This window comes from Halichoerus grypus, chromosome 7 (assembly GCF_964656455.1).
Source record: "Halichoerus grypus chromosome 7, mHalGry1.hap1.1, whole genome shotgun sequence".
Taxonomy (NCBI): Eukaryota; Metazoa; Chordata; class Mammalia; order Carnivora; family Phocidae; genus Halichoerus; species Halichoerus grypus.
In genome coordinates this window covers 68239893-68300858 of record NC_135718.1, presented here as the reverse complement: position 1 = coordinate 68300858, position 60966 = coordinate 68239893, and the positions used below count along the sequence as shown (strand labels likewise).

General features: G+C 49.5%; 1 protein-coding gene and 1 long non-coding RNA gene across 5 annotated transcripts; both read left to right on the top strand.

Annotated features, from left to right (window-relative positions):
- The first annotated feature begins 11200 nt into the window (after positions 1 to 11200).
- Positions 11201 to 16316, top strand: LOC118520858 (uncharacterized). The gene is made up of 3 exons (XR_013449460.1): positions 11201 to 11262; positions 13233 to 13338; positions 14705 to 16316. It is a non-coding gene; the product is annotated as an uncharacterized LOC118520858 (long non-coding RNA).
- Positions 16317 to 25428: 9112 nt separating this feature from the next.
- C7H1orf198 (chromosome 7 C1orf198 homolog) lies at positions 25429 to 58964 on the top strand. Of its 4 annotated transcripts, XR_013449761.1 has the most exons (6): positions 25429 to 25810; positions 40444 to 40494; positions 52216 to 52761; positions 55200 to 55292; positions 55480 to 55614; positions 56009 to 58964. XR_013449761.1 is itself a non-coding variant. In XM_036106971.2 (4 exons), the coding sequence occupies exons 1-4, from the start codon at positions 25469 to 25471 to the stop codon at positions 56063 to 56065; spliced, it is 996 nt and encodes a 331-aa protein (XP_035962864.1). In that variant the 5' UTR covers positions 25429 to 25468; the 3' UTR covers positions 56066 to 58964. The 4 variants fall into 4 exon arrangements, 1 of the variants encoding a protein (XP_035962864.1); XR_013449762.1 differs by lacking the exon at positions 55480 to 55614; XR_004921885.2 differs by lacking the exon at positions 55480 to 55614 and having other exon boundaries at positions 55200 to 55321.
- Positions 58965 to 60966: the final 2002 nt, after the last annotated feature.

Below are 60966 nucleotides of genomic sequence, written 5' to 3'. Positions count from 1 at the left end.
GGACAGAGGAGAGAATCTTCAAGCAGCTCCCCACTGAGTGCAGAGCCCCGTACCGTACTCGATCTCTCAATGATCCATGAGATCCTGACCTGAGCCGAAACCAAGAGTCAAATGCTTAACCGACTGAGCCACCCAGGAGCACCCTGACTTTTCTAAAATATGACAATATGTCTAAACCCCAGAATTAGAACATATTTCTCTTGAAACCAACTCCCAATTCCTCCATTTCAGTTTTTATTTAGATAGCCCAGTTTCTCCTCATTCACATAAGGTGATTATCACATCATCAGAAGTACTAACATGCTAAATTCTGTGACTTCAAAATGTTTTGGGAAAACATTCCATCTTCTGCCCCGAATCCCAAAATACTCAGGCCAAATTGACTGTGGTCTGAACAAAATATTACATGTAGTTCTGTTTGGTGGCCAAGACGGTACCAACCACTAGCGCTCCCATTCCCATCTTTAAGGGCTCTTGTCACAGGAAGATTTGAAATGCATTTTTATATCATGATATTTAATGCTCTCTCATCACCTCTTCTATTAAATCGAAAAACTGCACCTAAAAATCAGTCATAGCTCCATCATACAAGGTATTCTCTGTTTAAAGCTTTTTTAAAAAACAAATTTCTTTCTTAAAAATTAGAAATCAGTTTGCTTTTATCCTTAGCATTTCATATCAAAACCTTTTGGTCATTCTGAGGAAACAGGACCGCCATGTTTCTTTTATCTGTGTTTGGTTTTTACCTTGCTAGGTACCCTTACCCTTTCAATTTTGTGGCATAAAGTTAAGGCCCCCTGATAGGTGGGTGACCCCCTCAGCCTCCTCCCCCTCCAGCTCCGCGATGAAGAACTGGAAACCCCACATGAGACGTGTATCTCTGCCCTGGTCAGATGTGAGCTTGAGAGGCCGTGTTCCCAACGCCAAGCAGGTTGGTCCAATTGCGTGCATGTGTGTTGGTTCTCTCATACTTACAGCTATTAGCAATACAGGATCTTCAGATAACTCATTTACCTCCACCTTGTCGGTCTTAGAATCCCCTTATCCACTAGAGAATTTGAAACGTGTGTTAGAGGGGACCGTGGATTAGTCCAGAAACGTCACCTAGAATCCAGCTCTTTTCCTTGCGGCCCAACACTGTCATTAACAAGGCAGCTCTTCTGTCTGTCCTACAAAACTCCGCCCCCTCTTCCTTGGTTGCATTGCTACCTCCCCAGCTTACACTCTTGCTGGACCGCTTCTGTAGTCTCTTGCTTGTCTTCCTGCTGCTGCATTTAAATCCCTCCCAGCCTCTCACTGCCCTAAAATGAAAACCAGCCTGCCCCCATAGCCCATCTGATGTGGCCTCTCTCTGTTCTCCAGCCTTGCCTCTTACTCCTCCCCTCATCCATAGGCTCTAACCACACTCTCCTTTTTTTTAAGTAATCTCTACACCCAACGTGGGGCTTCAACTCACCACCCTGAGATCAAGAGTCACAGGCTCCTCCGACTGAGCCAGCCACGTACCGTTTGTACCAGTGACTCACCAAGAATTTTTCTTCCCTGCTGTCCAATAAAACTTTCTGTGATGGTGGGAATGTTCTGTATTTGCCTTGTCCAATATGGTAGCCACCAGCCACATATGGCCGCTGAGCACTTGAAAGAGAGCCAGTGTGACTGAGGAATTGAGTTCGTAACTCACTTTTAATTAATTTACATTTAGATAGCCACATGGAGCTAGTGACTATTATAAGGCATAGCACAGCCTAGAGAGGCCCTAGTAGACTTTAGGATTAAAGTGTTTTTCCACAGAAATATTACCAAATGATGTTCTCTGGCGGTAATTATTATGAACTTGATGTTTACAGACTTGTCTGTGTAGCTGAGCTCTATTTGTAAAATTGCTCCTAAGAATTAAAATGTGCAAACGTTCCAAAGATTTAAAAAAAACCTAGATAAAACTTGTTAGTAAAGTAGGAATTGTATGTGGAACTTTTCTGATATACTTACCTTCCAGTAATTTGGAAATAAGGAAAGGAGATTTATGTGGATCGGACCCGAAATTAAAAAGCCAGTGTGTCCCAGACCAGATTTGGCTGAATTTGTGAACATAACTTAAGACGTCCATTATGGAGCTGCTAATTCCTTGCCTGGAAGTCTATTGCTTCCCCACCCTTCCCTGTTTCATAAATGGCACCCTTCTACCCAGTGGCTCCAGCCAGAAACCCAGATGGCCTCCTTGGGTCTACACTGGCTCTCTAGTTTCCAAATCACCCCATCTGGTTCATCCTCATATCCAGTACAATTTACCTCTCCAAATGCTCCAGATAGGTTCATGTCTAGCCATCATTGCACTTATCCCCCAGCCCACGCTACTTAAATTTACATTAACTAAAATAAAAGTAGGGGTGCCTGGCTAGCTCAGTTGGTAGAGCATGTGACTCTTGATCTCAGGATCATGAGTTCTAGCCTCATGTTGGGTGTAGAGATTACTTTTAAAAAATTAAAAGGAAATGCTTGTTTCTCAACAACGCTACCCCCATTTCAAGTGCTCAGTAGCCACATGTGGCTGGTGGCTACCATATTGGGAAGGGAAGATGCAGGACATTGCCGTCATCACAGAAAGTTCTCCTGGATGGTACTGTTGCCCTGAAGAGAGGAACAGCCCCTCCATACTTGTGTCAGACAGTAAAGGGAGTCCCTGTGGCTTTAAGCAAGAGTCCAGGCATATACCACCTCTTGCCCTTCTTCCTTGCAGCCTGTCAACACGCCAGACGCCTGGCGCTTGCCAGGCACCGTGCTGAGCATGCAGGACTCGGCTGAACTGTCCAATCGCTATGAAGGTTCCCCTGTTGGCCATTGCTTCTGTGCTCTTAGGTGCCAAGCTGGGCTTGTGCCTTCTCTGTGAGGCTTGCTGCCATCTTTCCTGGGGAGACTCACACCAGATGCTTCCCTCTGCAGGGGGAGAGGCCCTTTTGGAACTAACACATTTTAAGCACGTAGGTACCCAGGGTGGCATTTGTCTTAGCGTTGTACATTATTAGCTTATTTAATCCTTTCAAAAACCCCGTGAGGCAATGTTTTGTGCCGGTCCCAGCCTGTCAATAACCCGTGTTATGGTTGGACCAGCCTTTGTGGTTCTTACTGTGATTGCAAGGTGCCCTTCAGCAATATCATTGAGAAACTTTGAAAAAATAAAGGTTTATTACTTAGAAGACCTGGAAATTACACAGCACACATGGGGCCACACAACAAGGTCATGGGAGGAGAGAGAGAGAGAGAGAGAGAGCACAGACCTGGGGTTCTGCTCTTACTGGGGTTGAGGATGGGAGGACCTAGGGCTTCATGGGCTCCCTCTTTATTGGTGAATTTAAAACATAAGAGCAGGAATTTAAAGCACAGGAAGAGAAAACAAAATAAGAGGCCCAAATGGTAAGTTATGGAAACCAACCAAGATCTCTAACTCAAAGGAGCCTCAGTGGGGGAAGGTGGCCTGGCTCTTTATCTAGTTGTGTGGCTGGCGATGTGTTTATTCAGATTGCCCTCTTTGAGGTGGATACTTGGGCAATCAAAGCTTAAGTCAGGCACGTGGCTTACACCACAGGTAAGCACTAGTGTTATCCTCACTTTGAGGGTTCACATAGGGAAGCGACTTACCCATAGCAGCCCTTGAATTTGCCACCTAGTGAGCACTTAGGGCACCTGGGGGAGGGTGGTTGGGAAGGGGGCTGGTAGGGATCAACCCCAGCACCCTTGACCTTAACCCTTAAGAATAGGTACACTCACTACGTCAATCAGACAAACGTGTAAAGGAGACTGATTGCTTCCAGCCATCCACCAGGTAGAAATGCCACCACAATATTAGAGGGGTTCCCAGTGGTAGCATGTCAGGAGACAATATAGATTGGCTTATTATTTAATGCAACTCTAGAGATCAACTAAGAATGGGCAGATTTGTCAAGGCTTATAATCTCAGCTTAGACTAGGAATTGTCACTTACTAGGATCAGAATTTAGAATAATACATCTCTGTCCAAAAATAGATTCTGAATCAATGAATCTTTTAATTAGTAGGCTTAAGTCTAGAACATTTTTTTACATGCAAATTAAGTCCTAAATTACTGGTTTGGTGTAGAAGTAACTTCTGAAGCAAAGCAACCTTCTGCTTCAGGCAAATACGTGTATGTTAACCATCCACCCCATCTCACGAAGGTTTAAAATAACACGGACCTATGAAGTCCATGTACGTACATGTACGTACATATACGTACAACACCAAAGAACAGTACGAGTGGGGGAACAATTATCTCTATTAAAATGTATAAACATGTATTATATACATGCCTTGTTATGCTTATAGCCCCTGAAGCAGCTTCTCAAGGTCACACAAGTAGAGCTGACAAGGCTCGTGGCAGACCGCACTACACGGCACCATCACTCACCCCATTGCACAAAAACTCGTGACAAACCCCACCCTCCACCTCCACTCCACCCCAATCACGGGCCTTATCTTTTTCAGGCTAAATGGCCCCTATATTGCTCTTTTCCGTTCCCTTTCTATTTCCAACTCCTCTTCATATTTCTTAAAATGAAACATGCATACGTTACAATAATAGTCCAGATGCAGTGTGGCCAGTGCCGGGTGTAAAAGAGCTATTCTTTTCTTTGTAACAATCACGTACATGTGAAAAATGCACATGGAAATTTCCACATTGATGAAATGTCACAGACCCAACGCACCTTTATAACCAGTGTCTAGATGAAGAAGCAGAACATTACTAGCACCCCAGAAATTTACATACACCTACGTATATATGCCTACATGAACATATACCATAAAACCTGCATAAGTGTAATAAAGACTACAAGTAGCTCTTGAAGGCAGTTTCATCACACTATTGACCCAAGTCCATTAAAAACTTCTGACCTAAGTCTTCCCAAGCTGTGACTATGTTTGTTGAATAAAGCTTTGCCAGCTGATCGTTTTATCTCCATAAAGCATCATCTTATTAACATTCGTCCATTCTTTCTAACAGCTGTTGTCCTTCTTCATCACATTGCAGAATTTGGCTGACATCCAGTACGTTACCTACCCTTTCAGTATTGTGTCAGCAATAGGTGATTTCTTACTGGGATTAATCCAATAAGGAAAAGTATATGTACTTTCAGGCTTATTCCAGATGTCATGCCTTCAAAATATTCTTCTTTTTTTTTAAAGATTTTTATTTGTTTGTGTGTGTGTGTGAGAGAGAGAGAGAGAGAGTGAGAGAAGCAGGCTCCAGCTGAGCAGGGAGCCCGATGTGACATTCGATCCCAGAACCCTGGGATCATGACCTGAGCTGAAGGCAGACACTTAAACAACTGAGCCACCCAGGTGCCCCCAAAATATTTTCAAAGTTCACCGATCACAATTAACATTCTATTTCTATCTCTGACTTTAAATATTGTCTATGGACATTTGCATTAAGTGCCTTTAGGCAACAAGTAAAATCTTTTGCAATTCATTTACTACCAACATTTAGTATCAGCATTTTCATAAAAAAAATCTTCATCCATTCATCCCCATACTACTTGACCCCTCTAATTTCTATATCTTGGGTCAGGGCCACTAATACCCGAAAGTTGGTAAATGCACGAGCACAGTCGTGCACGTGCAGGTCACGTAGTGATCTTGGCCTGGTGCAGCCTGAGCCGCCCCGAGCTTCCCAACATCCTGTGCGCGTGAAGCGAGCAGGAAGTACTGAGATTACGCCCTGGTACATTGCTCTTAGAACTTTTGTGAGCAGCCAAAATGTCTCAGATAAAAGAGAAAAACTGTCTTGTCCAATTCTTCCCTTCACACAGTATGAATGCAATGGATTCTTCCACGGGGAGGTGTCTTTTCTTAGTAGTGCTGAGTCCTCTCTGTGCCTGACTTTGGAGGCTCTGGTGAACTCAACCTGGCATTCATAACAGTGGCTCGAGGTAAGTGGTAAGCTGTGCACGACTTAATGGAGCATGATACCTGTTCTTCACACTGGCAACTAGATGAGCATTGACTGCTAGAGCGGCACGTTTCTATATTTAAAATCAAAGTTATATTTCAAAACCAAATGAGAAATTCAGCTTTACTTAAAGAAGTTCGATTTTAAGTTTGATATTTATGAATGATAATTTGCTTATTGCCTTTATTTTTGTTAGCTAATACTGAGCATTTTAGAAAGCAAATATTTCATTTAAAACATTTTTATACTGACTTTCACATTTTATGAAAATATATTCAGATTTTGTCTCTGTTGACTTCAATTACATCTTACTTTTTAATCCTTTAGATTATTACTAGAGCACAAATTAAGTGAAAATCCTGAATATAACGTTACTGATTTTCTGAAATTAAGGCAAGAAGGATAATTTTATGGGATTGATATGATTTAGGAATCATGTATATCTTCATTACTAAGGCAGACTTCTCAGTCTATGGGAGCACCCAGACATGTGTAATAATGTCCTTGGGGGGTGCCTGGGTGGCTCAGTGGGTTAAGCGTCTGCCTTCAGCTAAGGTCATGATCCCAGGGTCCTGGTATCAAGTCCCGCATCGGGCTCCTTGCTTGGTGGGGACTCTGCTTCTTCCTCTCCCTCTGCCGCACCCCACTGCTTGTGCTCTCTCCCTCTCTCTCTCTGTCAAATAAATAAATAAAATCTTAAGAAAAAAAAATCTTAAGAAAAAAAATCAACTGTCCTTGGTATTTTGCCAACTTTTGAGTGTATAAAACCTGTAGCCTTACATATATTTATTCATCTTTGTTGTCATAAAAATGTATTCAGATAGGAGGACAGAACATACTCTATTTGACAGTGGATTTATAATTTCCAAGTATTGAGACATGCAGGCTTCCATTTATAGTCTTGCTTCGGGCCCTCACAACATCAGGGGTGGGCCGCAGGGGCCTGTCTCTGTCTCTGGCTGTGTGCAAACCCATGCTCCCCACTTGCTGGGTGCAAGGCTACCACAAGCATTTACATCCAAGGCCCACAAACAGGCCCTCACCCTCAGTGCTAGGCCGGAAATCTCAGGGAGAGGACTCTGATTGGGCCATTTTAGGTCGGGTGACCACTTAGACCCATCAGTCCTCACCAATTGTCACCCGATAACCTTGTAGCAACAGCAGAAAGGGGGTATCCTGGCAATGTCTGGGCTGACAATCCCCGACTTGTCCAATACACTTTTCTAGAATGTGGTCTTATTTTGTTCAGCAGACCTCTCTTAGTGGTTTCAAGTCATGCATTTAATAATGTTTCTTATCGAATGTAATTTCCAGAGGCAAAGCTTTTTAAGCCTGGGTTATGAGAAGGATGGCCATTCGTCCTAGTTTTCTGGGAACAGTCTCAATTTACGCCTGTTGTCTCACTGTAATTATTAATAATGTCCCTTTCATTCAGAGGTATTCTGGTTTAGGTGGTAGTTCATATCATGCCCCTAATTACAGTGACTTTGTGTTTGGTAGCCTGAAAGTTAATTTCTATTCCTGTTCGGCCCACATGTCACCTTCCTCCTGGCCATCATTTGGTCCCAGCAACTGCTAGAGGCCAAGCAGTGTCTTAGATGCTGGAGATACGGTTGAGTAAGACAGAAACCCTGCCCTGAAGGGGCTCCTGGTTCTACTAGGAGAGAGAACACAGATTAGGTCATTATAATACAGCCTAAGAAATCTGGTGGGAACCGAGGGTGGGGGAGGAGAAAACTGAGAAAGACCCCATAGAGTCCGACACATTGGACCAGGTGACCTGAATCTCCACATGGCTGACTTTGGCATATTGAGATATACCTCTTATTTTTATTAGCTGCATAATCCAAAACCAATAAGTTCGTCATTGCTCAGATGATTGCTGATGGGAGACTCGCAGCCGGGATGCCCTTCCGACAAAGAATATGGGCCACCTCATCCCCAAGGTCAGTCTTGGAGTAGGTGTCTCAAGTGCATGTAGTTAGGAGAGCAGAGGGGGATGTACTTGCCCCACGTAGGACCACCAGAATGTCCTCACGTCCCTGGCAGAGGCACCTGCCAGATTTCGTAGTCGGTATACCCTAAGGCTGGTCTAGAACCGTGCAAAGTGTTCAGTCAGAACACTTGGGCTCGGAAGCCAGCCAGCCGCCTACCGTCAAGCAAATCACTTAATCTCCCTAACCTTATCTGGAAAATGCAACTGTGAAACTAAATAATCCACAGCATTTCTTCCAGCTTTAAAATTTCTGTGTGTTGTAGAGTGAGCCAACTACAAATCCTTAAATCAAATTATCTCTAATTAATTAGCTGATTCAAGCAGATTCTTTCAAACAATCAGAGCCAATTTAAGATAGTTTCTCTTTCCTATATGCATTTGGTGTAGCCACAGAAGCTTTTACACTGATAAACACCTTTATCAAACGGCCTCTGCATTTTGAATCCTGTGTGGCAGATGTCGGGGAATCGTATTATAGAATAATACAGTTCTGACTCTTGCTTTCCTTAAACCAGCCTGTGTCAGGCATAAATAAGGGCCAGAAATAATGTCCCTGTCTCAACTTTGCTTTCTCCCCCCCTCCCTCCTCAGAGTAGACAAGCAGAACTCAAGCACTCTCAGGAGAGCCTTTCAAATCCCTCACTCTGTCCTTAGTGTCAGGAGCTGGAGGCTAAGTGTGTGGGTCTGACTCATTGCCTTGTACTCCTTGATCCCTCCAGAAGCACAATAAGAAGCACAAAAAGCTTTTGCTGCAGAGCTACTTCCTCTTGTTGGCAGAGCTATTATCTGCTTTGTCTAGGGTTTCTTTCTGCTTGATATCTCTCTCTATCTCCCCCCCATATATCTATATCTATGTCGATAGATAGATAGATAGATAGATAGATAGATAGATAGATAGATAATCTCTCCCTCTCCCACCCAACTTGAACATCTCTTCATGCATTTATTGGCCATTTGTATTTCTTTTTTGAACTGTCTTCATGATCTTTGGCTGTCGATTCCGATTTGTTAAGAAATATGTGAAACACACACGGAGTATAAAAAATGATATGTGAACACCTAGGGGCTCACCACCTGACTTCAGAAACAATCACCAGTGTAGTTGAAACCCACCGTGCACTCTCCCCCAATCTCAGCAGCAGCCCTTGCCATACCCAAGAGGTAACCCTTGACCCTCAGGTTTGAGATCATATGGCCTGTGCATCTCTTTCTATTTTTATTACATATATGTGTTTCTCTACTATTACTTTTTGCTTATGCCTGTATCTGTAGAATTTTGCATCATTAGAAAATAGATCCTATAGAACCATGCTTTCCATGAGATAGTTTAATCCCTATAGCTCAATATCTTATTCTCTCTTTTTCATCATAGATGTAGACCGTTAATTTTTATCTAGGAAAAACCATTGGTGACTATGGCAAAAAGATGGTTCTCAGGTCATCACATAGTAGACAAGGGACATGGTGTCTACCTAACAGAGATGAGGAAGAGCACATGCCATGAAAACCTTTCTCTGTGCTCCTTTCTCAGTGTTGCACCTGTCCTTCCAATACAAGAAAAAGGAACAAGATGGGACATGGACACTGATTACAAAAGTTTGTCTGTCTCTAGCTCATTCATTCATTCATTCATCCCATCCATCCAACCAACAAATGTTCATTGAGAACTCAACACAGATGCCAGGCACTGAGTTAAATGCCGGGGAACAAAAACAAAAAAGACAGTCTTTGCCCATTCATAGCCAAGTTAAGAAAATAGACAAGTGGGGCAGCGCCTGGGTGGCTCAGTTGGTTAAGCATCTGCCTTTGGCTCAGGTCAGGATCCCAGGCTCCTGGGATTGAGCCCCACGTTGGGCTCCCTGTTCTGTGGGGAGTCTGCTTCTCCCTCTCCCCTCCCCCCCCCACTCGTTCTCTCTCTCTCTCAAATAAATAAAATCTTTAAAAAAGAAAAAGAAAATAGACAAGTAAATAATAATGATAATAGCTCCGATTTGTGGAGCATTTACTTTTGGCAGGCACTGTGCTAAGCACTTGCTCGTGTTATCTCATTTAGTCCTTATGTGAGACATGCAAAGTGCGACAGCAAATAGCACCTATGGAAAAATGGAAGCAGAGAAAACATAAGATCACACAGACACCAGATGGTGGAGCTGGGATTTGAACCTTGGCAGACTGACCTAGAGCCTATGTCTTTACAAACTTCTACAGTCATCTCTGGAGGAAATCAGTAATTATGATCAAATGGGAGAGGGCAATGACAGAGGGTGAAAGGTGACACTGACATCTTGAAATGCTTCTTCAAGAGTGGCTCAGTAGTAAGGTTCAATGAGATGCCCTCCAGAGCAAGGGGGAGCTCTTGTCTCTAGTGTAGACAAATGATTCAGTCCATGCCCTGACGGACCCTTCTGGCCTTAATTTAGTTTCATTAATTTGGTGTTGGAGCATTATAAATGAGCTAGTTTTAAGGCTTGGGGAAAAGGCATTCACCAACTTGCTAACTTTGGGCACTAGAGAGATTCCCTGTTTGTAAAATGGGGGTGGTCCTGGCTAGGTGCCCCTTAGAAGATACCTGAGAGTCCAAGGAGCTGCTGAGGAATCTTTCCTTTTAAAGGAGCATGAGGAAAGCAGCCTGAGTTGTAGGGTCCAGCCAGACCCTGATTAGTATATGAGGTTCTTTCCCTTATCATTCTTCACTTTGCCCTGGTATGAAGGCAGAGTGTCCAGTTATGAAACAAACAGCTGGTTGGAAATCATGAGAAGCAAGATGGCAAGTGAAAAGAGCAAGTCATGGAAGGTTTGACTGTGAGAACTCATGAAGAACGGGGTCATAACATCTACAGTCCATATGGTGGGTGTGGCAACGGAATGCTCTGCAGAGACCTGCCTCTGCTCCATTGTGTTCCGGTCCTCTGGAGAGACCCCCTTACCAGGAAGCCAGGACTTAACATTTCAAGGCTAAAATGAGCTTAGATGACAGAAACACGCCTGTAAGTCTTTGCCTCTTGGCAAATGGGCTTGGGGTACTACAATTTACAGGAACAGTTCTCTGCTTCAAATTAGTCAGGAAAATTACCCTAGCCTCAGCCTCTCAAAAGGAAAATTCCACTTGTATTGAGTCCTGTGCCCACGCATGTCAACTATGGTTACAATGTGCATCCCTGTGAATGCAACTTAAGGCTCTGTTGATACCTTGCAAATGGATATGTTTGCTTCTTTCCCTCTTAATATTAAACAGTGGACTGGCTTCCTAGCAAGAACTATCTCCAACGAAGATCCTCCGCGCCAAAATTCAAGAAACTCACAGGTAGACATGACTTTTCTGGAGGAAAGCATTGCTAATGTACCCTTAAAAATGTTTACTCTTTTATCATTACATAGAACCCTTTGAAGGGCAAGAAATAGAAACTTGTTCAAGCTAACTTAGGAAAAAGGGGAGAATTTCCTACAAGGACGCAGTCCGGCCCTTGTGTTTCCTACAGCCAGGCCTGAGGAAAGGACCGGAAGTGAGGGGCCGGCTATAGAGGAACCAGGATGTTTATGTTCTCTCCCTCAGATCACATTTTGAAAGAATAAGACTCTGTGTGTGTGTGTGTGTGTGTGTGTGTGTGTGTGTGTGTCCGCTGCCCAGAGATTGTCTCGCCTGTCTCTACTTAGGTTCCTAACTAGAGTGCTCTGATTGGCCCTGCCCCGTTGTCAGGGAGACAGGATCGGAGGCACAAAACCACGCCCACCCACTGAGGGAGAGGGAGATACGGTTTCAAGAAGAGTGAATCTTACTAAGGACCTTCCTTCTGGCATTTATAAAAGTCCCAACATATGGGTTTGGTTGACTAAATTATGTATTCCCTTATTTTGGCATACTAGATGACTATTAAAATCATGTGTTTGAATATTTAACAAAATTAGAAAAATGTTCATAACATTCTTTAGTGAAAGGGCCAGTTACAGAGCAACATTTTTTTATTATATAATAAGAACTTTATTATATAATGAAAGTAATTTTACTAATATTTGTAGTTTGTATACATATGCATGGAGAAAAGAAACAAAATCGAATGTTTACATAGTTATATTGTGTTTTCTCTATTTTTCAAATATTTTTATGTTGAAATTTATTATTATTATGATCAAAGTTAATTTTTAAACTAAATTTTTAACTATGATCAAAGTTAATTTTAACTGACAAATTAAGTAAATAAAATTACATGAAATGGAAATGAAAAAAATCCTCTTATATCCTGAATCAGATATTTTATAATTTATAAAATCATGAAAACAGGGCACCTGGGTGGCTCAGTTGTTAAGCGTCTACCTTCAGCTCAGGTCATGGTCCCAGGGTCCTGGGATCGAGCCCCGCATCGGGCTCCCTGCTCCGCGGGAAGCCTGCTTCTCCCTCTGCCACTCCCCCTGCTTGTGTTCCCTCTTCTGCTGTGTCTCTCTCTGTCAAATAAATAAATTAAGTATTTTTTTTTAAATCAAAAAAACAAGTGCAATAAAGTTTACCTAAAAAGAGTAAGTGGCTCTTTTTAGGAATCATTTGGGGAAATAATTAACTGCTTTAAACTTTTGTAACATCCCATTTAAATGCTTCCTTTATTTTTTTTTTTAACATTTTATTTATTTATTTGACAGAGAGAGACACAATGAGAGAGGGAACACAAGCAGGGGGAGTGGGAGAGGGAGAAGCAGGCTTCCCGCAGAGCAGGGAGCCTGATGTGGGGCTCGATCCCAGGACCCTGGGATCATGACCTGAGCCGAAGACAGACGCTTAATGACTGAGCCATCCAGGTGCCCTAAATGCTTCCTTTAAAGTCAAGATTTTGAAAGAGCTCCAGCCTGAAGTCACTTTGTTTTAGATATCAGCTTGAAAAGCTGTGTCTGTAGCATTTAAGACATAATTTAAGCATCGCATGCAACTTAGGAATAATAATTCTAGTGATAGGTATTATTGAAAAATGTGGGCAAGTCAGAAAGAGAAACGTATTTGAGGGTAAAAGGACAAATACATTGTTCCACATAAACCACTGGTTTTTCTTTCTTTATGGTGAAGTGAGAAAAACATCCAGAGAGTTTCTCAGTTGATGAGCACTAACAGAGAAATTGAGTAAGATGGACCCTTCTCCCATTACTGAACTGGCATTTGAAGCTTCAAAAAGACTAAAGCCATTGATGTTTGGTACAGATTTTACTAGGAGTCTTGGGGATGTGATCAAATCTGGAAAAGTCATGAAAAGTGTCAACATGAATTAGAAAAGTGTGTTTATCAAATCTCAGGTGAGACTGGTATGTCAGGCCTCATTCTATTCCCCAAATCCACGAGGGCAGAACTTCTGGAAGATCAGGGAGGACTTCGAGAAGCCCTTCTCACCAGCTACTCAAGGTAATTAAAAGTCCAACTGCTGTCACTCACTCCCAGATCTGCTAGTTCTAGAGCGTCCTCCAGCATCAGCTTCAGATGGTCTCTTGGTTCCATCTTAGCCTCCTCTTTGATACCTTCTCTTACTCTGTACATGGTCCTAGTGTTGCCCTGGCTTCTTCTCTCTTCTTTGGGTGCCTGTTCTTGCTTCCCTAGTCTGTACTGCTTTATCTTGGTTTGGATTCAGAAAGAAAACATAATAATAATAATACAAAATGACAGTGACTATAAAAAAACAACATAAAAAGGGCTGTGGGAGACCCAAAAGGACCTAATTATTTCCACCTGAGGTGGATTGCTGGGAGCTGGCTACCCAGAGGAGGTGATGTGCTTTGGACCTTGGGGGATAAGTAGGAGTTTGTCAGGTAGGACAGAAGAGAGTTCCCAGAAGAAGAAAAACTGGGAGAAAAGAATCAGAGATGAGAAAGTACATGGCATCCTGGGGATGGCTGGAGAAGCAGCACGGAGCAGAAGAAGGTGGAGGGTCTTGCAGTTGCTGAAGGAAGATTTTAAAGCATAGGAAGGACTTGATTAGCTTCGTTTAAAAAGATGGTTTGGCTACATCACCAAGGGTGGCTGAAAAAGGGCAGGTCCCCCTGGCCCCTGGCCCTGACTCTCTCTTTGCAGACTTGGCCCTCTCATGCCCAGTCAGATCCTTAACAGGGACTGCATTCTTCCATGGTTTCATCCTAGGCCTTTTCTTGTCCCACATCTGTTCTCATGGTTTTAATCCTCATCTTGATGCAATTTCTGGCACTGACCTCCCTGTCAACCCTAGCCTTGCCTTCCAGGTGGCTCCTAACCCTGTGTACCCCCAGTCCCTCAAACTCAACATGTGTGTAGCCAAACTCTTCAAATCCTTTCCCCAACACGCAGTTCTTCCCCCAACTCTTCGTTTCTGTCCTTTGTCCCACCATTCTCCATGTTACCTGAGCTCAGAGCTTGCTGGCTATTGCCTCCACCTTTCTTTGGCCCTCATGTTCAACCCATGTTCAAGACTGTCAAGATTTCTTTGTGATTTCTGACATCTGTGTCTTCCCAGTTCAACTGCAACCATCCTACCTGAGACCCCCCCCCCACGCCCCAATTCTGTTATAGGAACAACAGCATCCCAGCTGGTGTCCCAAGTCTCCAGTGGCTCTCCTGGATGGTCCTATTCTGGTATAGTTTCTATTCTGTCTTGATTATAGAGGGCCACATATAAGGTAGATGTTGAGCATGGTCCAAATTACTTTTGAAAGTCCCTTAGGAAGATGCTATATTGAAGTCTGACACACCATCTCTCCAAAAGTCCAACAACAACAATAATGAAGCTTTCTTTTTTTTTCAGGTAGGCTCCATGCCCAGTGTGGAGCTCAACGTGGGGCTTGAACTCACAACCTTGAGATCAAGACCTGAGCTGAAATCAAAAGTCAGATGCTTAGCCAACTGAACCACCTGGGTGCCCCAAAAATAACAGTAATGAAACACAATTATTTCCTTCTAACATGGGAATAGATTGTGCTTTCTTCTGTCCAGCACTACATAATGTAGTTGGCTTGCATTTAGAACTCATTTTGGGAGGGCAAATGTATCTTTAAATGTTCCTTCTGTGAAAGGTGAACAAGAAATAATTGAAACTGTAGGGGAGGAAAAATAATTTTCCCTTTACCCTTCTTAGTTCTTGGCTGAGACCCCTGTAATAAAAGACAGACAAAAAAGAAAAAAACAAACAGGTTTATTGACATGTATACCTCCCGTATACATGGAAGATACTCAGGAAAAAATGAGTAATACTCTGAGGTGGCTTAGAACTCTGGCTTAAATACCATCTTCAACTAAACACAAGAAAAAAAGGTGTGGGGGAAGAGAGTTTTGAGAGAAAAGCGTAGAAATCAACAGTAAGGTTTGTTATGCAGATCTGAGTCTATACCTTCTCCATCAATAAGGATTAAATGTTGTCTCAGGGGATTAGCCTTTGTCTTTCCTCATAGGGAGGGATAAGGGACGCCTTTGTAAATTGATGTCTTGCTTTCAGGCTTATAGAGGGAGGCCAGGGAACTTTTCTTGTATTGACTTCTTTTCAGTTGCCTTCAGCTCAAAATAATCCTTATGCAAAAATGGCTTTTTGGGGTTGGCATATTCTGCTATCCTTCAAGATTAACCAAGAGCACAGCCAATTCATATCTCTCTCACACTCACTCTGGACAGATGCTTATGGAAAGGATGGCATGTAACATCTCCCATACTGGCCCTGTCCTTTAAATCCTTTTTTTTTTTAATAGACTTTATTTAATTTATTTTTTAAAAGAGTTTGTTTATTTATTTATTTATTTATTTATTTATTTATTTATTTATCAGGAAGAGAGCACAAGGACGGGGAGCGGCAGGCAGAGGGAGAAGCAGGCTCCCTGCTGAGCAAGGAGCCTGATGCAGGACTCCATCCCAGGACCCTGAGATCATGACCTGAACTGAAGGCAGATGCTTAACCCACTGAGCTACCCAGGTGTCCCTGTCCTTTAAATTCTTTTTTTTTTTTTTAAGATTTTATTTATTTATTTGACAGATAGAGACATAGCAAGGGAGGGAACACAATCAGGGGGAGCGGGAATGGAAGAAGCAGGCTTCCCGCAGAGCAGGGAGCCTGATGTGGGACTCGATCCCAGGACCCTGGGACCCTGACCTGAGCCGAAGGCAGATGCTTAACAACTGAGCCACCCTGGTGCCCCTGTCTTTTAAATTCTTAAAAAAATATTTGCTGAGCATCCATAATTCAATAGGTGGGAATTAAGCCCAGAGTTTGCTGACGTGGCTCACATGGATGGGCCAGTGTGTGCCATGCCTGCACATGCGGCCCCTCACCGGGCTGGTCGGAGCTGGGTGGGCAGAAAAGTTACCTGGGGTCCACAGCCCTTTGCCACCAATTTGGGTGAACTCCAAGGATTCCAAAACTTCTAATTCAAACATGGCCTTCTAGGTCTTTATGAAGGTATATTTTTCAAGTTAAGAGTATAATATAAATAAAATAAATATATCTTATTATTTTATTCTTCTATTTATTTATTATCCTATTGTTTTATTATATTATTTATTTATTTTATATATTAAAAATATATAATTTTTATTTTATTTTTAGAAAGATTTTATTTATTTATTTAACACACACACACACACACACACACACACAGAGAGAGAGAGAGAAATCATGAGTCAGGGGGAGAAGCAGAGGGAGAGGGAGAAGCAGACTCCTCGCTGAGCAGGGATCCCGACGCGGGGCTCGATCCCAGGACCCTGGGATCATGACCTGAGCCGAAGGCAGACATGCTTAGCCGACTGAGCCACCCAGGCACCCCTTTAATCTTTTAATATATCATTTTTTGTTACCCTGGTGAATAACTTTTAACCATGCAGCATATGGTAGATGACCCTCTCTCTGTCCTCTTGCTCTGGCCCCCATGAATATTAGGGGCTGGCTATACGTAGCACGTTTTCTTGACCTGGAGCGATGAACAGCAGTACGGGCTTCCATGCACGACCACACAGCAGAAACATCTTCAAATTGTGGTTGGGAAGCCCTGTGGCTATTCTCACTGTCTCTCTCCACATCTTCCTGGCTCCTTCTGGCTCTCTCTCCTAGACCCTTTTATGCTGCAAGGAAACCCCAAATCCTCCCGATTTTGCTAGGCAGAGAATTTAGATTTCTGCATGGCACTCTGCTTTTTCAACCCTTGCTACTCACAGAGGCTCCCAGGTCCTCAGCGTCCGCATCAGCTCCAAGCTGGGTGGAAATGCAGACTCTTGGCTGCCTGAGTGACAGCATTTACTATTCCTTGGAACCCTCAGGGACACATTTGGGAAATGCTGGAGGAGAGGCCGTCGATGCTATGGCAATCCTGAAGTGGGGAAGATGATGAGAGACGAGAGGACACGGCAGGAGCCTGGGCCCCGGGCAAGAATAAGGCAACAAGGAGGAATGGTGAGAAAAGCAGAAATAGATGCAGGACCTCAGTGCAGCAACGTGATCCTAAGAGAAGAGTTTCCCACAGCCACCAAGGTGTCTCTGTCTCATCCAGCAGAGGGGGCTTAGGAGGGCAAGGGCTAGGGGAGCCCCGAGGCTGGGCACTCAGGGGGGCAGCAGGAGATGACGAGAACCTGGAAATGGTGAGAAAATGGGACAAAGTAAATGAGGGAACGGAGAGGAATTCAGTCCATTTTGAGGAGACGAGAGGAAACAGGAGATGTGGCACACACATCTGAATGGTAAAGGGACCAGGGAGGCAAGCAAGCAGGCTCGGCACGTCTCAGGATGCAGAGAAGGATCCCGGGCCGAGGAAGAGAACGCAGCCTGTGCCCAAGCAAAACCAGAGCCGGACAGAAGTTAAAGTGGTAAAAACAGATCTTATTCGAGACTATTGCAACAGGCAAAAGAGACCTCAGCACAGAACCAGGTGCAGTTCTGAATACAATATGGGCGAGTGGGGATTTACAGCCAAGGAGCGGGTGGGGGTCAGTGGATGCAGGTTACCAAGAGGAAACGTCAGGGGTGGGGGTGTGGGCTCTGCCTGAACAGATTTCACAGGATTCTTGCTGAAGATGGCCTGAGTGATCCAGCATCACCCGGGGGAGGGTGGGGCACAAGGCACCGATCAGATATCAAGGGAAGGGGGTTCAGGTTAAACTGCCTCAGCAGGGTTCTTGCTGAAACTGGCCTTTACAAGCACACAGATGAGCCTAGGAGAAGGTTCAGGAGCCGGGCGAAAGTTGGGTCAAGCCCACAATCTTTGTCACCTGGAGACAGAGGGGCAGCTTTGGTCCCTCACATGGTCTAAACGCCTGGCCCTCCTAAAATAACCCTGTGCGCCCCACATCTCCCCCCACACCAGGCTGCCCTGTCCGCGGCGGGCATCTGTCCTCCTGGGCCCAGCCCCCTGAGCCTTTAGAGGCGCCCCCAGCTAAGCCACAGAGGGCCTTCCTCCCTCGCCAGCCTGCCTGGGCTAAGTAAGGGCATTCTCGGTCTGAGGGAGATAGGATGGGCTCCACGGCAGGAAACTGTGCTCTTCTAGGTGGGTGCCACCCGAGGATCTCTCTGGGGGCCATGTCCCTTACCTAAAGCTCTTTTTTCTCTCTTTTCAAAAAAGATTTATTTATTTTAGAGAGAGAGTGTGTGTGAGCTGGGGGGGGGGGGGTTGGGCAGAGGGAGAGGGAGGGAGACTCTCAAGCAGACTCCTTGCTGAGGGTGGAGCCTGAGATCATGGCCTGAACGGAAACCAAGAGTCCAATGCTTAACGGACTGAGTCAGCCAGGCGGCCCTTCCCTTGCCTAAGGTTCTGAGACCGGAGACTCCTGGGGCAGCAGCTCTCCCAGAGCAAGCCAGGACCACCTCTTGGAACCCTGAGGCCTCCCCAATCCATGGAGCTCCCCCAGGCACCCATCCTCTGCTCTGGCCTTCCTCCCCTGCGAGGGGCAGCCCTCCTCCTCTTCAGAAATCCCCCTCCCTTCCTTCCCATCCTCCTTCCGTAATCCCAATCCCTGGGCTGCTTGCTCCTCCACCCTTCAGAGCTGCTTTATAGCTTATCTGAAACCTGCAAAGCCTATCTGAAAGCAGCTCCCACACTTCCTCTCGGGTCCTGGGTGGGGGGGGGGGAGTGGGCCATCTCCTTGTAAACAAGGACAAGCCATCCAGCCACATCTGCTCTGCCTTTGGAGTGGAACTGAATTTCGTGAGCCTCATAACATTCAGGGCTTACTAGGTGCCAGGCACTCTTTTTTTTTTTTAAGGTTTTGTTTATTTGACAGAGAGAGCGAGAGAGAGCACAAGCAGGGGGTGCGGCAGAGGGAGAGGGAGAAGCAGGCTCCCTGCTGAGCAAGGTGCCCGATGTGGGGCTCGATCCCAGGACCCTGGGATCATGACCTGAGCCGAAGCCAGACGCTTAACTGACTGAGCCACCCAAGCGCTCCTGCCAGGCACTCTTTTTAAGGACTTTATGTATGTGGTTTCTCTCAAATACAAAGTTTCTGACGTAGCTGATTAAGAATCATTATCTTCCCTGAACACATTTAGAAACTGAGGCACGGGGGGGAGACTGTCTGTGTCACCCCACGTGCACAATGATTCGAGCATTGGAATGCAGGCGGTCTGACTCCAGAGCCCACACCTGCCTCTGCAGAGACACTTTCCCTCCCAGCCGGAGGGACGCACAGCCTTCTAGCTGGGGAAAGATTGGCACCAAGGACGGGCAGCTCCAAAAGTACCCAGCAGAACAAAAGCTCACTTGTCTTTCTCAACACATCTAAAACTCCTAGGAAAAGCAGACAAGCTGATAACCAAGATGCTCTGGGTTTATTAGTACCAGGCTCTGTGTGTCTAGATGAGAAAGAGTTTTTGTTTTGTTCTGTGTCAGAAGCTTAGCTCTGCATGTCAGGAGGCCAACACTATGTATAGAGCTCGCGCTACACGCCCAAGCTTTGTCCCACGGCACTCTCCTTGGAGTCTCTTGGCTGTCCCTGGAGCCACTTGACCATTGTCCTTATGCAGCAGTTAACACCTACAGTATACTTTCTATTATGCCGGTGGCCATGGATGCCAAAGACACCAGTGTAGAGGGGATTTGGTGACCGCCATCCAGATGGCATTTAAGCCAAACGTTCAAGAGTCAGTAGAATTTGGATGGGTGGACACGAGGAAGAAGAGCTTTCCAACCGAATGGACTGAGGGGCACAGAGCTAGAAGGGAGGATGGACCTGCTTATCTTTAGTGATGGCCTGGGAGGGAGGGAGGCCAGTGAAGGCCAGAGAGACTTTAGGCCTCAAGTGGTAACCAAAAGGGAGACCCCCAAGCAGAGAGTTTGTGAGGGAGGAGGAGGCTGGCAGGGACATGCAGGTGGTTCGCAGGGAGTAACCTGGAGGTGGGAAGGGCCGCCGCGCCAGGATGGACTGGAAGACCTGGAGCTGTATGGTGGCAGTGGTGGAAACGGACAAGGGAGATTGTGAAGAGCGTTACAAACACGATACAACCTGTTTCTCGCATAGTCCTACAGCGGGAAGTGGGGAGCTGGATCGCAACATGAAATGTGAAGGCCAGGTTATCGGCAAGAATCCCCCCTCCATCTACCTCTCATTTAAAAAGTATTTATTAAGGGCTCCCCCTGGGCACTGGCCAGTGACTTTCATTTACTCAGAAGCGGGAGCCCTCGGAAGAGGTGCGAGCCCCCGTCCTTTCCCATCTGGAATTAGATAGGCGGCAGGTTCACTGACACCAACACACACAGTTCGTATTTTCAGTGTGCTGTAGCATCTCACCCTCTGGAGATGTGAATGACTCATGGCACTTGCCAATTTTAATGTTTCTATATTTTCACAGAATTTAAATCAATATTTTCACGGAAATTAAAACATAAAATATAATCGCAGAAACTTAACAGACAACTGTTTTCACTTTTCTGTATTTGTTTCCATTTTTTTAGAGCATCTCGGTATTTCGATGGCATTTCAGGTTCGAGGGATTCAAGGACATAGATTCAATCCCGGCAGGGACCATATAGTGAAAATATTACGGTAACCAGAAGTCTGTCTTTTTTATTGCACGAAGTTTTCACCAAGTCCCTGAGCTCTGGCTAATGATGAAAGAGGGAACAAACAGACTCGTGTCTCCTGCCAAGCAGAGAGCTCTAGTGGATTCCACTAAACTCCCCAAGACAGCTGGGATGACCATCTACATTCATAAAGCCAAGAGCCAGGAGCCCATTTAACAAACGTTGGGGCAGCCAGAAGAGAGGGACAGAAGGCAGGAAAATGCATTCCACATCAAGGCGTGCTTAGAAGTCGAGAACAGTTTAGAGGAGAGAGGAATTCCCTTGACTTCTCAGTCAATAAATCGTTGCCCATTCTTTCACACTCTTCTCTCCAGCGGCCACTTTTAGCTGCGCCCCTTCCCATTCTCTCTCCCTCTAGCTACATTTATATACTCTTATTAAACCAAAGACTCGATATGAATTTGATGCCTTTTTGCAGATGGCTGCCTCCTCCCTCGTGGGGTGAAGAGCAACGAGAGAGACACACGATCTCCCATCTTTGTATGAAGGCAATGTACCATCATGGGGGCCCCACCCTCATGACCTAATCACCTCTCAAGGGCCCTACCTCCAAGTGCCAGAGACTGGAGATTAGGGTTTTAACACATGAACTTGGTGGTAGTGGTAAGGGGGTGGGGGACGCAACATGTGGTCCATTGCACGCATGTGTAATGCCAAAAATGTTGGCATCGTTCTTCCCGGGATACCGAAGTCTATCTGAGATCAAGCTATAAAGGAGATGAACTGTCTCTTTTGTGTCTACCCACTTCTTTTGAGCACGGGCAATCACAAGGACTTCATGGAGAATGAGGCATTTGAGTTTTTAGGATGAGATTTCTATTTTTGGAGCTAGTGGGGTGGAAATTTCAGATGAAGGGAAAAAAGAATGAACAATTGCTTCTAGACTTACTTAGATTCTTATAGAGGGCTAAAAATCTCAGAGGCTTTTCTTCAGGTAAGTCTTCAGGCAGGTAGATGAGTTTTGGTGTTGTTTTCAAGAGGCCTTTTAGCATTTTTCACAGAGCAGTTAAGCCGGTTGTCTTTGCTACGTAAAATATGATGTCAACAGAGAAAGACCTACTTTTGAGCCTCATGTGGGTCATGTGGCTCTGCCCAGGAGCGCCTCACACCTGCCCGGACTTGGTGACAGACCATGGCTGTCTCAGCGAAAGCGCTCCCTCCCATTGGAAAAAAGAGCCCCTCCCCTCAAAATATTCAAAGCACATCTTCTGCCAAGAGAAGATTTGTAAATTCATCTCCTTCTCTTTCCCTGCTTTCTCCCTTGTCTTCGTCATGAACTCTGCCCTTCAATGGCCAGGGTCCCAGCCTTCTAAAAAACCAGGCTCACCCTGGCCCATCGCCCAATCTCTCTGGGTGTGGGAGTGAACAGTAGAGAACAATCCTCTCGCAAGGCCGCAGCTGGAATAACCAGTAACAGATGTAGGAATGAATCATCATGCTCAGGGAGCCTGCCCGCATCCAAGCTGAAAGCATCTGTAAGGACGGCCGGCTTTATCCACCAGTACACTGGCCCGTCATGTCGTCAAAAGGATCCCTTCCCAAAACGGTCATCTGTTTGCCACAGTGTCTGGAATTTCACTATTAGGTTTGGCAACCGACTCACAAAATGTTACAACTGGTCAATCACCTCTTAGAAGCAGGACTAGAACGCTTGCCCTGTGGTTTTCCAGTACCTTGTGGAGTATCTCTGTGGGGAGATTGGGCGCACAAATTACTTGTTTGGGACAACAAATTCATTCAACAGACATTGAACTGAGAGCCTACTCGACATTCAGCTGTGTAGGAGGTACTTTGCGATAGGCGACAGAAACCAGCCCTGCTCTTACCCTCAAGTAAGATCAAAGTCCTGAAATAGCCACACATAAACACCCACGGACCTTCTAGGTAGGTAAATGTGACAAACATAGCCATATATATATATATATATATATATATATATATAATCCATCCCTCCCAATTTCCGTCAAGTCTCTGTCAGAGTGCTCTAATTCCCATGAGTTTCTTCTTATAATCTGGAAGAAGTTTTCTTTTAGTTACCCCTGATCACCCAGATCATGGACTTTACATACTTTGGCTGATGTCTCTGATTTATCTCATGTCATATTTAGGTTATGAGGTCTCTGGCAATAAGTTATATTCGATCTGAAATATACTTAATCAGGTTGTGCTTTTTTAAAAGCAACATTTATTTTTGCAACTACTTGGAAAACCACATGGGGCCAAGTTTCTAATAGCACAGCACCCTTCCTTTGTGAATTTCAAAGCAAGTTAGAAGATGTTAGCTAAATTTCCAGAAGACATCTTTAAACAGGACCCATACCCATTATGAAACGAGGATTAAAAGGATAATAATGCAAACTATGTAACATTCATTTATTTATTCATGACTCATTCAACAGAGTCACTGAGCACTTACTCCGAACCAGGCATTCTTGTTCCCAGCCAGTAAACAAGAGAGATAAGGTTCAGGTTAGTGTCCTGAGCATGTACATAAGCATCGACTTAAATAGAGAATAATAATATCAAACTCTTCTCAGTGTGGTGGCTTCATAAATAGTCGTTCATACTGTGCAACCCAGGTTATTATGTGGTGGCTTTTCCCACTGCTTCAATATATTATGCTGATAACACTCTTGATAGCAGTATCTTTTCTTGTAGATCTTGTCACATTCATGACATTCCAAAAATATTTTCTTAGGATTTCTGGGCCAGAATATGAAAGGCTATCTCATATTTAAAACAAGTTACTCGCAAGTTATTTCTAGGACTGTGTTCAGAATTATCCAAGCGTTATTTTAGAGGCAAACACCGTAAGTAAAAGCTTGAAATGCAAATTTTTTAAGAGTGGACATTCTCAACTGAGACCTTACAGTCTTGTTCAAAACAGCCAGATAGGGGCGCCTGGGTGGCTCAGTCGGTTAGGCATCTGCCTTCAGCTGGGGTCATGATCCTGGAGTCCTGGGATGGAGCCCCCTATGGGGGGGGGTCTGCTTCTCCCTCTGCCCCTGCCCCTGCTCTCTCTCTCTTAAATAAATAAATAAAATCTTAAAAAAAAAAAAAAAAAACCCAGCCTGATAGCAAGCAGATGAGGGCTCTGTATAGTTTTAATTTTTGTGGTCTGGGACATTCTTCAAAACGACAAACCTGGCCCCACTATTGTTGGGATGTTTCTTCTCTGCCTATTGAAAACTTTCTGCCCCTCTTCCGTTTATTTGCAAATATCGAGCTGCTGAGAGTTCTTGTGATTTTTGAGATTCCAAAGTAAATCTTGTCATTTCGTCTGTGGTTTGGGAGAAAGCCTAAGACCACGCAGTCGGCTTGGGGAAAACCTCTTCCCGTGCGCTGGCAAAACCAAGTCCGGGTGTGCGGGCCGCCGGCCCCTACGCCTGTCCTGCAGTTCGTTTAGGGAAAAGCACTGTGAGCCACCCGGCACTTCATTTCACTCCTCTGTCCCTTTAGGAGGAGCGGAACTAATTTTCTTTGCACGGTCCCGAAGTTAGTTCTCTCTCCCCACGCTCATCAGGGAAAGGGACAGGACAGGAATGAGGCGGCCGGTGGCTCGGTCCTGAAATCGGGCTTTCTCAGGCGCATCGGAGGGAGAAAAGTTTCCTTTGTCAAACAAGTGACCACGTGGCGCTATGGCGGTCACCACTAGCAACCCCGTCAGACCGCCGGGAGCGGACTTGGGGGCGCGCCCGCCACCTCCTGAGCCGCCCAAGGGGAGCCCTGAAAAGTCGGGGAGCGGCTGGAACGCAAGAGAGCGATCAAGACGCGAGAGAGGGGCGTGGACGGTGGGGTTCTCGGCAGTGGGCGGGCTCGGGGGGCGGGATTCCGAGCGTGGGGGGCGCGGAAGGTGGGGTTGCCGACAGTGGGCGGGCTCTGGGTTGGGGGGGAGGGTTCCCGGGAGTGGGCGGGTTCGGGGGCGGGGTTCCCGTGGTTAGGCGGACTCGGTGGGCGGGATTCTCGGGGGTCAGGGTGCGGAGGGCGGGGTCCCGGGAGTGCGGGTCGCGGGACTCCCCGGGGCGGGGAGGTTGCGGAGGGCGGGGTACTCGGGGTTGGGGTGCTTGGGGTTCCCGGGGTTGGGCGGGCGCGGAGGGCGGGGTTCCCCGGGTCGAGGTGCGGAGGGCGGAGTTCCCGGGGGTGGGCTGGCCCGGGAGGCAGGGTCCTCGGGGGTGTGGGGGAGGGCGGGGTACCCGGGGGTGCGGGGCGCGGGGCTCCCGGGGGCCGGGAGGTGGCGGAGAGCCCCGGGGGTGGGCGGGCTCGGGAGGCAGGGTCGTCGGGGGTGTGGGGGAGGGCGGGGTTCCCGGGGGGTGGTGCGGGCACGGAGGGTGATTCCCGGGGCCGTGGGGCGCGGGGTTCCCGGGGCGGGCGGGCGCGGGGGCGGGGCTCGGGGGCGGAAGGGCGCCGCGCTCGGGGGCGGGGTGGGGGGGTGGGGGCGGGGCTCGCCGGGCGGTGCTCCGGGCTGCGGGGGCGGTGCGGCGCGGGGAGGGGCGCGGGGAGGGGGAGCGGCGGGCAGGCCGGGCATGGCGTCGATGGCGGCGGCGATCGCGGCCTCGCGCTCGGTGGTCATGAGCGGGAACCGGCCTCTGGACGACCGGGAGCGGAAGCGCTTCACCTACTTCTCGTCGCTGAGCCCCATGGCCAGGAAGATCATGCAGGACAAGGAGAAGATCCGCGAGAAGTACGGGCCCGAGTGGGCGCGGCTGCCGCCCGCGCAGCAGGACGAGATCATCGACCGGTGCCTGGTGGGGCCGGGCGCCCCCGCGCCCCGCGCCCCCGGGGACTCGGGAGACTCCGAGGAGCTGGCGCGCTTCCCCGGCCTGCGCGGGCCCACGGGCCAGAAGGTGGTGCGCTTCGGGGACGAGGTAAGTGCGGGCGCGGCCGGCGACTCTCTCACCTCCCCGCGCCCCGAGGCGGCCCGGCCGGGTGGCCCCTGCCCGCGTTTAGTCGCCCCCGCCGCTCGCGGGGGGTAGAGGCTGGGAAGGAGAAGGCTCGGGATGAGAGTGGGCGGGAGGGGCGTCCCAGGGCCGCCGCCGCGGGGCTAGGGGCTCCCCAGAGGGAGTTTGAGAATCGCCGTGAGGAGGAGGTCTTTAAAGACTCTCCATCTAGAGCTGCTCCGCTGGGCCGCGCCGGAGCCAGAGAGTTCCCCCGCCGCTGAAGGCGGCTGCCCTCAAGCGAGGCCGAGCGGGGTGGAAACCGCAAGGGATTTTAAGCCAGCCAAGCCTGAGTTCTAATCCACTCTGCCCCTTAGCTGTACGGCCATGGGTGACTTAACCTCTTAGAGCCTCAGTTTCTCTCCCCGCCCCTCTCCCCCATCCCGGTGTAAACCGGAGATAATACTTCTCACGCCGTGCCTGCCCGGGAAGGCACTCAGAAAATTATATATGTTAATAATAATATTTGTGATGAACTGTATGGGACAAGTGAAATTGTCAAGCAAGATAAAGAGAAGGAAGAGGTGCCTTCCAAGGTTAGGATGTTTCTCTAAGATGTTTTCCAGGTGAGCACGATGTGCAGCTTTGGTTTGGGGGTGAGCATGGAGCCCCGTTTTTCCATCAAAAAACTAATGGATGAGTTTAAATGGGCGCCAGCAAGCCTTTGCTACATATAAGGGCATGTCTGGATCTCTGATGTAGACGCGGTGCCCACACTTCTAGAGAGGAGAAATGCTGGAACTATACAAGAAAAAACTCAGGGATGTCCCCTTCTAAGTCACAAAGGTCTGAGTGTTCAGTACTGCTCAGAAACTTGGACTTTTTCTCCTTTTTTGTTTCACTGACACCCATTTGGTGCCATTAGAATCTGGCCTTTCACACTCAACTTCTATTGTTGAAGGGCAAAGTCAAAAGGAGCAAGAAGTCCACAGATGAAGTATACTGATGAAGGCCGCCCTCCGTTAACCCTGGGAACCTGCAGGAGGGGAGCTGGGCTTGGCGAGTTTTTCCCAGGGTGTTGTGGATTGTGGAAGGGATTCTAGTTAACACTGAGTTTTAAAGCTGATTTTCAGGCTTGGGTGTGCTGAGACATTTATTAATACAGAATGTTTGTGGTCATAAACCCACTTAAATGTGAGGGGTGTGTGAAGGACAGAAGTATACTTATTCTGACAGAATTCAAAGAAAAGTCTCTATTGGACTTTAAACTCTGAAGGCTCTGCCGGGAAAAACAAGGGTGTGGTAAACTGGGGGTGGGGGGGGATGAAAATATAGGTTCAAAATGTATTTAAGAGCCAAAGCATTTTCAGTGTGAAAATCCGCATCTGTATAAAGACATTTGCAGTGTTTGTGCTCAGATTTGAGTGATGAAAAAGCAAGCAGCCCCTCTTTGGAAAAGTCATGAGTAAGTAAATGGGAGAGGAAGTAAACCTGTAAGTACTTACAGATGTTGGAGAGGGACTGTCATTTTCCCTTAGCTTGGTGTCCAGCTAAGAATATCCACATGCCTGCTCATCATCAAAAAGCTCTTGCCATATAAGGGCTTGGTATCACTGATAAGGAAGGATGTGGCCAAGTTAATTTTGTACTCAAATTCCTGATCTGGGTGCCAGACTGAGCTGTTTCTGGATGTGTAAGTCAGATGTGATTTAAAAGCAGATGGGCCTCTTCACCTGCGGTACCTGCCTGCCGTTCCAGGAGCAGACCAGCCCTGTTTTTCAGAACTGAACTCAGCTTTCCAAGACGGGCTGAGAGCATGCCTTGGGCTGCCTCTGGCCAACTTTAGCACAGATGGCAGAGGGGCCGAGGGCACTGCATTCGGGGAGAGGTACTTGGGAACGTGGCCCGTGGTCTGTTTCTGCCTGAAGTGGCTGTGTGGTTTAATGGCATGAGGGAGTTTAAAATGCATTGCCCCAGACCTGGCAAGAGGTTGGCACCGGAGTAGTTGGTGATCTCGTGCCTAGGGCTGTTCATGGAGGAGGGCTGGCTCCCGGACACAAGGGGTGATGGGTAAGGGCAGGGTGGGGGTGACCCCCAGCGAGGCTGCTGGGCGGAGTGGCCCAGATAGGTGGCCCAGGTTTGTCCAAAAGGGCCCTAAGCCAGATGGAGTACGGCCCTCTGTCCCTTCCTACGCGATCTGTCTTCTGATGTCCCAGGGGCCTCCACAGCCAATCATGGCATGGAGAATGGGGCCCGCCAGCCTCCCCACCCCCAGCAGCGACAGACAGACAGACCTCTGACGCCTGGGTGCTTCAGGTGAATCAGCTGTCTCTGGAGCCGCTGGCTGATTCCAGAGGACGAGCAGGCGTCAGCCTCTTCTTCAGTACTTCCAAGAAAGACCACCCCGTATCCTGGGTCCTGAGCGCCTTTCCTAAGGCCAGAGTAGGAGGAGCCTGGGCTCTGTAGTCGCTCTTGGGTTTGAGTTTTGGCTCTGCCATCTACTGGCCTTTCGGCTGTGGCTAAATCACAAACCTCTCTGAGCTTCGGTTTTCTGGCCTATGCGAGGGGAATAGCATTAACAGGCTGCTGGTCAAGGGGCGCCTGGGTGGCTCCGTCGTTGGGCGTCTGCCTTCGGCTCAGGTCATGGTCCCAGGGTCCTGGGATCGAGCCCCACATCGGGCTCCCTGCTCGGCGGGAAGCCTGCTTCTCCCTCTCCCACTCCCCCTGCTTGTGTTCCCTCTCTCGCTGTCTCTCTCCCTCTCTCTGTCAAATAAATAAATAAAATCTTTAAAAAAACCCCAAAAACAAAAAACAGGACACTGGTCGAGATCACATCCATGAGGGGCCTATGGGCTTAAAAGACGGTTGTAGCCGCTCCGGGTTAAGAATGCCATTGACCCTTGAACAACACGGGTTTGAAGTGCACGGGTCCACTTATATGCAGATTTTTGGGGTGAGATATTGTACTGTCGAAGTGTTTTCTCTTCCTTATGATTTTCTTTATAACATTTTCTTTTCTCTCGCTTACTTTATTGTAAGAATACAGTGAATACAGATAACATACAAAATATGTGCTAATTGATTGCTTATCTTACTGGTAAGGCTTCTGGTCGACAGAAAGCTGTCAGTAAAGTTTCTGGGGAGTCAGAAGTGACATGTGGATTTTCAAGTGCACAGGTGTCCCTCACCCCTGTGTCGTTCAGGCGTCCAGTGCGTTATAAGCTGATCTCTTCGTTTCCACTTGCAAAAATCATGATCATGAAATAAATACATTTCTGCTGTTGCTAAGCCTGGAGTTGGCCTATCAGAGTTGTCCACGTGAGAAGGAACTGTGTCCTGGTGGCCTCTGGTGATACGCCTTGGGGCACGTATTTGAAGCTTGGTCTGTTCTGTCCACATTGTGGCCATGATGTGGCCTGTCTCCGGATCAGCAGTCACATCAGCCTCAGATTATGTACCCCCCCCCACCCCTTCAGCTACCCTGAAGGACAAGGACATCACTGTTTCTTTGAATATCCTCTCCCCCATCACCAGTAACATTTTTGTATCCCACATGTTAAGTCAGATCATGAAAATATAGCCTCCAAATGTGACCAGCATCTAGTCGTTCTTATGTGTTAAGGAACAAATAAGTATAAACCTGATTGCGTATTGACGGTCATCGATCTCGGTGGCCAGGAGCGTGGTCAGGGCTCCATTCGCACATCACACTTGCCTCTGGTGGGACCGCTCTGCGCAGACAGGTGCGACATCGTGGCACCAGTGTTCATTTGTACCCTCGCTGTCTGTACAGCCAAAAGATCAAGGCACAAAGATCAGACCCCCCTTGCTGGGATGAGCAGCCTGGTGCCGAGGGAGACTGGCTTCCTTCGTACCGCGAAGCCACAGGAGGACCTGTCCGTTCTCGGTTTTTACTTCCTGGGCAACCAATTCAGCGAATACCTCTCAAAGCCTGTTACATTAGAAACTAGAGGCCTCCTAGCTTGAGGGCGACCTAGGCTGTCATAATCGTCACCAACTCCTTTGAAAACCACCGCCCCCCCATGAACATATGATCTTATTACAGTTTCAACACAAGGCCACCAGCCCCTCCTGCCCCCCCCCCCCGATCATGTCCCCAAGTAACTCCTTTGCAGAGAATCTGGAGCAGCCACTGATGGAATACTTCTCTCTTAGCGAAAGAAGAGGAGCACCTGGGTCCCCAGACCTGGCCTCCATTCCTGGCTGTGCCACCAGCAAGGCGCCACCTGCTCAGGGCGTAGGTCTCCCTCCGTGAAGTGAGTGGCCCACGAGGTTTCTCTGGTATTTGGTATGAACATGAAGGCATGTTTGCAAACAGATGCCTTTAGCGGTCTGACTTTCCCTGCATTCTTCCTTCAGCAGTAAAGGTTTGGAAATGGCCTACTCTCGGAGATGAGAGATTTTCTTTTTTTTTTAATTAATTATTATTAATTTTTTTTTTTTGAGATTTTCATTTTAGAAGGTTTTAGAGATCACGCAGTCTGCTTCTGCTGCTTTCTGTTATCAAATAGGAAAAAAAACAACCCAAAGCTGAATTTTTAGGGATGTGTTGCAGGCCATAAGCAGGTAGCCCCGGAAATTCGGTGTGTTTACTTCTCACGGACCTACGCGTCTCTCCCACCTCCCGTAAAGTAGGTGAAGCTGGGCAGAAAGGGGGTTGCCATGTGCCATATGCCAGCCCCCAGGGACCCTGATCCGGATCTGGCATGCCACAGAACACGGAGTTTTTGGGCCTTGGAGCCAGACAGCTCCGCCTCCTCTTCAACAGCTTAGCATCACCAGCTGCTGTCGGAAGGCGGTGTCCCTCCTCAGGCGCCCTCCCCCTCCTGCAGGGATCTGGGGGCTGGCTGGCTGCCCCCTTGCTCCTCTCTGCCTTCACCTCCTCCTCTGGGGCTGAGCCTCGGCCTCCCTGACTCCCCGACACCCTCTGCGCGGCCTGAAGCCGGCCCTTCCTTCTGCAGGCCTCTGAGGGCCCATGCCTTGGCCCAGCCCCGCTGCCCGTCTGGCTCTTCTGGCTGAAGTGCCTTTCCCTGAGGTGATCTCAGGGTGCTCAGGAGGCTGGGGGGTCAGGATGGAATTTCCCAGCTCAGCAAACCTTGCTAAGCTGCTGCCTCCGCTCAGCGCCCTTGGGGCTGCCTGCAAACCCCCTCCCTTTACCTCTCCCTCCGTAGGGCCCACGCTGGCCAGCCTAGACTTTTTTTTTTAAGTTTATTATTATTATTTTTTAGTAACCTCTACACCCAACATGAGGCTGGAACTCAATGACCCCATGATCAAGAGTCCCACGCTCTTCCGACTGAGCCAGCCAGGCGCCCCTAGATTTTTTTTTTTTTTAATATTTTATTTATTTGACACACAGAGAGAGAGACAGCGACAAAGGGAACACAAGCAGGGGGAGTGGGAGAGGGAGAAGCAGGCTTCCCGCTGAGCAGGGAGCCCGATGCGGGGCTCGATCCCAGGACCCCGGGATCACGACCTGAGCTGAAGGCAGACGCTTAATGACTGAGCCACCCAGGTGCCCCAAGATGTTTGTTTTTTAAAAAGAAACTAATTAAATTGCTATAAGGTATATAACGTAATGTATCTGTATGTTACTGTTAAAAGATCCAAACACTGCAGAAGCAGTATTGTGAAGCAGTTGGTCGTATCTTTCTGGAACTTTTCCTCGAGTGTTAATTCTTCATTAGATTTGAGTTTGGTTGGCTCGATGGTGTCCTGACACAGGACCTGTCACATGTGAGGTCAGTTCTTCCCCTTCCATGGAAGCAGCTTGGCTTTTCCTTTCTTGAGCCCTTGGCAAGAAAATAAGGAGGGAATCTGAGAGTTACTTTCTCAGTATTTTGGATTTGTTTTTTAAGGAAAGTGGAATGTGTAATTATGAGTCCCACCTTCTGTCTGGTAGAGCCCTGCAGTTTTTAGAAAAGATGAGCGGGTTCACGTGGCTTTTCGTGTCCTTGCATCTGGGGTTCTGTGCCCTGGCTCTGGCCAGGAGTTGAGAACATGGCCACGAGCCCAGATCTACTTCCACGGGCCTCGAGGGGGAGGCTGCAGGGCCTCTCCCACAGGCTTCTCCTTTGGGACCAATGGTTCTTTGCCCAGAGTAGCACCCGGCCTGCTACCGCACATCGGGGACGAAGGGTGTTGAACAGGTGAGCCCTGGGAGCTAAGGCCCTCTCCCTGGCTCATCTGTGGGGGGCGATCCCGGGGCTGCCACCAGAATGGGTTTTGGAAAGAAGTTTAATGATTTAGTCACTGTCACGCAGGGAGGGATGGGGCAGAGCTGAGAAGCATGTTGGCAGATCTGGGGCCCTTTCGTTGACGAGAGTCACTTTCACACTCTTAAGCAAGAGATTCCCTGAGTACCGGAGGAAAAAATCCATTTTTCAAAAAAAAAACCAAATGAAGGCCAGGTCTGTTTAAACGTCCTACTCGTTTTCTGTTTGTTTCGGTAGAAGTCTCTTCCACCTTTCCCTCTGCTCCTGTTAGTGATGGCTTCCGCCGTGGCCTTGGGGGCCAGGGCTCCTGAATTTGTATTCACGGTGGAACCTGCCCACTAGTTCAGTCCTAGCTGTTTTTCTCTTGTTGGTGTGCAGTTTTGTCCTTGCATTTATGGAAACCCTCTTATCTCAGCAGAGTTAAATATATTACAAGTCAGAGAGAGAAGCATCGATTCCATAAATACATAAATAAAAGTCCCTAAAAAGAAGCAGTTGGTAAAAAAATAAAAAGGCATATTTTAATCATTCTTCTTCCTCACTTCCCCGCTTTATGTTTTAGTAAACTTTGTTTTTTAGAGCATTTTTAGGTTAATAGCAAAACAGAGCAGAAAGTACAGAGATTTCTTGTATACTCCCTGTCCCCAACACACCCCGCCTCCCCCGCTGCCCCCCACCCCCCACAGTGGTGTATCTGTTATAGTGGATGAAACTACATTGGCACATCAGCCTCACCCAGAGTCCAAGGTCTGCATTAGGGTTCCCTCTTGGTATGCGCATTCAGTGGGTCTGGACAAATGCATAGTGATACGTATCCACCATTAGAATAGTTCACTGCCCTAAAAATCCTCTGTGCTCTGCCTCTTCATCCCTCCCAGCCCCCACCCCGGCAACCGCTGACTTACGTACCGTCTCCACAGTTGAGCCTTTTCCAGGATGCCATGTAGTTGGAGCCATGGAGTGTGTGGCCTTTTCAGACTGGCTTCCGTCAGTTCGTAGTATGCACTCTTCTATGTCTTTTCAGGGCTCGATGGCTCTTTCTAGCGCTGAATCATACTCCATTGTCTGTGTCTCCCATCGTTTATTTATCCGTTCACCTGCTGAAGGACATCTCTGTTGCTTCTAAGTCTTGGCAGTTACGAGTGAAGCTGCTGTAAACGTCAGGTTTTTGGGTGGATGTAAGTTTTCAACTCGTTTGGTTAAGTACCAAGGTATGGGATTGCCTCACCTGTTCTTACCGCGCCACCGCATCTTCAAGGTGGAGACTAACTCCAGACACCTCCCCAGAAAGAATGGGCTCCGTGCCGGATGGGCCGGGGAGTCCAGGCCACTTGACGTCACTAGAGGGTCAGACAGTCAGCAACATAGGGGCCTTGCTGTCCCCTTCTCCATCTGAGCCTGGTTTCTCTTACTTACAGTATTCACAATTTAAATTTCTTAGCTTTTCTTTTTTTTTTTTAAAGATTTTATTTATTTGAGAGAGAGAGAGAGAGAGAGAGCACTAGCCAGGGGGAGGGGGAGGGCAGAGGCAGAGGGAGAAGCAGACTCCTTGCTGAGCAGGGAGCCCGACGTGGGGCTCGATCCCAGGACCCTGGGATCACGAACTGAGCTGAAGGCAGATGCTTCACCATCTGAGCCCCCTAGGCGCCCCTTAAATTTCTGACCTTTAAGTCAAGATGCCACCATCTGTCAACTGGAAAGTCCTGTAATTTATGGACTCAGGAGTACGGTGACGACTTACGGTTCTGATGAGCACCTTGCAGTGTTCCAGGAACCTGACACTGCTTCTGAATTACTCACGTCTGTGGCCGGGAGCGCTCCATGGTTGGGATCCCAACTGTTGTCAGCACTGAAATTTAGCAAACCGCACACTGTATTCCGACATTCTGAGGACGTTGTGACCCTAGCAGGTAAGAGTGTTGACTGTTTATGGTCGCATATTTATTGTAGTTCGGCAGCAATGTTATTAGAAATGCAGTTACAGCTGTCTTGTATGTAATCTTTGAATGGTGGGAGGAGTAAAGAAATAAACATTTTGGCGCGCCTGGATGGCTCCTTCGGTTAAGCGTCTGCCTTCGGCTCAGGTCATGATCCCAGGGTCCTGGGATCGAGCCCCACATCGGGCTCCCTGCTCAGCGGGAAGCCTGCTTCTCCCTCTCCCTCTGCCTCACCTCACTGCTCGTTCTCTCTCTTTCACAAATAAAGATCTTGAAAAAAAAAAAAAAGAAACGGTTTTAAATGTGATTCTCCTTATGCTGGAGCCTTGCAGCCTATTAGGAGACTGCAAATCCGCCTTGGCGGGTTATGCTAATGCACAGAGCCGTGATCTTGCCCGCTCCAAAGTAGAGTGGGGGAGAGTTGGCCCCGAAAACCTGGGGCTTCTCGTGAGGCAGCCTGAATGCTGGGTTGCTTTCATAGGAGTCCCTGTTTGGGGTCGACGGGAGCCACCTAGCCGTATTGACCGAGGGCGCCTCTGCACGGGGGGTGGACCGGGCAGGCAGAGGTGGGTCCACGGGCGCAGGCAGCCCCGGTGTGGCCGTGTGGCCCCGCGCTCACTGCGTGCAGAGGGAGGGGGGTCTGGTGTCATGTGAGGGGCTGAACTAGGGAAGCTGCCCAGAGGAAGGGCTACATCAGAATCAGCCAGGGGGCTGTTGGTGTTGTAAAGCTAGGTCCGCTGGGGCCCCCGGATTCTGCCTATTCCCACCGCAGCCTGGGCGTTGCCCACGTACAGCCCGGCCTGGAACAGCTCGGGTACGGGCCCTCCCAAGAGAGCCTGGAGCCTGGTGTCCGGAACGGTGCCTGCGTGAACCCCGGACCAGTAAGCGCCCGGGAAGGGGCCGTTCCCGTTGAATACCTGAGACAGGTGTGCCCCAGAGAGGGCATCCACGGGGTAGGTGCGGTTTGTTCAGGCCAGGTGGCGGGCGGGCCCGCAGCCTTCAGAGAGGCCTGGAGTGTAGGCTGGACTTCCCACACGCTGCAGGGTCTCCCAGGGAAGTGCCTTAAATGTTGGCTGCTAGTGGCCTGGCTTTGGGTGGTGGGAGGTCAGAGGTCACCTCAGAAAAGTCCATGCCTCTGGGTTGGCTTCTTTTCTGGGGCAGACCTGTGGGGGACCTACGGGGCAGACAGTGCTGTCCCCGGGGGCTCTCGGTCCCCACTTGAGACGCAACCAAAAAATTCACGGCCGGGCCTTGAAAGCGGACAGAAAGTTATAAAAGGATAAATGCTCAGTAGTCTCCAATCCAGTTCATGAAGAGGGAAGGTTAGTATTTGTTAAATTTCACCATCTTTGAAATCAATTTGAAGTCCAGAGTTTCTCACTTTAGAATAGCTTTGGAAGAGTCGTGACTGGTATAGAGGAACCGTACGTAACCCATTATAGAGGAAGTTGCTCGTAACTAAATAATTTCAAAAGCAAAATGACCGAAATCACTTTAAAATTTAATTGCAACATTTACATGTAATGCTGAATGTGGTGAATTTCGGTGTGTTCGATAGTGGTCGCAGCCCTGGGTGTGTTGGTAACTGTTGAACATCTGGTTCCGGGGAGTGAGGCGAGCAGCCCTGACGTGGAGCACTAGCTGATTGCCTAGGGGAGTGTGGCGGGCAGGTCCAGGTTCTCAGAAAAACCGAGTGGCAAACCCCTACCTCCACACGTGCCCAGCTTCCCCCACTGTCAGCATCGACCCCCAGAGTGGGACCTTTGGTACAGGGGATGAACCCGACATTGACACATGGGTATTGCCCAAAGTCCATGGCTGACCTTGGGGTTTACTCTTGATGTTGTACGTTCTGTGGGTTTTGAGAAAAGTGTCCATCACTACAGGAGGGTACAGAGTATTTTCATTGTCCTAAAATCCTCTGTGCTCTGCCCTCCCTTCAACTCTGGCAACTGCTGATCTTTGTACAGTCTCTATAATTTGGCCTTTTCCAGAATGTCGTACAGTTGGGCTCATGCAGTATGTTGCCTTTTCAGATTCCTTTATTGTGGGAAAATATATGTAACATAACATGTACCATTCTAACCATTCTTCTTTTTTTTTTTAAGAGATTTTATTTATTTATTTGACACAGAGAGACACAGCGAGAGAGGGAACACAAGCAGGGGGAGCGGGAGAGGGAGAAGCAGGCTTCCCGCTGAGCAGGGAGCCCGAGGCGGGGCTCGATCCCAGGACCCTGGGATCATGACCTGAGCCGAAGGCAGACGCTTAACGACTGAACCACCCTGGTGCCCCCCATTCTAACCATTCTTAAGTAGACATCTGGTACATTCCCACCGCTGTGCAGCCATTACCATTGTCCGTTTCTAGAACTTTTCTATCACCTCAGCCAGAAACTCTGAATCCATTACACAGTAACTTCCCATTTCTCCCTCCCTGGTAAGCTCTATTCTGCTTTCTGTCTCCATGAATTTGCCTTGGTCTAGGCACCTTGGATGAGTGGAATCACATAATATTTGCCCGTCCGTGGCTGGCGTATTCATTTAGCACGATGTCCTCAAGGTTCATTCTGGTTGTAGCTGCTGTCAGAATTCCCTTCCTTTTGAAGGCTGAGTAGGAGTCCGTTGTATGGATTTGCCACCTTTTGTTTATTCATCTGTTGATGGATGCCAGGGTCATTTTCACGTCTGTTCCAGTGCCGGCTTTCACTTCATGTGGCTGCAGGTCCAGGAGTGGAATTTCTGGATCAAATGGCAATTCTGTGTTTAATTTTTTTTGAGAAACTGCCACCCTGTTTCCCGCATTCCCACCAGCAGTGCAGGAGGGCTCCAGGGGCTCTGATTTCCCCACATCCCTGCATAATAATAATTATCCTTGTGGGTATGGAGTGTATTACTTTTGTTCTTAAGACAATGTGTGTGTGTGTGTGTTTTAAAGATTTTATTTATTTTGTTTGGGCGGGGGAGAGGCAGAGGGAGAGGGAGAGAGAGAATCTCAAGCAGATTCCGGGCTCAACGCATAGCCCCATGCGGGACTTGATCTCACGACCCTGAGATCATGATCTGAGCCAAAACCAAGAGTCTTAACCAACTGAGCCACCCAGGTGCCCCTAATACAATGTGTTTTAGTTGTGCTTATGTGACTTAATTTCTAACAATGGCTGTGTTTAACAGCAGGTTCAAAAAATGCCTAAACATTTCACGGTCTGCTTCCGAGAGTTGGTGCGAGCCCGATGCAGCACCCCACTGGCTGCAGCCTCCCCAAAAGTACAAATTTCTGGGCTCCCAGAGATCTGAGAACACTTGGGCATCTGTTCTTTACCAAACAGTAAAGTAAATGCTGGAGATTTTGTGCGAATATGCATTCTGGTACTAGGGGCAGAGAACAGACGTTCTTTTTTTTTTTTAAGTACTTTTTCTGCTAGGAGGTGAACATATCTGTGTTGGGTGAGCATTTTCCAGCAAGAGGGAGTCAGGGCGTCCGGGATGTTAGAGGAAAGAAGACATGGTGCCTGTCCACCCTGGAGTCCTGGGAGCCAGGGAAGAGCAGAGCCTCCCCCATGCTGCACTGGCCTCTGATGATTTCCAGGGACTGTGTGTCCTGTGACTCTGCTTTTTGTCCTGCTCTGTTGGGATCTAGTGACTTCTAGGCTTCTATTTGTGCTGGGCTCCAGAGAACAAATAATTTCCAGAGAGGCGCAGCATTGTCTCTGGTAGAGACGTCCCTTATGGAGAGGAGTTTGACTGGGAGGACTCTGGGCCGAATCAGAGCCCACTCCCTGACATCCTGTGGTCTCAGTAGCAGATGTGTTTTGGAGCCTCGACAGTTTCAGATCGTGGGCACCAGGACGGCAGGTGGGGGAGCCTTTCAGGCCACCCTACAGAGAGCAGATGTGAGCATCCACAAGCGTGTGCCTGGCCACGTTTCGGTTGCCTGCTGGCCATTGTGGGAGAAGGAGAAAGAACACTGTGTGTGTACCCTCTGCCACTTCGCAGTTCTGGGTTCTGGTCCCATTTTGCCTCCAGCTGCCTGGGGAGCCTGTTCCCAACGCTGGGGTGTGCGGCCGCGGCTGACATCAGCGCTCCAATAACATTTTTGCTTGGCATGTTTATTTTTGTTAAGCGTTCTATTATTTTTTATGAGCTCAGAATTGCAGAAATCTAAGGAATTTGCCCCTTGACTGAGTTTCTTGCTGGAGCAAACAAAAGACTATTGACTTGACACCAAGTTGGGGAGAAATCACAGTGTGACCCTCTCTCTGTCGGCGACCCCCTTGGGAATGTTAGCGACTGTGGGTTGCCACCGCTTGTGACGTGCCCCAGGCTCTGTCTCTGGTCCTCCGGGTCTCACACTCATTTTCCTTGCAAAGCCAAAAGCCTTAATTTAATTTTTGCCGATTTCAGCCGTATAACTAATATTTAAGGACAGATCACATCACGTGATAAGGGGATCCAGCTCCAGTCTGCCGTGGCCACTGGGTCTTCCCCCTCCCCTGTCTCCACCTGCCCAGTTAATCTCCACACACCTCTTCTGCCCACTGAGGTGGCCACTGGGCTGTCCCATGTCTGGATAGAAGGAGCACAGGGACGCCTGGGTGGCTCAATCAGTTAAGGTCATGATCTCAGGGTCCTCGGCTCGAGCCCCGTGTCGGGCTCCCTGTTCAGTGGGGAGTCTGCTTCTCCCTCTCCCTCTGCTTCTCCCCCTGCTTGTGTGCATGCGTGCTCTCTCTCTTCAATAAATTAATAAAATATTTTTTTTGTTTCTTTTTTTTTAAGACTTTATTTATTTATTTGACAGAGACAGCAAGAGAGGGAACACAAGCAAGGGGAGTGGGAGAGGGAGAAACAGGCTTCCCGCTAAGCAGGGAGCCGGATGTGAGGCTCCAGCCCAGGACCCTGGGATCATGACCTGCGCCGAAGGCAGACGCTTAACGACTGAGCCACCCAGGCGCCCCAATAAAATCTTTTTTAAGAGAGCACATTTGCCAGTTGATTTCCCTTTACTTTTTCCCCACAGACCCAAATCTAGAATAAATGATACATATATGTCATTAGGCTCCCTCACTTTCCCCATGTGAAAACAAAGTCCTTCTTGTTTTATGATTCTGAGAAGGAACTTAGAGGGCCCTGAGCTCGTAGAGTTTTAGAGGCTCTCAGGTCATTTAGCCCGGCGCTCTGCCCCCGCACCCCCCAGCACACACACAGCCTGGACGGGACCCAGGAGCCCTTACAGCTGAGGCTGGGCCTCCCTCTCGTCACAAGGGCTCCTTCGCTCACATTCCTCCAGGCAGCCCGCTTCCATTTTTGGAGGGACAGAGATTGTAAATTGAGAAGTACCTTGGGTTTAGCTGGAATTCCGAACGGGAGGGCGATGGCCCACATTCCCTCTCGTTTGTAGGGTTTCCCAGCAGCCAGGAGCAAAGGGGCCAAGGCAGGCAAGTTCAAAGGCTAGGGTGGGGCCTGCACGGGCTCCGAGAGCCAGCCTTCTGCAGCCCCGGGTGCCTCAGAGAGGAGGGCAGAGCCTGATCCCTGCCTCTGGGGCCGGGGAGCACCTCTGAGGGGAGGACCTCACTGCCCTGGGCTGCTCTGTGGAAGGACCGTCTCAGTTCAAAATACCTTATCCCCTGTTCAGTCTGTGTCGCCCAGTATGTGGCAACTGTGGGTTCAGAAAATATCCCCAGTACAAGCGAGGCACAGCTGAGAGACATTCGCTGGCACAGGGCGACGGCGGGGGGCTCAGAGGGGGTAGCCAGGAGGAGGCGATTTTCCCCGTCATCGTTCAGGCCGGTGAGCAGAACATAGCAGAGCGCGGTCAGATGCCCGCTTACCACTGAAGGGCTCTTCCCATCACGTTCTGGTGGCGAGGGTGGGCGCGATGTTAGGGCTCTCGCTCTAAGTGGGCACTAGCATTAAATGGCCTGTTCTTCAGTGACTTCACCAGCAGCACCTTTCAGATCTCGGGGGGGGGGGGGGCTCAGCTGCCTTGGCGTTGGCTGGAGGATCACTGCCTGACATTCTCTTCGTTCCTTCACTTAACCGTCACCACAACCCTGCAAGGGAAGCACGATTCTCCTCTTACAGATCAGGGAAACTGAGGCTTGGAGGGTTGCGTCCTCTTCCCATGATGGCCTCACGTGCAGTCGCTGGTAGAGCTGAGGCCCGGGCCTGGAAAGCCCCTTTCCCTTTCTGCTCACATCCCTGCCATCGAGTCCCCGCAGGGCCTCCCACACGGTCACTGAGCGTCCTTCCAGCTGGGATGTCTCCGCTGGAAAGGTGAGGGCGAAGCCAGACTGAGGAGGTCAGCACATTCTACGTGGAGCAAGCATCAGGCTGCTCCGAGCCAGGAGCCGGGATGAGTTCTAAGTTCAGGTTTCCCCGTGGCCTTGGGTGGATGTTTGCATGGGGTATGTTTGGGTTTGGGTTTCACATTTATTCTTGAATTTTTATTTCAGGACATAACTTGGCAAGATGAGCACTCTGCCCCTTTCTCCTGGGAAACAAGGGTAAGTTGGATTAAATTTAGATTTGTTTGTCCTTTTAAAAAGGAATTGCATGGTTCTTTTTCTTGCAGCACTTGATGGACTTCTGAGTTTACTTCTGAGTTTACTGTCATCACCATCATCATCATCGATTATTATTATTGCTGGAGTTGCATAACAATATCAAGCTTGACTGATTTTAATTCATTTCCCTTAGCCTCCCTAGTTGCAAAGGTGCAGAAGGACCAAAAGGCAGGTGTCTGTCACCCAAGGAAAAGAAGGAAAAAGACCACAATTCTAGAACATTTCATGCTGTCGGAGGGCTCTTCCCATAATAGGGGTGATGAAGACAGCAGTGTGCCTGGAATAGGGCTTCGACTTGAGGTCAGATTAGGGCTTTGAAGGGCCAAGCCTTGCACTTGGTTTTCCCTTGAGCCCACATCACTCGTCCCAGCAGAAGTGGGCATCCAGGGGGCCTGCGGGGACGGTGGGTCCGAGTGAGGGCAGAGCAGTGAGGGGGTCTGCAAGACACCTGAGACGCCCTCACATGGGGGCCTTTGTCTTTTTTTTTTTTTTAAACAATAATTCTAATTTATTTTTTTTTAATTTTTTATTGTTATGTTAATCCCCATACATTACATCATTAGTTTTAGATATAGTGTTCCATGATTCATTGTTTGTGCATAACACCCGGTGCTCCATGCAGAACATGCCCTCCTCAATACCCATCACCAGGCTAACCCATCCTCCCACCCCCCTCCCCTCTAGAACCCTCAGTTTGTTTTTCAGAGCCCATCGTCTCTCATGGTTCTTCTCCCCCTCCGATTTCCCCCCCTTCATTCTTCCCCTCCTGCTACATTCTTCTTCTTCTTTTTTTTCTTTCTTAACATATATTGCATTATTTGTTTCAGAGGTACAGATCTGAGATTCAACAGTCTTGCACAATTCACAGCGCTTACCAGAACACATACCCTCCCCAGTGTCCATCACCCAGTCACCCCATCCCTCCCACCCCACCCCCCACTCCAGCAACCCTCAGTTTGTTTCCTGAGATTAAGAATTCCTCATATCAGTGAGGTCATATGATACATGTCTTTCTCTGTTTGACTTATTTCACTCAGCATAATACCCTCCAGTTCCATCCACGTCATTGCAAATGGCAAGATCTCATTCCTTTTGATGGCTGCATAATATTCCATTGTATATATATACCACATCTTCTTTATCCATTCATCTGTTGATGGACATCTTGGCTCTTTCCACAGTTTGGCTATTGTGGACATTGCTGCTATAAACATCGGGGTGCACGTACCCTTTCGGGTCCCTACTTTTGTATCTTTGGGGTAAATACCCAGGAGTGCAATTGCTGGATCATATGGTAGCTCTATTTTCAACTTTTTGAGGAACCTCCATACTGTTTTCCAGAGTGGTTGCACCAGCTTGCATTCCCACCAACAGTGTAGGAGGGTTCCCCTTTCTCCGCATCCCCGCCAACATCTGTCATTTCCTGACTTGTTAATTTTAGCCATTCTGACTGGTGTGAGGTGGTATCTCATTGAGGTTTTGATTTGGATTTCCCTGATGCCGAGCGATATTGAACACTTTTTCATGTGTCTGTTGGCCGTTTGGATGTCTTCTTTGGAAAAATGTCTGTTCATGTCTTCTGGGGGGCCTTTGTCTTAAAATGAAATATTTGACAAGGTTCAGATGGATGAGGGCCGTGCTTGGTGAGTAACTGCTGATGGCACCAAGTGACCCGAGCTGTCCTGGGGATGGGGAAGGGCGTGACATGGTCCTCGCGGGAGAGCCGAGAGGTGGCTTTGAGAGAACGTGGCGTTAATGCAGATGCACGTGTTCATCTGGTGGGTACGGATTCCTCCTGCCTCCAGTGTGCCGTCACGTGGGATCCCGAACACCCTACAGTGAAGATGCAAGCACCTCGTTGCGCGTGTGTCGTTTTTCATCTGGGTCTGTGCAGAGGGCAGCGTGAGCGAAATGGTGTGTCTGGAAGCTGGGGTCTCCCTAGGGATCTGGATGCTGCTGAAGGATATCAAGGAAATATAGGAACCCCTACAACCAACAAGGACCCACCCCCATCCCCCATCTAGCCACCCCGGAAGGGAAGCTGTAGAGAGAACGTCAGCATGCTGGCGGTCAGCAGGGGCCTCAGGCTTCTTAGGTGGGCTGCCAGGGGGTAACTGAGAAGCACTGACCCTGCAGGTGATCCCTAGTGGTAAGAGGCAGATAGACCCTCTGCAGGTTGGGACCGAACAGGCTGGGATGCAGTGTTCCAGAAAGTGGCACAGATTTTCCTGGACTGGGTCCTCTGTTTGATGGTATCACAGCGATAAAGCCACAGAGGTCAAAAGAGTTAGAACGTCCTAAGCCCTAAATCCATCTTGTGCCCCATGAGAATATCTGCTCTATTAAGAATTTATCTTGTGAAATGTTCCTGGAGCTGCTATTTGTGAGATGGGACATTCCATCTATTATTAACTTTCTGCAGATGACATTCTGGGACAAGGATGGGCAGTGGCTGGGGTGGGTGCCGAGACAGGGCTCAGCCACTTGGGGCCAGCCTTGGGCACAGGTGTCTCGAGAACAAGGACAGCTAACAGGATCAAGGATCACACCTGTGCTGGTGCTAAGTGTCCACAGTTGGGAGCCGCATCCCTTAGGAACTGGGTCAGTTGAGAAGCCTCCAGAAGTTAATAGGTGTTGCCCACTTAGCAGAGAACCAACTTACTTCACCAACTGGCGGGCTCACTTGGGGTCCTCACCTTTTAGGTTGATCTCTTGAGGTCGGACTTACGTAGTTGAGAGTTAGAACCTTGTGGAGGCAAAATAGCATTCCAGAGAGCAGAGGCTTGTCCCTACTCTGTCTTCACAAGTCAAGGTCGAGTTCTAGAAGGAACCACCGCTCACCTCCCCAGCCGTGACTCAGAGTGCCCTGCCTCCCTGGCTCTGTCACACTCTGCCCGAGGACCTCCAGACTGGTGAGAACCTCTTTAGAGAGCTGCAAACAGGAGGTGGCTTTAGGCAGGGCGGGGTGGCCCTGATCTCCAGGTGCAGGATTTGGGGCTCAGGCGGATTCTTGCTGTCCCCTGTTTGACGCCTTCTCCTCTCTGTCGGTTATCTGTTGATGCATAACAGACCACCCCACAGCTTCATGATTCTGGGGCTCAGCAGTGTGGGCAGGGCTCAGTGGCTGTTCTTCTGTTGGCCTTGGCTGGGATGGCTCACCTGTCATCCGACGGCATCTGGTGGGAGCTGGCAGCTCTAGGATAACCTCCCTTCTGTGTGCAGCTGGTGCTGGCTGTCGGTGGGGCCCCGCGTTGCCAGCGAGCCAGCCTGGGCTGCTTCATGTGGTGGTGGGGGAGTCCCCTGGGGCGAGGGCAGAAGCCTGCAGGGCCTCCTGAGGCTTAGGCTGGGAGATCGCCCTGTGTCCCTTCTGCTTTGTTCTGCTGGTCATATCGAGGCACGGTCCAGCCTGCATTCAAGGTGTGAGGAAATAGATCGCAGCTCTTGATGGTGAGTTGCAGAGAATTTGTAGCGGTTTATTTATTTAAATAGTTTTTTAATTTGAGTGTAGTTGACATGTAGGCATTTTCCAGCTAGGATTTTATACCCTGGCAGCCATGACACTGGGTCCTTTCATTCAGTTACTGATCCATTGTCTATTTTTTTATTTTTAATTTTTAATTGTAAATTACACAGAACATTTACCATCCTAGCCATTTTTTGGTGGACAGTTCCGTGGCATTAAGTACACTCACATTGTTGTGCAACTATCACCACCCTCTAGCCACAGAACACTTCCGTCTTGCAAAAGTGAAACTCTGTCCCCTTTAAGCAGCCCGTCTTCCCTCCCCCAGCCCCTGGCAGCCTCCGTTCTCCAGTCTCTGTGACATCATTCATTGATTTTTCAGAAATTCAGAGGACATTTATTACACATCTAGTCTTTGTCAGACATTCTGCTTAAGGCTCAGAGATGAGTAAACACTTCTGCACTCAAAAAACAGTGAGTGGATGTCTTCCTTTGGTGGCAGAACTCATGCAGGAGAAAAGCTTTAGCAACACATTCCTTCTGTCATTTTCCCCCGTTCCCGTAACATGTATGTATACACGTGTTGGTAGATACAAGGTCCTGCCTTCCTCTGTCTATTCAGTTCAACCGTCTTTCCTCCCTCCCTCCCTTCCTTCCAAGATTTATTTATTTTAGAGAGAGAGCACGCACGCGCTTGAGCAGAGGGAAGGGCAGAGGCCAGGGGAGGGGAGGAAGCAGGCTCCCTGCTGAACGCAAAGTCCACTGTGGGGGTTGATCCCACGACCCTGAGATCATGACCTGAGCCGACATCAAGAGTCAGACGCTCAACCCGCTGAGCCAGCCGGGTGCTCCCAGTTCATTAGACGTTCAGTGCGTGCTCGCTAAGTGCCGAGCTCTTCCTCTGCTCTGACTTCTTAGCCCCCGAGAGATCAACTGAGGCCAGGGTACGCCTGACCCAAGGTCATGACTGTTGGCAGAACCATGAATGCCAGGGATTTGGGGGTTCTTGGCTGATTCTTGTACCTCTGTGTGGGCTCCTTCCTTTAGGCCAGCTAACGGTGGTCCCACCTGCGGACAATGAGCTGGCACTGTGCTTGGGACCTGGGGCCACTGCCCCAGCGAGACGCAGCTCTGAGCAGGAGAGCCCCCGAGGGCTCTGTAACAGCCGTTCACCCACTTCTCCGAATCCTGCTTCGTCTTCCAGCCTGTCCCTCCCCGCCTAGGTCCCCTCCATCTGAGGCTGACCTGCCCAGAGCCCTGTCTCTCTGCCCTCTTCCGTCACGGGAGGGAGGCTCAGAGGGACAGCCGCCTACCCTAGCTGGGGGGGAGTGGTGGTCATCTTTCCCACTCATCTATCAGCTTGGTGGGTGAGCTGGGGGTGGGGGTGCCTGTGGGCCCCACGGTGGATTCCTCTCATGCTACTGATGTTTCAAGAGGAAAAAACTCAGCACTTGGAATGCTCCAGAGAGGGAGGCAGGGAGCAGAGAGGATTCTTGACATTCCCCAGTGGGTCTGGGCTGGGGAATTTAGAGGAGATGCCTGCAGAGGTAGGTCAGGCCCTGGCTCTTGCTGGGTCACTGGGCTCTAGGGACACCCTCCCCCCGAACTGTGCCTCCCCTTTCCATGCCTGGGCTGTCTGGCTTCTTTCTGTCCGTCTTGTCCTCCTCCCAGTGTGCACTGCCTATTTGGAGATGGTAAGTTGGCTGGTGGGGATCGGTCCCTTGATTCCTTTCATATCACAAGGTCTCTGAGGACCAATATAGACCATTCCCAGAGTAGGGAGGCCTTCCAGCCCCTTCCAGCCCCTTCCTTGGGAAGAAGAGTAAGCATTTATGAGCCTTTGTGCTAAATTTTTGAAAAATCAGTGAACGACATCACACCTCCTGTGTGCTGTGCATCGGCGCACACGTTGAATTCTTCCAGCCCCGGAAGCCGGTGTCACTGGTCCTGCTGTGGGTCAGGATTCGGGTAGGGGCTCAGAGCAGACAGTAACTGGCAGGCAGCTTGAATCGACGGAGAGAGAGTGGAGCTCGGGTCTGCCCGGCTTGCGGGTGGCTCCTGCCCGTGGGGGGACAGAAGGACATTCCGTCAGGATGTTCTGTGCATGGGGGAGGCCCTGGCTTCCAAACTGTGGCTCTGCTCGGCTGTCCCTCCACACTGCCAGCCAGAGTCACACAGAGCCGCCCCGTGCCCCCATCACAGCCTGACTCCTCCTCACCCCCCACCCCCTGTATTGTCCCTGGCTCACCTTCCCGAGACCCAGAGCTGATCCCTGCGGCGCCCTGACCTTTCCCAGGTCTCTGTGGAGTGATGTGTCCGTTCCCTCAGCCCCGTCCCCCAGGCACCGTGCTCTCCTGCCTCAGTGCCCTTGCTCAGCCCCCACCCCAACCATTTGTGAAGGTCCAGCCTGTTGTCCAGACCTGCTGCAAACTCAGGTTCCTACAAATTTCCCCATCATAGTGGAGGTGAGCGGCTCCCATGCCCGCATGTGTGCTGAGCACCTTTGGTGCTCTCCCCCGTGTGAGCCTCTCTGCAACCCCGTTTTACAGGTGAGGAAATGCAGGCGTAAGGCGAGGGGTGTGGACTAGGCATCCGAGCCCATGTGCTTCACCTGGGTTGTAGCCCCCACGCTGCCTCATCAATAAAACACGGCATTACTGTTGTCCCTGTGGGAGAAGCCCCTGGAGGGCAGAGGCCACGATTCGTCCCTGAACCTTATAACCTCGGCCCCTGGGGCCCCTGTGCACCCACCACCTGTTGTGCCTCTGGGGGGTTTTCCCCAGGCTCCTTCTGCCCGACATACGGGCACTGTGGACGAGCAGGGTCCGTCCAGGTGTCTGTAGGTCCCCTTGCTCCCTGGGAACAGTACAGGAGGATGTTACTTAGCCCCTGGTCTGAGCCGGTGCCTTGGGATTGGGGGCAGGGAGCCCACCGGGCCCTGCCACCCCCCGCTTGCCTGGAGGGTCTGACATTCCCAGTGTCCGGTGGCCAAGTCATGCTGTGTCTTTCCTGTCAGGCTGTCACTTCTACAAGTTTTGTGATTCGAAAAGGTTTGCGTATCTTCCCCTTCGCGTCCTTCTTTGGAGGAGGAGGTGGGGAGCTTAGATGCTAAATGGGTTGTGGATTTATTCAGATTTGCTCCAGTAAACTATTACATTTCCTGACAACGTTTCTGCAGGCTTTGTCTCAACAATTTAGATGTGTCGGAGGCTGCCAAGCCAAACAGTTAGTTTTGGCGGCCTGCACTCCCCCTTTACTGAAGTATTACACATTCCTGTCCAGTGAGTGGGGTGTAAAAATAGATACTGGGCTCGGTTGTGGTCTTTCTGTTTTTAGAACGGACGTGGCCAGCTGAGACCCAGTTCCCCACACGGGGTGACTGACTCCGAGTCCCCGCTTGGCACGTCCGCCCTAGGGCTTCGGCTGGTGCCGGGGACGCTGGAGTGGGCTGTCGCCATGACTCCCCCATGTCCCCGTCTCAAGGGTTGCGTGAGACCGCGGAGTCGGATCCCCCCACCCCGACTTCCTGTCTGACCCCTCTGCGGCCCTTCACACACAGCGCCCTTCTGCTGGGCCCCGGCTCAGTGTCGCTCAGCGCTGGGGGACAGGGCGGGCACCACCTCCCTTCCCAAGAGCGCTTTCAGCCTTTTTTCTAGAAAGGAGAGAACAGGATCTGGACCTCCGTTGTCTTTCCACTTTGCAGTGCTCATTGCAGGGTCCAGAAGTGGCCCCCCGCTAGACCTGTCGGTTCGGCGAGGCAGGGCTGTCCCCGTCCCCCCTCACTGATCTCTCCCAGAGTCAGAAGGGCACCCCTGACGCCCGTCTCTCAGGGCCTCTGGTGTGGCGTGACCTTCACGGACATGGTGGCTGGCGAGGGGGACGGAGTCCCCACAGTCCCAGAACTGCGGGACAGGACAGTGGCTCGGCCGTAATACCTGTGGGGAGCTTTGCAGCCCCGACTCCGTGGCCTGACACCGGGCACTGAACCTGGGGGCTCCCGCGTAGCATTCCCCCGGCTCTGCTATTCCGGTGTAGACGCTACCTGCAGCTCTGGGCCACAGGCACCGCAGCCCGTGCCCCTGGCGACCAGAGGAAGGCGTGAGAGGATCCCGAGCCCGGAGGGGACCCGCTGGGACTACTGCTGACGCCCCACGCAGGACTGAGGAGAAGGGCAAAGGAGCTTGTGTGTACTGAGCACTTACTGTGCACCAGGCGCTCGTCTAAGATGCAAACCCTCACGGGCATCTGCTTGGTTAATCTACCCGGCAGTCTAGCAAGGCAAGGATGGTGATTTCCCCCTTTTTACCAATAAAGAAAAAAGCCCAGTTCAGGGTTAGGGAGCTGGTGGGTGGTTTTGGCGTTTCCTGAGGAGGAGCAGGTTGGAGGGCAGGTGACGGCTTTGGGAAGGGGGGGTAGTGCCCGTCCGCATCTTGGTTGGGTGTCCGGCAACAGCCCGACCGCACGACATTGGAGTCCGGAGGCACTGTTCCCTCTGTCTTGGAGCCCCATTGGTGGCTAACCCCCAGGGCAGGATGAGCAACCCCGGAGGGGGACCCGGGCCTGGGAGGAACGGACGTGTTCTCCCCTACACCCTGCTCTGCTCCGGTCTCGCCGGAGTCCCTGGAGTTTTGGAGCCGAGTGAGATGAGGTCTAGACTTGGGCGGGGGGGGGCTTTGCTCCTTTCCTCTTTTCCGCCCTGCCCCTTCCCAACAGGTGTGGGTTTGAAATACAAACAAGGAACCGTTTTCGTGCTGGGTGAAGACCCGGCCCCCACACCACTGATCAGGGAGGACTGTTTTTTAGGAGAGTGTAGTCCTGTTTTCTTTGCAAAATTAAAAACAACATATACCCAGGAAAAAAGGCTTGGAAGCAAATGTGCTAGAGGTTTTTTTCCTCTGTAAAGTTGTTTTCCCCATTTCGCCCCAAAACCCCCAAACCAAGCAGCCGCTAATGTCAGCATAGCCGTCTCTTCTGACCAGACGACACTGTCCCCTGAGGAGTGCCACATGGCCTCCGATTACCCAAGGAGCCGAGGCACGGCCTCCGTGGTTTCGGTCTGTTCAAGGCTGTCGCGTCCGGCCGGTGCTGCTTGGGGACTCTGCCAGCGGTGCCCCAAGCCGTCTGGGAACCACTGGGACTGCCGCCTCTCCTCAGCGTCCCCGGCTCAGTCCGTGGCTGCCCTCCACGTCCACAAGTGCTCAGCCTGGCCTTCCGGAGGCTTCTGAGCAGAGATCCCACTGGAGAAATTGCTGATCCTAAAAAAGCTGGGGCTTGACGAAGTGCTCAGTTTTAAGTGCCTTCCTTACGTTGCAATTTCCAGATCAAAGTCAGCTCTCTTTTAAGCCTTGGTCTCCACTTCCGTGGTATCTTTAGCAACTTGCTTATTTAAGGAAAGCATCATCTCTCATGCCTGCAGTCCCCCTGTATTCTGTTGTGGAATCTGGAAATATACAGAGTACTGAGAGTGGCTCATTCAGAAACAGCCCTTTAAAAATAAACTAGATCATTAACGTACTTATCCAAATCCTGCCATGTACAGGACGTTCTGGTGTTTATGTGGATGTCGTCCCTGGTGGCCAGTGGCTTTTATATGTGGCCTGATGCCCAGCACAGCTTCAGGCCTGGAATCACTGGATCCAGTGGAAATCCAGCTGCATCTAATGGGCTAGTGACCTAGGACAGTTTGCTCGGATTGCTCCAGATCTCCATTTCCTCATTTGTAAGAGTGAACATTTTTTATAAAACCCAGCCCAGCAGCAAGGGAAAGTGCCCGATGCGTGAGATGCACTCAGGATGCCACGGTCCGCGGAGCTGGACCTATGATGTCTTCTCCCGCGGGTTCTCTTTACAACAGCGAGCAGCCTGTGCCTGGGACTTGAACTTAGTGTCTCGTGCTCCCATCCCATCCTGTCTTCTGAGCCTTGAGGAGAGACCTCCAGCCGTCAGGGTCCAGGCTTTAGGAGAAGTCTCGGGCAGAGAGCACGTCCCGCTCTCTGGGTTCAGGGCCTGCAGTTTGCTCGGGAAAAGCCGTGTTTTCATCCTCCCCTAACAAACACATCTTTGCCCATCAGTGAGTCTGGGCGAGTGCTCTGTGTAAAACGGAGCGAAGGAATATGCAGTAAAGTCATAAAGAACCATGTTTTGTATATTAAGTTAGCACAGTTTTTAAATTACACTGTTTCCTCGTGGAAACAGTAACTGGAAATACAGTGTGCTGTATCTGGTGGTGGTAGAAAGTGGGGCAGCCCTGGAGAAAGATCGGCTAGTGTGCATCTAGAACCATAAAAAAGGAAAAGTTTTAAACTTTGCATTTTGATATTTCACTTCTGGAAGGGTATCTGAAGAAATTAGTTCCACACGGGGAAGAGCTGTATGCATGAAGATGGTGGCGGCAGCCTTAATTAGAACAGCACAGGGTAGAAGCAGCCGGTTATTTGTTAGGAAGATGATGGGTTAAGGAGCTGATGGGACAGCTGCTCGATGAACTAGCTTGTACCCAGGACAGATGATTGTTCTGAAGACCATGTAACACCATGGATGGTGCTTATGATTAAGTGAAAAAACAATACCCCAGATTATTGATTTATTTGGTTCTTTAGAGAGAGGGGAGAAGGGGGCGGGAGGGGCAGAGGGAGAGAGAGAATCTTGAGCAGACTCCATGCTCAGTGTGGAGCCAGACAGAGGCCTGGATCCCTAGGATCATGACCTGAGCCAAAATCAAGGGTCGGATGCTCGACCAGCTACACCACCGAGGCCCCCCAACATTACTCCAAATTATATGCCTAACAGAATCGCAACCTCGTAAAATAAATATATGAAAACAGCGACACAAAAATACAAAGGTAGTGGTTATGGAAGAAGGAAAGCTTATGAACGACTTCTTTTCTAATTACCAAACTCTCTGAATCATAGTTTTATTACTTTTATTTAAAAAAGAAGAAGAAGAAGAAGAAGGGGGTCTGAGGGAGAAGTAGGAGGAGAGGAACGTTCAAGAGGGATTGTAGAAATGGTTGAGGCCACGCGTCGCTTGCCGTGCAGAGCTCTGCGCTGGAGCGGGGACCGAGGTGTCCTTCCCTGTCCCGATGTGTCCTCCAGCACAGCACAGAGCTGGTCTTCTTGGAGGTCGCTGCGCTGAGCAGCCTCGGATCGAGCAAAGCATTTCTGGGACACTCAGGCGCGGTGTGGGTCATGCGCTGGCCTCGGGGCCCGCGGTCTCCCGTGGGGGACGGCATCCGGGCTTCGGGCCCGGGATCAAGGTCAGAGCTGCAGAGCACTACTGAGTGGGAGCATCCCCCTGAGTACCCCTCCGCATGACACACCGTCTTGCTCAGCCTGTGCTGCCGTAACAAAGACCACAGACTGGGGGTTAAACAACAGACATTCATTTCTCACAGTTGTGCAGGCTGGAGGGTCAGGGTGCTGGGGTTTCCAGCTGCAGGCGGCCTCCCGCTGACCATGTTCTTGGATGGTGGGAGAGAGATCATTGCTCCTGTGTCTCTTATAAGGACACTAATCCCATCCTGGCGGCCCCACTGTCATGACCTGATCCCCTCCCAGAGGCCCCACCTCCTCGTACATCACTCCGGGAGGTAGGGCTTCCACGTGCGAATTCGAGGGGCACACAGACACGCAGTCCGTAGCAGCTGTGAAGATGGCGTGTCCGGCAGGGGTGGGTGGGTCGGGTCTCCGCGGCTGTTTAGTCCAGGAAACAGGCTCCGGCTCTGTTGGCTTCATTCACCCTTGTCCACCACCCGCCGCCGTAGGCGGGGAGCGATGGGCCTGGGTGCTGGGGCTGGGTGCTGACCCTCGCTGCGGGGCGGTGTTGTGCGGAGCCGTGCACTTTCTTCATCACCTTCCAGGGAGGGTGGTTACTGCCAGACAGCCCCTCCTCCGGAAGGTGCTGGATTCACTCTTGAGGAGACAGGCGGGTGCTCTGCTCACCAGGCAGAGGCCGGAGTCCTCAGCGAGTCCGAGTCTCTGCACTGCTGGTGGCCTGGAGTGTGGCAGGGCCTTGGTGTCTGAGCTTCTGCCGTGGTGGGTGCGTGGACCGCCGTCCTGAAGAAAAGCCCTCAGGACAGAAAGTTGCAGCAAATGGACGACAACCAGCGTTACTGTTGTCAGGCGGGCGGAGGTGTGAGCTGCACGCCCGTGGCAGTGGATTGTAATGCTTGTTCTTTTCTCCTCTGTCCCCGCTGTAGAGTCAGATGGAGTTCAGTGTCTGCTCTTTATCCATCCAAGAGCCGGCCAGCAGCACGGCCAGCGAGCCGAGACAGCTGTCGAAAGCCTCCCAGGGCTCGCAGGCCCTCCGGTCCTCCCAGGGCAGCAAGTCCTCCAGCCTCGACGCCCTGGGTCCTGCCCGGAAGGAAGAGGAAGCTTCCTTCTGGAAGATCAATGCAGAGCGGTCCCGGGGAGAGGGGCCCGAGGCTGAGTTCCAGTCGCTGACCCCCAGCCAGATCAAGTCCATGGAGAAAGGTGAAAAGGTCCTGCCTGCCTGTTATCGGCAGGACCCTGCCCTGAAGGACAGGGAGGCCAAGGTGGAAAGGCCCAGCACCCTCCGCCAGGAGCAGCGCATCCTTCCCTGTGTCAGCATCGAGCACGAGAGACCCCAGCCTGTCCAGGCCTGCACCAGCACGGTGAAGGAAGCCACCCCGTCCGAGCCCGTGGGGAAGCTGCCCTCTCCCGAGGACCGGCAGGACGTGGAGGATGTGGAGGACGCTCTGTTCTCGGAACCCATGCCAACACAGGTGGGTGGCCCCTCCCTCCAGGAGTGACCCGGGGAGACCTCCCACAAGATGGGTGGGCCACAGAGGCCCTCGCTTTCTTCTCCTCTTCCCCCTTCTTTCTCTTGCCCATTCCTTGGGGGGACTTTGGGGATCAGGAGAGCTGGGTTGTTCCCCAGCTCAGCGACTGACACATGTGCAAGGAGAAACGTCTCATGGTTCTGTCTCGGTGCCATGACTTGTTTGCCTGTTACACGTAGATGTCACAGCTGCCCGCTGCCCTTCCCCAGGTGTGTGAGGGCAGGTAAGCGAGGGCCAGCAGCGGGGCAGTGAGCGCAGGAACTCGCAGGGAGAGGGCAGTGTGGGAGGGATTTGGATGCCCACTCAACTGACAGGTCTGTAAATTCGGGCTGGGGTGTTGGGGAGGAAGGAAGCAGGCAGGACCGCCGAGCCTCCACCAAGAGCAGCCATGCTCGTTCTCAGGGACCACAGGAGACTCTGGCTTCAAGGAGTGATTGGCAGCTACTCGTTTCCAAACAGGATAGCATTACGTGTCTGGGAGGAATCCTAAGAAAGGAGTTCTTTTTGGGGGGAAGCAAAAGAAAGATCTGAAAGGTTCACTGGGTGAAGAGGAATGCATCCTGAAGAAAGGGACGGTGCAGGAGAATAGGGTGAGTGGCTTCTGAGTGCTTTCCCATTTCTTTGTGGGAGCCTCGACCATCGTCTGTGCCAGTTGGTCTGCATTGCTTAAGAGACTGAGACCGTGAAAAGAAAACAAAATGTTTGGTAATGAATTTAAATGGATCCAGTGTTGGAGGATTGCACGAAAACAAAATAAAATAAACCAGTCCAAAGTCATAGTTCAGAGAGAGGCCTTGGTTTTGAGACTGCTTTATGATGAACAAAGCAGTAGTTTGGATATAGGCATGTCTGAGCACCATTTCTGGGGGAGATCGTGGATCGCTCTTGCACCTGGGTGAGAACGTAAACAAGGTCCATCTTAGAGTTGGACAGCACTTCCCTGAATGCTTCCTGACATTCAGCCATTTTCTGCATGGGTGGGAGTGATGAGTCCCGAGGTGGGGAGGGAAGGAGGGATGGAAAGGGGCCACCTGCTCACAAAAGAGGATGGCCAGAGGGAGGAAAAATGGGGTCTTTAGGTTTGGGTCTGGGTTTTGGAGCCTGGGGAAGTTACCTATTGGCAAGGCAGGCAGGCACACTTGAGGGGTACTCTGCACCCCCCACACTCCTCTGTGTGTGCCTTGCTGGTTTTCTCCATGTTAGCGCCATCCAGACTCTTTAGTTGTCCTTTTTTTTTTTTTTCCTTTTAACACATATTTTAAAAAGTGTGTATTGTGGTTAAATATACATAACATAAAATGTGCCGCCATATTGAGTATACAGCCCTGTGGTATTAGATCCGTTCACAGTGTTATGCAACCATCACCACCATCCATCCACAGCACTCTTTCATCTTGAAAAATGAAATCTATACCCATTAAACAACTCCCTGTTCTCCCCCCACCCCTGGCAGCCACCATCCTACTTGTTATCTCTGTGAATTTAACACTCTTAGTATCTCATATAAGTAGAATCCTACAGGTCTCCATCTTTCTGTGTCTGGCTTATCTCACTCGGCTTCATGTCCTCAGGGTTCACCCACTGGTAGCATGTGGCAGAATTTCCTTCCTTTTTGAGGCTGAATAATACTCCACTGTATGGATTTACCGCATTTCGTTTATCCGCCCATCTGTTGGTGGCCACGTGGGTGACTTCCACTTCTCAGCTACTGTGAACAATGCTGCCGTGAGCACGGCTCTACAAATATCTGTTTGAGTCCCTGCTTTCCGTTCTTGGGGGAATGCAGCCGGCAGAGGATCGGATGCGTCCCATGGTGATTCTGTGACTAACTTTTTGAGGAACCGCCATACTGTTTCCATTTTACGTTCCCTCAGCAGCGCGCGAGAGGGCCAGTTTCTCCACATCCTGCCAACTCTGGTTTTCTTTCTTCTTTGATCACAGCCATCCTAATGGCTGGGAGACGGTACCTTAGGTCTCATTGCGGTTTCGATTTGCCGGTCTCCAGTGGTTAGGGATGTTGACTGTCTTTTCATGTTGTTTATCGACCACTTGTACATCTTTTTTGGAGAAATGTCTGTTCAGATCCCTTGTCCAGTTTTAACAGTTGAGTTTTGTGTTGTTGAGCTGTGGTCATCGTCTGGGCGTCTCCTGGAATGGGGTTCCAGGTGCTTCCACTCCTCTCCCAGCAGATGACCTCGTGAGTTGTCCTCCTGAAGAAGGGGAGCCCTGTGCCAGGAGCTCCATCTGCCCTCCATCAGCGGCCCCTCAGCTTTCCAGCCTGTCCTCGGCGCCTCCCTGTCCTGCCTGCGGTGGCCCCCTGCCCCGTGTCTTTGCTCTCTTCCGTGTCTCTAACCTTCCCACCCACCTGCTCCTTCTTACAGACCTGCCAGACTCGCCGATGAGCCTCCCTAGTGATCTTTCTCGGATACTTGGCACCTGGGTCTTCCTCTGAAGGAAGCTGTTACATAAAACACGTGAGAGTCCTAATTGTAAAGAGACACAGGCAAGTGTGTGTAGGGGGAGTGGGCAGTCAGAGAGAGCACATGAACAGATTTCTGGGTGCAGAGCAGAGCGAAATGCCAGCCTCGTTGAAGAAACCCGTAGAAAAGCAGAGAGAGGACCACTTGCCTGACTTTGGGTTTTTCTGTTTTGGCTCACCAGCTTCGAGGGAACCTGCTTTAGTCCGTGGGTGTCATCGTCTCCATGGAAGTGTTTTTGCCCTTTGCCAGCTCCGTGGAGGGCGGGGCGTCAGAGCATCCTTCCCGAAGGCTGCAGCCGGGCAGGTGGATGCGCCAGGTGGATGCGCGTGCTCGTGTGAGAGAGCCGCAGAAAGACTTTGTCCTTTGTCCTCTTCTTCCGTGATGACTGCGTTTCAGCACGCCTGTCCGTGCACACATAGAAAAGATACATTTGTTTCCTTTTCTCTGTGAGCTGCTTGCAGACTTGCCCGGGGACAGAGCGGGGGGAAAGCGCTGGATCCTGGCAGAGTGTGGCTCACGTTGAAGTTTCTTTCATTTTCTGGTTCCAAGCACTGAGGCAAATTGAGGTCAGGGAGCCTCCGACATGGAAGCGAGCGATTTCATTTGGGTCAATTTAAATGAGATGCTGTTTTTAGATTATGTGTAACTGAAAAAAAAAAAAGAAAGAAAGAAACCCATGTCTTACTTTGGTGTTTATGTCTCTTCTACAGGTCACCTCAAGTAATGTCGTCTTGAAGACAGGATTTGATTTTCTGGACAACTGGTAAAATGTATTAGACCAAAAAAAAATATATTAAAACCAAGAACCCCTAAGTGTTTTCCAAAGTGGTGTGGTGGAGGAGGATAAAATGGGCAATATTTCCTTGTGTATTTTCCTGGTTTCTGTACACTTTTTTCTTAATCGTTTGGAAACTGGTAAATATTGCCTTGTCCAGATTTCCAGATTTTTCTCTTTTTGGTAAGGCCAGATATATATATGCTATTTTCAATGATTTGATAACAGAAGTTTTGCATTTGGAATTTTTTAAGACTGTTAAGGAATTCCGTCGATCTTGTACATAAAGCTTCTGTTCCCAGTTCCACCCAATTCTCCCCCCACTCAGAGAAAGAGGTTTCTCATCGTGTCACAAAAAACGTAAAAGCGACTTCCATCTCTTTCTCCTTTAGTCTCTCCCCTTTTTATTAATCGAGTGGGTTTTGTTGGGTGGCTGTTGGTGATTCCTCAGCAGTAGTGACATCAGCACGCTGGCTGGCTGTGACCACAGAAACATGACCCCCCTCCCCCCCGCCCCCAATTCCCACCCAACGTTCCCAGCTGTCCAGGGCTTCCTGAAGCCACCCTTCTCGCATCGTGTGCCACCCTCCACCCTCACGACGTTTCCAGGAAACAGACTGTTGGCACATAGCAGAGATGCTCTTTCAGCCGCCCTGATACATATTCAAACTATTCATCATTGTTTAAGAAGAGTTGCATGTTTTAAAAGTTTTGTATTAACTTTTCATTATTTTGTATCTAGATATAGACGTTGTAGGGCTACCACTTTCCTTGGGTGTGTACTGGTTTCTTTTTGGAAGTTCTTTGCTACTTATGTGGCCTGGTTGTTGTTTCCTGTCCGGGGCATCTATCTGCAGGAGTAAGGGCGGATGGCAGGTGTTGGAGGACGGGGCTCTTCTGATTAGTTGTGCTAGAACCTCCCAGCATGAGACTGGGAGGGGCAGTGGATGGCCTTCATCCCGAGAACTGGTCAAACTCTCCGGATGGATCTCCCTCCGCATTCCTGACCACCAGCAGAAGTGGAAGAGTCAAGTTTCTGCAGCGCCCCGCAGCGCCCCCTGGAGACCTTTGTGGTCATAGCAATGGCATGTCCTGGAGCGAGACTTGGCTACCCACTCTGCAGCTGCCCAGGGGAGCAAGGTGGCCCATGCCCCCGAGGTGTGTGGGGCAGGGCGAGGAGGAGCGTGGGCCTTAGCCTGGGAAGCCTGTGCCCTGACCCGTGGCCCTGAGCTGCGTGAGCCTGCCGGACGTGCCCGTGTGTTATCTACACATTGCCTCTCACTGTGTTCTCCTCACCCGAAGCCTTAACCCCTGTGAGTCAGACCAGTGAGCGCCTGGTTTCAATATCAAAGTGTGTCTTTTTAGAAATGCATTTCTGTTTCGTACGACCTTAAGTGATTTCCAGAGTATCTTATCTGGCTCCAAGGTAAAGCACATGGCAACTTTTTTTTCTTTTTTCCGAGAACGTTTCTGCCAAAGTTGTGGCCTAGCCAACTTTTGATTTGGTTTCTGCCAATTGCATTATGTCCCTAAACCTCATTTGGCCCCTTAGGGTGGTGGATATGACCTTCCTGCTTTGGTGACTGACGGTATTATGGCAAATATAGGTTCTTCTTGTACCATTTAAGGATAGTTGACACATGCCAGGGAAAAAAGGTTTCTAGCATGGTGGGGAGGGAAAAGGGCAATCCCAGCTGAAACAGCACAGCAAGGTGCCGGCCCCTCGGGTCTGCCGCTGAGCCTCCGAGCCTGGCTTACCACCTGCCTCCACCTCTAGCCTGGAGGGCAGTGGGCTGTTTTAGAACCCATGCTTGAAAACAGGGTTCCTTAAAAGAGAGAGAGATGTACAGGTGTGAGTTTGTATTCCTTGGTGCTGAGGTAGCGGGGAGGACTGAACTACATCCGGGAACAGTTAGCCCAAGGTGATCTGCCTGTTCTCCGGGGAGATGGTTCTAATTTCTTGCCGACTTTCTCATAAAGCCCAGTTATTCCTTTCATGTTCTTCTGGGAGCTGAGGGGGTGGGGGGATGGTTGAAAGTCTCTGCCTCCCCGGGTGTCACCTGGGATCCTCCCCTAGAGGTGTTCGGTTATCTCTCAGGACAGCGTTTAAAGTTTCGTAACCGACGGCCTCCTGAGATTAAATGTAAAGTCAAAACTTGGGAAATCCTAGAGTCATGTTGCTTGGCCCTGCTTTCAGAAGTAAGGGGCTGTGCGAGAGAGAAGTGAAGGCCTGGAGGACACAGGCTGGTGGGTGTCCATCCCGCCTGACCAGCAGATCCTCTTCACCCCGAGGTCCGTGTAAAGATGGTTCCGGCCCTGCCCTCTGGGGAGCCTGTGTTCGGTGTGTCTAAGTACGGACAAATGAAGCTCTTAGGTTTGCCACCTCACTCCCCCCCGCCCCCCGCCATGTATCAGGGTAGAGTTTCTAGAACCAGAAGTTTGTATTTATTATTTTAAAAAATACACACTTTTCAATAAAAATACACACTTTTCAACTGAAGCCTGTATTTGGTTTTGGGGGTCTCCTCCACCCCACCCCCGTTCTGTGCACCTGGGATTCAGCTAAAGGATTTAGTGTTTTGCTTTGGGTGACTGTGTTTTGCAAACTCTCCCCCAGGAAGTCAGAAACCAGTTTCAACTCTTTCCCTTGGGGGGTCCCTACCCCACTCTCTGGGTTTGGGAGTGCTGCCCCCTTGGGGACGGCTGGGGTCTGTCATCCAGCCCTTGCTGAGCACCCCACGGGGATGTCAGAGCCACCTCCCTTTCTTTGCGCCTCCCTTTCTTTGATACACGTTTTCAAAAAAAAAAAAAAAAAGAAACATTCTTACTGACGACTTGTAACTTGGTTGTATTTTATATTAATAGCCTTTAATAAAGCCATTTAAAATATGCTAGGTGTGTCTGTTTGGGGCCTCTACTGGAGTTGGGAAGCCCATCAGGATGATTGCTGTTGAGCACAGAGGAGAAGGATTTGTACTAGTTAAGCAAGTGTGAAACCTTCTGGAAGCCCACTGTGCGTGGGCCTGACTCGGTGCCCCATGCAGGTTTGTGGGGGGGCGGGGGTGGCCCAGGTGCACGGGGCCCCAGCAGAAGGGGTGGGATGGATCCTGGAGGGCACTTCTTCCCAGAGACAAGCTTATCGCATCTAGTGACTGACTCAGAAGAGCAGATGCGATCTCCCTGAAAGCTTTCACTTTGAATCTGGGTGAAGTGGATTTTTCTTGGAAGAAATAAAGCTTAAGTATGGCCGGTCAGTCCTATTCCATCCGTTAAAGTGAGGGTGGTAAGTTACCAACCACAGATGGAAGGGAATTTGTAGATGTCAATTTTCCATATCAAAAAAGCTTTTAAAACTAATACCTCTCAGGGCAATGGTGGTTCAGGCTGACAGACTTCTCCTAACTTCTCACCCTGCACAGTGGGGCCTTGCTGCCTCGGGCACCGAAGATTCCTGGGTGAGCAAGTGATGGTACTTGCTGACTTGCTGGTGTGCAGTGGTTGTGAGGAAGGTTCTGAGACGACAAGCATTTGGATTAACGTATTGACACATTATGAGAGGAGGCAGAATAGCTCCCAAGCTCGTAGGTTTAACAACTTACGGTCGCTCAGTATGTGGTACAAATACACACACAGCTGTACGCATAGTTTCCATGCAAGAAGGAGCCGTCAGCCTAGAGGCGAAATCTGCCTGCGTGCATTATGCAGCCGGGAAGGAAGATGTTCAGTCTGGGGGGGCAAGAATACCCTCTGTTGTGGAGTGGGGGTATTCATGGTGCTTTTTTTTTTTTAAAAGATTTTATTTATTTATTTGACAGAGACATAGCGAGAGAGGGAACACAAGCAGGGGGAGTGGGAGAGGGAGAAACAGACTCCCCGCTGAGCAGGGAGCCCGATGCGGGGCTCGATCCCAGGACCCTGGGATCATGACCTGAGCCGAAGGCAGATGCTTAACAACAGAGCCACCCAGGCGCCCCTCATGGTGCTTTTCTAGCATTTTCTTTGGTCTGATCGTCTGCTTATATGCAATTTTCTAATGAACTTATCAGCCTTCCAGGTGCCTTGATACCAACCTTAGGAGGGTATCGTGATTCGGAATCCCACCTGAAGTCAGGCGGAAAACAAGTGAGCAGTTCTGGATATAAGATTAACTTAAACATCTAGAGCAGCAGTACCAGCTAGAAACTTAAATAGAAGGATAACAACTAGATGGTGTCTACAAGAAATGCACTTTAATACAAAGACACAGATAGGTTAAAAGTAAAAGAAACCAGCTCCTAATGGCAATTAAAAAAAAAATGCATCCAGGAATCAACTTCATCAGGTATACAAAAACTGATTTAAAGAAAACTATAGGGACACTTGCTTGTGCTCTCTCTCTCTCTCTCTCTGACGAATAAATAAAATCTTTAAAAAAAAACTATAAAAAAGAAATAGACGATATAGAAGAAGATGTGAATTATCCTGGGTGTGATAACGTAGTATTATAAAAATGGTAATTTCCCCAAATCATTTTATAAAGTTAGTGCAATGTTAACAAAGATCACAATGGATATTTTGAGAAATTTGACAGATTTACACTAAATTGTAGGTGGAGAAATAGTTCACTGAAATATAAGGGGGCTTGCTCTGTCAATTATCAGTCTAACAAACATATTAGAAGGCCATAGAAATGCAGTTTGTGGGTGTTGGTGTGGAGATAGATGATTAGATCAATGAAATAGGGTGGGGAGCACAGGGACAAACCCATGAGCATATGGGAACTCAGTTTATAATCAGAGTGGCACCACAAATTGGCCGGGGGGAGGGAGATTGACCCCATGGAGAGATGTAAGCATGGATTCCTACCCAACGCTACATAGAAGATGGGCTCCATTTGGATTTAAGACCAAATGA

Coding starts and splice junctions, on each gene's coding strand:
- C7H1orf198 (XM_036106971.2), top strand. CDS start 25,469: ATGGCGTCGATGGCGGCGGCGATCGCGGCCTCGCGCTCGGTGGTCATG. Junction 25,811..40,443: donor TGGTGCGCTTCGGGGACGAG/GTAAGTGCGGGC, acceptor TTTTTATTTCAG/GACATAACTTGGCAAGATGA. Junction 52,762..56,008: donor CGGAACCCATGCCAACACAG/GTGGGTGGCCCC, acceptor TCTCTTCTACAG/GTCACCTCAAGTAATGTCGT.